General features: G+C 32.7%; 5 protein-coding genes and 5 pseudogenes across 9 annotated transcripts; 6 read left to right on the top strand and 4 right to left on the bottom strand.

Annotated features, from left to right (window-relative positions):
- The first annotated feature begins 759 nt into the window (after positions 1-759).
- On the top strand, positions 760-1,871 carry LOC148195698 (chitinase 2-like; annotated as a pseudogene).
- Positions 1,872-5,375: 3,504 nt separating this feature from the next.
- On the bottom strand, positions 5,376-6,833 carry LOC148195697 (UPF0481 protein At3g47200-like). Its single transcript, XM_088093831.1, has one exon. It carries the CDS (start codon positions 6,831-6,833, stop codon positions 5,376-5,378), a length of 1,458 nt encoding a protein of 485 aa, XP_087949957.1.
- A 5,760-nt stretch (positions 6,834-12,593) lies between these two features.
- On the bottom strand, positions 12,594-19,578 carry LOC124847551 (uncharacterized; annotated as a pseudogene).
- A 1,352-nt stretch (positions 19,579-20,930) lies between these two features.
- On the bottom strand, positions 20,931-24,345 carry LOC124847555 (14 kDa zinc-binding protein-like). Of its 2 annotated transcripts, none has more exons than XM_047325069.2 (6): positions 24,202-24,345; positions 24,043-24,126; positions 22,975-23,070; positions 22,315-22,462; positions 21,353-21,470; positions 20,931-21,249 (listed from the first exon to the last, which is right to left on the bottom strand). In XM_047325069.2, exons 1-6 carry the CDS (start codon positions 24,231-24,233, stop codon positions 21,182-21,184), a joined length of 546 nt encoding a protein of 181 aa, XP_047181025.1. In that variant the 5' UTR covers positions 24,234-24,345; the 3' UTR covers positions 20,931-21,181. The 2 variants fall into 2 exon arrangements, with proteins under 2 accessions (XP_047181025.1, XP_047181026.1); XM_047325070.2 differs by having other exon boundaries at positions 22,975-23,061; positions 24,202-24,344.
- Positions 24,346-24,990: 645 nt separating this feature from the next.
- On the top strand, positions 24,991-27,902 carry LOC124847554 (UPF0047 protein C4A8.02c-like; annotated as a pseudogene). The gene is made up of 7 exons (XR_015780565.1): positions 24,991-25,244; positions 26,143-26,203; positions 26,522-26,616; positions 26,717-26,750; positions 27,138-27,192; positions 27,288-27,330; positions 27,485-27,902. The product of XR_015780565.1 is annotated as a UPF0047 protein C4A8.02c-like (transcript).
- Positions 27,903-32,349: 4,447 nt separating this feature from the next.
- On the top strand, positions 32,350-36,300 carry LOC124847556 (putative receptor-like serine/threonine-protein kinase At5g57670). Of its 2 annotated transcripts, none has more exons than XM_088095004.1 (7): positions 32,350-32,684; positions 33,003-33,257; positions 33,420-33,577; positions 33,680-33,759; positions 33,861-33,996; positions 34,184-34,333; positions 35,852-36,300. In XM_088095004.1, exons 1-7 carry the CDS (start codon positions 32,507-32,509, stop codon positions 36,008-36,010), a joined length of 1,116 nt encoding a protein of 371 aa, XP_087951130.1. In that variant the 5' UTR covers positions 32,350-32,506; the 3' UTR covers positions 36,011-36,300. The 2 variants fall into 2 exon arrangements, with proteins under 2 accessions (XP_087951130.1, XP_087951131.1); XM_088095005.1 differs by lacking the exon at positions 35,852-36,300 and adding an exon at positions 34,770-35,104.
- A 3,409-nt stretch (positions 36,301-39,709) lies between these two features.
- Positions 39,710-45,032, top strand: LOC124823749 (putative inactive cadmium/zinc-transporting ATPase HMA3; annotated as a pseudogene).
- Positions 45,033-47,803: 2,771 nt separating this feature from the next.
- LOC148195696 (rust resistance kinase Lr10-like) lies at positions 47,804-49,844 on the bottom strand. 2 transcript variants are annotated; one of them, XM_088094202.1, is made up of 3 exons: positions 49,657-49,841; positions 49,516-49,539; positions 47,805-49,425 (listed from the first exon to the last, which is right to left on the bottom strand). In XM_088094202.1, the coding sequence occupies exon 3, from the start codon at positions 49,313-49,315 to the stop codon at positions 48,236-48,238; it is 1,080 nt and encodes a 359-aa protein (XP_087950328.1). In that variant the 5' UTR covers positions 49,316-49,425; positions 49,516-49,539; positions 49,657-49,841; the 3' UTR covers positions 47,805-48,235. The 2 variants fall into 2 exon arrangements, with proteins under 2 accessions (XP_087950327.1, XP_087950328.1); XM_088094201.1 differs by having other exon boundaries at positions 47,804-49,425; positions 49,516-49,844.
- A 3,420-nt stretch (positions 49,845-53,264) lies between these two features.
- On the top strand, positions 53,265-54,968 carry LOC148195695 (rust resistance kinase Lr10-like). The gene is made up of 2 exons (XM_088094203.1): positions 53,265-53,548; positions 53,639-54,968. Exons 1-2 carry the CDS (start codon positions 53,470-53,472, stop codon positions 54,823-54,825), a joined length of 1,266 nt encoding a protein of 421 aa, XP_087950329.1. The 5' UTR covers positions 53,265-53,469; the 3' UTR covers positions 54,826-54,968.
- Positions 54,969-56,231: 1,263 nt separating this feature from the next.
- LOC148195694 (G-type lectin S-receptor-like serine/threonine-protein kinase At1g34300) overlaps positions 56,232-60,948 on the top strand; it is a 6,488-nt pseudogene continuing 1,771 nt past the window's right edge.

The raw sequence follows: 60,948 nt of genomic DNA, 5'->3' as shown, positions 1-60,948 counted from the left end.
TTTTAAAATGTGCAACAACCATGGGATGAACTTGACCAAATTCTAAACCTTATTTAGTATCTCTTCATATTAAGGCCATTCAAGGTTGCATAAGACACTTAAATATGAAAAAACTAATATACGGAATAAGTGTTGTGCATGTTTAAAGTGAAATATTATTATCTTATTTTTTTTTAATACTATAGACAACAAAATAGACTAAATAAAAATAAGTCATGCAGAAACAACAACCTGACATTCTGAAAATAATGTATACGCGATGAGTACACACGGCACATAGATCGATTTAAGGAACAAAAAAAATTAAATTTGAGAGAACATGGTCACCGACATAATATTGTTTATTACATACAGAAGTCAGAAGCAAAAGTTTTGTTGTGAAAAACGAAATATGATGTTATAACTAAGCTTGCTATCGTAGATATGAAGCAGGTGGCATAAGATCACAGACAGACAGCATAACAACCACCGTGTGAACGAAATGAAAAATGCTTTGTGAAATTTATGAGAGAAGTTGATGATTGAATATTTGATCATTGAGATAATCTTCTTTACTCATAGTTGTAGGAGTGAACAGAATTTGATTTGATCTTTAACTAATGACGTATATGCTGAGAGAAGGATAATGATGAAGAAAAAATGATGAGTGACAAAACTAGCGAACTGAGACGGTGCATCCGATAATAATTATTAATTCTCTAATTGGCTCTATAAATAGCGTCAAGAGTAGGACATCCTTCATCCCATCCCTCAAACAAATCAAAGCAATTCAAGAAAACAAAGAGAACTAAGAACTCAGAATGTCTCCGAAACCTATTTTTCGTGAATACATTATCGGTTCAAAGGATGTCCCACCCATTGAAGGTTTCCCAGTCGAAATCATCAACAAAAGAATCCCACAATTCCACTTCATTTTGGCCTTTGCCTCAGATGATTACGTTGAGGATGGAAGCGGAAAGAAACAAGGGAAGGGAAATTTCCGTGCAAATTGGAACGTGACAAAGTTCAGCGCTAAAAGTATCAGAGAACTAAAGGCAGATTACGAGGGTGTGAAGGTGGTAATAAGCCTTGGAGGTCGTGGCACCGATTTTCCATTCAATCCTAAAGACAAAGAAATATGGATGATAATGCCAAGAAATCACTGAACGAGATAATATCAGTGCTCTACAAGTTTCATCATGAAACTGTGATCGATGGCATTGACATCAACTATGAGCACATCGAATCCAGTGAAGATGACTTTGCTTACTGCATAGGCAAAGTCATAGATTACCTCCAAACCACAATCAGTGGACTCGTGGTCTCCATTGCACCCTCAGAACCTGTCCTTTCCCACTACAAGCAGTTGTTCAAGGCTAATCCAAACCGTATTCACTGGGTCAACTACCAGTACTACGATCAGAAAGTCCCCAGCACACACGAATTTGTCAACCTCCACAAAACCCTAATAGACACCTTCGGTGTTGACAAGCTCTTGGCAGGTTTCAGCACTGATCCAAACGACAAGGGTAACATATCCCTTGAGATCTTCGTTGAGGGTGTCCTACAACTCATCGCATCTGGTTCACTTGCTGGAATTTTTGTTTCAGATGCTCAGTCCTCCCGCTTGATTGAGCCTCCCTCTATGTTGAGAAAAAGGCACAAGAGATCCTCACTGGATCCGATTAGGTCTTCTCATCACCATACTATCACACTGTGCTCTTTGCTTTCCTTGTATTATATCTCATGGGGTCATTCTCACACGCTATGATTACTCATACATAGTCCATGTCCTACTAAATAAGACCCTTACCTTCTTCTGTGCTTTTTGTTTCTGAGTGCCTTCTGTATTCACTCCTTCTAAATAAAATTTCCGTCTCTCTCCTATCATAGTCTTGGTTTTCTGCTACATTACTACTTACCTTTGCCCTTCTTTCATGACTCTTTGCTCTTCCGTGATCCAATTATATCTTTTTTATAATATTCAGGATCAAAAAAAAAAAAGGAAACCAGAACAATTTCTATCTTGAGGGTTTGATAAGGTAGTTAAGAGTGTTTTGAACATTTACAACAACCTGAGCAAAGGATTTTGTTGTCCTAAAAGGAGTATATGAGAAACATCTAAAAAATATATCAAAAAAATGGAACAAAGAGGAGTTTAGATATCTTTAGAATACAAAACACTTTTTTTTTATCCACGAATGTTAGTTATCAATAGTTTCTTATTGGATGAATTGAACCTAAAAATTAAAATCTGAGTTAAAGTTAAAAGATAAAATAAACAAAAATGTTAGGAGAGTGTAATAAACTTTAATATGAAAATATATAAGTTATCAATGAAAAATATTGTTGAAGGTGTATAAAGGGAATACATATTGAAACGAACCTAACTTCAAAAATGACAAGTTGGAGTGCATAAAGGAGACGAAAGAGTGTCCTAGTACATAACTCAGGTAAAACCATGATCAACTAGCTAAATATAAATGGAAGACGCTAGTTGAGATCTTGACATTGTTAACCAACAACTTTAAGAATACAGAATTTGCGATTGAAAAGTTCAAGGATCTACTGAAGAGTTTTTGGATCTCATGAGACATAACAGGAGGAGAAGAAGAAGAAAGCAGGGTCACCTTTAAATAAAGGGAGAGACTCAAAACATTCAAGATAGAGGACAAGACCGAGAAGGACACCGTGTCTAGAACATGTATCTTTCGGTTACATAAAGAAAAGTATTTCCAAATTCATTTGATTAAATTGATATTTCAAATATTATGATGTCTGTGAGCTTGCAAAGAGTCAAAAACTCTTTTTTTTTAATTTCAAATAAAATTCATAATTTCCTTTAAAAGTTGGATGGTTCAATGTGGTTTGTGATGGTTATTGATAATTGTACATGACTTTGTTATGTTTTTTAAAAGTGAAGTTAGAATACTATTTTAAATTTTTTGCAAAATGATTAAGACTTGGTACAAATCACAAGTTCATGTATTATGCAAAGACCATGGAGGGGGATATATGCATCAAAACTTTAACATTTTCTAGCATTCAAATGAATTGGTCGTCAAAGATCCTATCTAAATATGCCACAACAGAATGAGGTGGTGGATTGAAAGAACCATAATCTATTGGAGGTGGGTCAAGCTGCATTGATTGTAGCTCAAATGCCATCAATATATTGTGAAGAAGCTCTCACATATACAGTACACTGTATCAATCAAACACTATCTAGGTCTCTTGAGTATAAAACACTTAATCAACCTCTTAAAGATACATTAATAAGTCTTAAAATTGTTAAATTAACATTGAGTTTTTTATTGTGTGACTTATGTTCAATTACACGAGCATCAAAAAAGTAAGTTATCTCTTAAAGCTGAAAGGTGTGTTCCTAAGGTATGCTGATACTATAAATGATGAGTGCTATAAATAAACCAAACAAATATTTACTACTATAGATGAAATTTTTCATGACACCTTGATATATTTTTCCGTTGAGTCTAATATTTAGGATGATAATTACGATGAAATTCAAACTTTTTTGTTCAACAAAAAGGACGATTATGACTTCACGTTAGAGAAAGGAGTAACACAAAGCTATATTACGAGATGATGAGAGTGTGCAACAAAAGTGTGCAACAATTTGATGATCAACAACCATATATTGAGGAAGAATTTGAGCATGTTGAGATCAAATATTTGCCCATTGATGCTAAGGACTTGATTGTGCATTAAAAGAAAATCGGAATTTGTTGATGGAACATTTATCTAATCGAAGGGAAGGATCGTCATATATGGAGGAATATATATGGTGGAAATGCAACATTGAACCTAGTTTACCTACTGCATTTTTTTATACGAAGAATGTCAATGATTTATGGGAAGGCATAAAAGAAGAGGATGTGATATGCAGAAATTGCAACAGAGCAAAGTCACGATGCAGCAAACTCTTTTCAGTTGATTGGTAGGAAGAGAACTAAAATTGAAGAAAATAATACCACATGATACAAGACAAAACAATTCGTCTATCAAGTTCACTAAAAAAATATAAACATCAAATGAAATATAAATCTAACCATACAAAAGATTAACACTGCTCTTTATCTAAAATCTTAATGTCTTAACCTATTTTTTACCTTTATATAATAATGTTATATTTTTTCATTTCTATTTAACGTGAGACTTCGAATCTCACTAACCGTGTCTTCGTAATGTTACTGAAAATCACACAACGGAAAGCACAAACACACCCTTCTTCCATGCAGACAAAGAGTGGTCTTACTAGAGTAACTACTTTCTCGTCCTCAACATGGAGAATATATATAATAGGGAGAAGTCCAATATATAAGATATAAGTTTTTTTCTTTTCTCCAAAAGTAACTTCTCTCCACCTATATGCACAAGATAAATTCATTGCTCTCTTCTTTATTTTTATAAATATTATTTATTTAGAAAAGATTTTATCTAGATTTTACTGTCGCTTATTATTTGTTATTTTTGTTGACTTTCCAAGTTGAACGAGCAACAAAGATATAAGTTTGTCTTAACTAGTCTCACACACATCGATACAGGTAATTAAGAAACAAAGTTATCTTCTCCTTGTACTGAGGTTTCTTTGGCCAAACAAGAAGAATAAGTACAAAAAACTTTGATTCTGTCTCAAGGTGCTCAGACTACAAACAATATCACTTCTGTATAACATGGGAACTTATTCCTATGCATATTTTAAAAAGTGCTAACTACTGACATGTCGTTAGGCCAGTTAAGAAGAACTACGTGGATCTGCTAACAATTTTGGTGTTGTTTTATGATTTCTTTTTATAAATTTTAACCATTATATTTGTACATGAACAAGCTGATAACTTTCTCGAGCTAGTTGCATAAAAATAAAGGAAAAAAAATTGCCATTTTAAATAGTATAATACTATACGCCATGAACTAAAAACTAATAGTAAAATATGTCTTGTTCTAAAGAGTTGTTTTTAAGTAGAACTATTCAACCAACAAATAAGCAACGGAGGAGAGGAGAGAAAACGTGAAAATGAGAAGAAGAACAAGAAAGTAAAGGAAGGAGGCACTGTCTCAGGGTTGGATAAGGGAGTGCAGCGGCTAGGACAACCCATATTAAAGAGAAGAAAAAGTAAAAAAAAAAATTACTTTGGTAAAATCTATTTTAGTTAAAGGTTATGTTTGCCATTTTGAGATTGGAGGTGCAAGCAGAAACGAGAGAGGTGCAGGAGAACGATTCTTTTATTATTAGACCAAAACTAATTCAAGCAATCACAGACAGAGCTATCTCATTCAGAGCAACAACAAACTTCCTTGTACAAATCTCAGATTTTCCTGCAGAGCTTCAAATTTGTATTCTCCTTTTTAGTTTTATTGCAGCATCTTCAGTTTTACTATTTTTCACTTTTATCATTGGTAGGAACGCCACGAACTGGTATACAAAAAACATCTATAAAGGCAGATCTAAAGCTTTGGTTTTTAAAGGCTTCGATTGAATCTGCAAAGGAACACACAGTCTGAATGAAAGTGAAGTAAAGAGCCAACAATGCACCGACTGTTGAAACCCCCACCACCCAGCTGGTTAAATAGTGATGCACTAAAGAAGCTCTTTTTCTCGCATAGAAGGAAGCAAAGTACGAGTTTGCGCCATTGACCACTTTGTACAAGTAGGACTCATTTTTGCCCCGAACAATTTCTTTGGTGACGTTGTTGATTAGTTCAGAGACAGTGTTATCATTGCCAAGAGAATGGTGAAGCACCCCTTTGTAATGAAGAAGAGAGACATCACCTGCAGAGTTGATGAGTCCGTTGAAGAAAAACAAGTAGGTTGTAACATCAGGGTTGCAATCCTTGTGACAGTTCTCAAAAGCAACTATGTTACGAAACACAGTGCCTCTGTGGTCATTTATGTACAACGGAGGAATAGTGAGTTGTCTTGTCAGAAAACCCCATTTTTTCCCAAAGCTTATGTCAAGCAACTGTTTACTCTCATCTGCTTTGATCTTCACACCAGCCTCTATCAGCTCCGTTACAGAACGAATCATGTGAGGTTGAAAGTCTCTTGGTTTTTCTCCCTTAAGATCTGGCCTAATGGCTGACCTAAGAAGATCGAGGAAGTGAAGCCCTCTTAACTCACCAGCTTCCTTAGTATCCAGTGTATAATCCGAATCCACCTGCAGCAAAGGATAAAAGAATCGAAGAGCAAGATCTTGGAGACAGTTATTATGTCCCGAAGGAGCAGAATCAACACTGGTTAACTCAAACAGCTTGCTCAAAACAAACATGGGAAGCTGGTTTTCAAGCATTATCATCTCGCGACGAATGATGGGCAACATCCATGGGCTGAGAGAAGGGACTTTTCCGAATTCATTCGCTGATAGATCCCTCAAGAGCTGAACGATGAAAGAACCGTCAACTAGCATCATTTGTAGAAACTCGTCGCTGCTCAATTTGATGTCCTCGTTGTAACATCTTCGAACGTTGGTTTCTTGTTCCTCTAGGAACTCAAAAGCCCGGTCTAGCTTGGCTGCATTTGCATCATTGTTGAAGAGGCTGATATAGAACCTTTTCTTGAGAGCCTCCATGTTTCTCAAGTGGGGTGCTCCATGGTGACAGGGACCGATGGAGATGTTGTTGGGTCTGTAGGCTTTTGGTTCGACCCTTCTCATGTTATACGGAACCCTGTATATGCAAACTGGGTGGTGACTTTGTTCTTGCTTTCCACTGTGTCCATTTTCTAACTCCTTTTTCATAAGATCTCTCCAATTTGAGCTCATTCTATTTGCAGTACTGTGAATTTTTCTTGTGCTGGACATGTGATTGGCCAATCTGACGAGTTTTGCACATGCCATTGTATTGTTGGCGTGAGAAATTGAACTGGTTTTGCTCTCTTGCACAGAAAGATTTTATCCTTTTTCACTTGCAGCTGGTCAACTTTTCTTATTCAGATCAAGTCCACTGTTATAATATAAATAAATAAGACTCCTTATAAACGAGGAGCCACTTGTGAGCTTCAATAAATAATAGAGAGAACGACAAACTCAAAGCAAAAAGAAAAAAAGAAAAATGAATGTGTGAAAATCAATGAAGGTCCGAGCACAAGAAACTAGACAAAAAATAGAGACAGATAGGAGAGAGATAATATGGTAAACAGTAGGGTTTGTCTAAAAAAATAATGAAAGATTTGAAAAGGTTACAAGCTTGTTTGTTTACTGTTTCTCTGAAACAATTTTCTATTTTCTAAAATTAAAAAATAAACAAACTTGTTTAATAAAATCTGTTTTCTGAAATTCTCACTGTTATAAGTTTTGTTTTCATTCTCCCTTCTCCGTGTTGAAAACTTGTTTTCTTTATCACATGATTGTATATAATTAACCAAAAATTGTTGGGAAATTAAGCTGATAATGTACTTTGAAAGTTCAAAGCGCGTTAGAAGAAAGATGTTTGTTATTATTAGGTTAAAGACTGTTTTCAGAGCAATAACAGTGATCTAAATTAGCCATTGTAGAGCAAAATCTTTGTTCAGTTAGAGGAATCACTAATCCTTCAGTATATACATACAAAGTATGCATTGGCACCATTCATATATTTTTTTAATAATACTATTTTAACTCGTGTTACTTTTTTTATTGGTTTTTTTTATAGAAATATCTTTTTATTCAAATGGAAACTATTAGTTATAAGTTTTTAGAAAGGAGAAGTTATTTCATTACTATTATTATTATTTACTTGCCCTACTTAACCATTCCATTTTCTGTTCTAAAATATTATATATTACTACTAGTATAATATCATACAATTATAAAAAAATTAAAGTAGATACCATAAAAATATAATTATATACATTATGATGTAATATTGCATAATATCATCATAATTCTGTTTTAAAAGCAATATTAATAGTATATATTACTTTAATTATAATAACAATGCATATAGGGAAGACATTTGTGTGGACACAAAACTACTACTTTGAATGAATAATTGACTTGTGTTAATTATATAATTATTTGAAAATGAAACTTAATCTGTTGGTAGGACAGAAATTCAGTGAATGAAAGGTAATTCATATAAATTAGAAGATCGATTGGTGAAAATGATCAAAATTAAGAAAAAAAATCAATGAAAACTGGACTAAAACTAGTTTAAACCATAGTCAATAAAGAATATGTATTTAACTGTTACAATTTTGTGTCAGTTCAAGGAATACTAATCTAACTTGCTATCTTCTTTTTGTTTCATTATTTTACAGAATCAGATGAATTATATTGACCTTTTCTTTTCTCTAACAAACCTTATAGTGTTTTCTCAATGGTCTGGTTTTCTATGTTGACTTCTGTGCACATCTATTTTCTGATTAAAGTTCAGTAATTGGATAGTTCTTATTGTGGTCCCTACCACATCTTAAAAGATTCGAAATTATGCAGATGAATTAACTGTTGCAAAAGGATTAGTCACACTTACACAACTCAAAACATAAAGTTAATTCCTAGTTGACAAAATCATAACACTCTTAAGGCACTAGTAAAAAATTGGGTTTTTACAGCGCACATTATGCCACGGTTCAACGGAAACCGCAGCATAATGGTGCGCGGTGGCAGTTTTGTAAATAAATCGAACATATATGCCGCGGTTCTACTCCCAACCGCGGCATATACTCCAGTCAACCATTGCCTTTGACGCCACGTATGAATAAAAAATTAAATAACAGAGTATATGCCGTGGTTCTCTGGACAACCGCGGCATATACCCCTGTCAATTTATTGCAGGTGCTGACTGGGTCAGAGAATTTGAAAAGTTACAAGGGTATATGCGGCGGTTCTCTAGACAACCGCGGCATATACCACCTATAACTTCTCAACTTCTCTGCCAGTCAGAGAATTTCAGAAGTTACAGGGGGTATATGCCGCGGGTCTCTGAACAACCGCGACATATACCCCCTGTAACTTCTGAAATTCCCCAGAAGGCAGTTGGGGAGACAGTTGTGTTCAGCACGTTACAGGGGTATATGCCGCGGTTCTACGAGCAACCGCGACATATTCTCTTATCTGAAATTAGTTTAATATATATTTGAAATATTTCGATGGATATGCCGCGGTTGCCCGCTTAACCGCGGCATATAGTTTGAAAATAATTTCAAAAATGCCATTTAGGATAATTTTTTAAATTAGTATATGCCGCGGTTGGGGGTTAAACCGCGGCATATACCCCTCTTATACCGCGGTTAAGTATTGAACCGCGGTAGATTCCCCTGTTCAGAGTTAAAAATTAAAACTTGGAGAACAGTGTCGTCTTCCTCGCGTCTCTGTTTCGCGTTTTCGCTCCCTCCGTCTCTGTTCATCTCCGTTTGCTCATTTTTCACCGTTTAAACCTTATATTGTTCGGTCATTATTCATTTTTGACGAGAAAAAACAGTTTTAGCCGATCAAAATCGTTTGAAACGCGTCATTCCCTCTCCGCTGCGATTTCGTTTTCTTTGCACCAAGCGTTTTCGCCGTTCGTCTTCGAGGTATTTATGCCCTTTTGCATTCTTAACGTGATTTCTTCATTAGTTTTGCATAATGCTATAGTTTTGGTAATGTATGAAGTTTGTATAGTTTTGGTAAACTTTAATTTTGGTAATGCATGAAATTGCTATAGTTTTGGTAATGTATGGTATGGTTTTTGCTATAGTTTTGGTAATGTGTTGTGTTTAGTTCTTGTATTATTTATAAACCTTAAAATATTATTCACTAAGTTCCAATGATATGTATGAAATTGTAAGTTTGATTTTTAGTAGTTTATCTTTTTATGTAATATTTAGGAATATGGATCGAAATTGGATTAATTTACCACGTATTAGTGCTGAGTACGAGAGAGGTGTAGAGGAATTTATACAATTTGCGCAACGTAATGAGGGGAGAACTGATGATGAAGTGAAGTTTAGATGTCCTTGTGTGAACTGTTTGAATGGGAGAAAGTTGAACGCAACTCAAATTAGAGAACATCTTATATGTGATGGTTTTCTAAGATGCTATACAACATGGATCTGGCACGGCGAAGAAATGGATTTTCCCACTGACTCTCAAAGTATTTCAATTATTCAACTATGGACGATGTAAGTCTATGACCAATTATTTATATATAAAATTGATTTATATATCAAGTATCCTTATATCAAAGTTAATTTTTGATTTCAGGTATATGTCTGGGGTCAGTAACAAGTTGGGGCGTTCTGATGATTATGGATTCATTGATCCCCAATCAATTCATGAATCAAATGATTTTGAGCATATCAACATGAGTCTGATAAGGAGTTTTGGAAGGGGCAAGAAAATATACTTTTTGCCTTATATATCCGGGTAAGTGAACTTTGTTAACATAATAATGTTCCATATGTGATTTTAATATTTAATAGTTACGTTATTATGAATTTCAGGTGCCATTGGCAACTTCTTGTTATGTCTATGCAAGACAACTATGCTTTGTGGTTCTGCTCATTGCACAGGCCTCCTCCCCCACAACTCAAACAAGCAATTGATTGGTAAGAACCTCAATGTTTGGACTTTCTTTGTTATATAACTGAATGCTAAAACCTTTTTTTATATACAGTTCTATTCCAGCAACTATGATGATGGGTGGGAGATCAATTGTTAATAGTAGAAAGATTGCTTGGATTTCTCTCAAGGTTTGACATATGCTAAAGTCATACTTTGTTATAATTGTTTTATAACAAATGTTATTCACTAACTATTATCAACTGTGATGATATTGTAGTGTAACAGACAAAATGGGTCATATGAGTGTGGATACTATGTAATGTATTGGATGACCCATATTGTTCGTTCTCACATCACAAGTCGCTGGGAAACGGTAATATTTAACTTTAACAAATTTTGATTTTTAACAAATGTTGAATTCATATACACTAATTAAAATGAATTGTCTTTTGCAGAGATTCAAGACTACTACACCAGTTCCTGAGAAGTCACTATTATTCATTAGGAACGCTGCTGCGAAGTATATAGTTAGATTATACAATAGCTCTTAGATTTAGATTTAAACAATGCATTTGATTAGATAGAATTTTCTTAGACTTTGTACTTTATTTGATGTTGAAATACATTTGAACATGTGTTTGTTATGTTGAAATTGAATTTGTGTACATGTTTTTATATGCAGGTCTGTTTTTGTGGTAGTGGATATCACAAAAACAGACCTGCAATTTTAAAAAACTGCAGGGGAATATGTCGCGGTTCTAACCACAACCGCGGCATATAGTGATTCGTTTTTTTAAAAACGAGATATATGGCCGCGGTTTTGACACTAACCGCGGCATATTCTTCGGTCTATATGCCGCGGTTCAACCGCGTCATATAGTGTATTTTTTAATTTTTTTTTTAAAAAAATGAATTTACGCAGCGGTTTCTTAGACAACCGCGGCATATTCCTCAAGTTATATACCGCAGTTATAACCGCGGCCTAAAGTGTCTGACTTACTACCGCGGCTGAATATGCCGCGGTTCTTAAACCGCGACGTATAGTGAAAATGAACCGCGGTAAAAGCCCCTCGCTGCACTAGTGAGGTCTGTATAAAAGATTAATTTAAAAAAAAGTTAAAAATATAAAATTACCTTTATGTTTTTTAATAAATAAATATTTGTGTTATTGTTGAATTAGTGTAAATTTAATTATGTTAAAATAAAAAAATGAAAAAAACATATTATTATAAAAATACTATTCAATAAATATTTATGTTAATATTAATTTAATACACTAATAAACATAAATAATATTAGATCGGTTTACTGATATTAATCTTATTTTATTTATAATATTTATATTTATTTAAATTAGTATAGGCTAAGTTTACATTAATTGTATAAGAATTAAAATAAATAAAATTAGTATTTGTTTTTGAATGATAATATTTTTTTTTAAATTAAAATAAAAAAATTAGCATCGAAATGATAACTTTATTTATTTTAAATATTTTATTTATTTAAATTAAAATCGATTAAATAAATGCTAACTATAAAAAATGATTAAAATAAATATGGTTATACTATATGAAGATGTTTATAAAGTTATTATAGTTAGTGTTGCACAGGTTCACTCAAATTAAATTAATATTAAGAATAAGTTTTATTTAGCGTTAGTTAAAGTTGAAACTAAATTAAATAAATTTTAAAATAAAAATGTCTTGGACTAAACTTTTTAATTAATTAATTATTTAATTTAAAATTAGTGATGAATTAACATTAGTAAAGTTGACATTAATTAGAGTTGACTTTCAAATAAATCTATTAACAAATTAGTGTTTATAATTTTAACGTTCAACACAAAATCAATGCTAATAGTCTTTTAGTGTTTTGCTTTTTAACATCAATTTTATGTCATTGCTAAATGCCCATTTTCTTGTAGAAAATATGAAAGAATTGATATTACAGTGGTGGAAGGTAAAAGCATTATTTGGAAATCAAAGGCTTAAACCATTATTTATAACAGTATAATTGCATCTATATTAGCAACGTAACTGCTACAACTAGAGCTTCCCTTCTTCCAAAATGTTGGATATTACGAGTGTGCTGTTATTGGTAAAGAATATGACCTGAGTTAGAGATGTGGCCAGATTCAATCACCTAGGATGAATATTATTTACCAAATTTCTCAACGAGAAAATACACCAGCTCCATATGTACAAGAGATTGTATCCACAAGAAGAGGAAACTGTAAAAAGGCAAACAATATTGCTGGGATACATGCAACTAGGGTTATTGGAATGAAAATCCATGCCAATTGATGGCCAAGTACAATGAAAAATGTTGCACCAAAAGCTATGAGCATTGTAATGATGGAGAAGAAAAGGGTGGCAATGCCAACACTCAACCTTTTAGGCAGTGACACAAGGAAATCCTCCTGTGCATACCTTGAGGTGAGTATTGACAAAAACATCAATATAGATACTACTGATGAGAATAATCCAATAGCATCTGAGACTGCAAAAACTTTGAAGGATGTAGTGTGCATAAAAATAGGATATCCATTGTTGTTGTTCCCACCTGGTACTGTAAAGATTGCTGCAAACATCACAGTGGTAATAAGAGTTGAAACTAGCATGCATGATGAAGCAGTGTTCTTCAGCCATTTTTCTCCTTCTTTGGCCAACCCCTTGTGTTCTTCGGTAAATAGCATTTGAGGCGTCCTACCTTCAGAATCCTTCATCTCCTTCAATAGAGGCTGTATGATCTTTTCTACCTCCTGTAAATTCAAGAAATGAAGTGTTTCAAAATAACCTTAGATACTCGATGAGCAACTAAACTGAGAAAGCTGACTCCAGAATGACGATTGAAAAATGACCTTGAACCACAATAATTCCCTTTGCATCTGCAGTGCTGCACCAGATACAACATGAAGTTGATCTGAAGGTGCCAATTTTCCTGCCAAATGCAGTATGTTGTGATTGTTATTGTCTCTATAAGAAGTTATCAGATCCTTATGTGCCCCTATTTCATAAATCATGTTAAATATTTTTTCCTGACGATACACGATTGCAATGTGAAAAAAACTTCTATTTTGGCTGTCAACTTTCCAAAGGAGATCGGGATATGAGTGAAGAAGCTCAATTACAATCTCAGGTATTCCAAATTCAGCAGCAATAAATAGGGGCCTTGACAAAGGGCTTTTAATCAAATCTCCATATATTTCGTCTGATGACTCTATTACTTCCCAAAGATGTTGCACTAACTTTAAAGCCTGTAAGTTCAATATCTTTTTCTTCTGAACTGTTTCAAATCCTGGCACTATAAGTACAGCAAATTAGCTCAAGTCAAAGTCAACTGAAGTGAGACAACCAAGTTGGCAGCATACCAAGATATTTTACAGCACGACAGAGTCCAGTCACCAGTAGGTCTGCAACTTCAATCCAATAATAATACATAGTTTAGCAATGCATCCCACGACAGATTCATAGACATAATGGAGAAGCAATATCTCATTTATGTTGAATATTCATGTCTGTTGGTGACCATGGAAATATCATTGTCGATGTCTATATATTGACCTATATTAATAATCCATTCCCAGCAAGATTTATTTTTGTTGTTTTTTAGTGTTATTACTGAAAGAGGTTTGAGAATGATTGCCAGATCATTGTTAAATTAATGGGCCGTAAGAATCTTCTGTTTTTACTACTTAATTATGTTTACTTGTTTCAGATAGTTTATTTGTGTAAGTGGTAATGTTTTGGCATATATTTACTATGATTTTGGACATATTTGTACTCTTAAATGTAGTGGATACAAAACATTTTGTTGACAGGATGTATAGGTATGATGATGGACAGTCATTTCTCCTGTATTTGACCTTATATACAATTCGAGTATGAAATACAATATGGTTGGGCAGCAATTGCAAAAACTATTTTGTTTCTCTTCACCATTCTCTTTTCACATTATATATTATTTGTTTTAAGTTTATATAGTTTAAGCTATCTTCGTTTAGGAATGGTATCTAGAGCAGTGCTCTTTTGGAAAAATAATAAATTGAGAGTAGATTTTGAACCCTGGTGAGAGATCAGATGGCTTTAGGCAGCAATGTTGATTTTGTTGTTCCTCAATTATCATATATGGGTTGTCAAAACGCAACGATGTTTAAAGTTTGGCTTATGGGATTATGCAAATCAAGATAAGAAAGCTAAATCATTGAGAGTTAATCCTACTATAGCTCAAACAAGCAACAAGAGGAGGAGACTATGAAGAAGGAGAAGATTGTCTTATGTTACATTCATCTTTTACAGATAAGGTGTTACCGCATTATGCATCAGGAAAAAATAGAATGAAGTGAATGAAAGATATGTAGATGATGAAAGGGTAAGGTCCATTAAGCTTTTGAATCTTAAAAGAGAGTTTGAAATACTGAAAATGGAGGAGAATGAGTCTATCAAGGAGTACACTTCAAAGGTGTCCCATTTGGTGAGTCAAATGAGGCTATATGGTGAGGTTGTAGGGGGCAATAAGGTTGTAAAAAAAATGTTGATTAACCTACCCAAAAAGTTTGAAGCCAAAGTTGTCTCTATTGAACAGTCATGGAATCTCAAGAAAGTAATTATTTCTGATATGGTTAGTAAATTGCAACTTCAAGAGCAAAGGTTCTTTGTGAGGACGAATGATTTGATTTGTGTAAAATTGGTTTATAGAACAAACTTGCATCCTAACGGTTCTATTAAAAAACATAAAACTAGACTCATTCTGAAGGGATATTCTCAAATGGATGGAGTCGATTAAGGTGATACGTTTGCACCTACTGCTAGGCATGAAACGATAAGATTGATTGTTGCTTTATCATCACAATATGGATAGAAAATCTTATAGTTGAATGTCAATTCAGCTTTTTTATATGGTGTTTTGGAAGAAGAAATTTATGTTAAGAAACCTGTTGGTTGGTTTTATTGTTGCAAGTCATAAAGAAAAAATTTATAGGCTTCACAAAGTCTTAATGAGTCACTCTGTTCGTGAAAGTTTGTGGCAAAAATGGGTAGAAAATAAGGGTGTCACTTTATGTTGATGATTTGTTGGTTACGGTGATGATATTGATGAAATTGGCTATTTTAAAATAGCATTTTGCAAGTTTTTGAATACACTGGTCTTGGAGTGTTAAGATATTTTTTGGGAAATGGAAATGCATTAGCTTGATGATGAAATCTTTCTTCCCCAGACAAAGTATGCAAATGACATGCTGAAAACGTTCAAATTGGAGAGTTGTATTCCTGTTTCAACTCCTCGTTTTGGAAATGAAAAGTTGTTCAAAAATGATGGCAATAGAGAGGCTGATGCAACTCAATACAGAAGCTTGGCTGGCTGCCTTCTTCAGTAGACTACAACTTCACTAGATCAGAAGTTCTCTGCTAGTTTACTTTCAAGGCTCATATGCTCTCACCTATTTTGACAAACTTTGATGTGGCAAAAAAAAGTGTTGAGATATTTAAAAGGTACTGTTGATTTTATCATTTGGTATTACAAAGGATATGGAAGAATTGAAGGTTATGTTGATAATGATTATGATGGTTCTATTTATGACTCAAAAAGGACAGTCGAGTCTGTTTTTTCATGTGGCAGTCAAGTGTTCACACGGAACTCTAAGAAGCAAGATGCAGTTGTTCAGCTGAAGCATAGTACACTCTACAGCAACCTCTTCAAATCAAGATCTATGAATTACAAAGATTTTGGAAAGACTTAAATCTTATGCAAGAGTCTTAGGGAATCTATAAAATACAAAGATTTTGGAAAGACTTAAATCTTAGACAAGATCTTAGGGAATCCAAATGTAAGTCCAAGTCCCATATTGGATAGAAATGAGAAAGTTAAACATCATTTAAGGAAAAAAACTCACAAATCTATTGTCTTAAGTTTTTAGGTTGGAGGTGGTGTTAATCCTTATGAGGATTTGGCTCATGTCTCAAGCTGTACTACAGGGCCCTACTGTTGTAATTATGATTACTTTAGTTAGTTTGTTTGTCAGTGGTAAAGCTCAGTCATGAACTTACTATGATTACACAGTTTTGTACTCTTAAATATATTGACTGTTATTTCGAATGTGTTTGGCCTAAAATATAATTTACAGTATGTAATACAATGTGGTTATGCAGAAAATATATAAGTTGTTTTGTTTCTCTTCATTACTCTTCTATTTTCATGTTATGGTTTTGTTTTATGTCTATATAGTTTAAGCTATCTTAGTTTAACAATCATCTTTCTAGTGATGTATCATGAATGTGAGAAAAAAAAAACACTTCATACAAAAGCTTCCTCTGAATATGAAAGCTCGTTTCTTTGTGAATGATGCCCCATATATTTCGCAGCAGAAAAATACAACATACCTTGAAAGGTTGAAGGCGCCTGGGATTGCGAGTTGTTTGACTGGCATTTGTACTCAGTTGTTAGTTTGACTCGGATCCCTTCAAGAAATTTCACACTGTCATTCCTTTGAAAATAGAACTTCTAATTGGACTCATTTTCTTTAATGGTCATTAACACTTCATCTAGATGTACAGTGTTTGAATTATAAATACGAGTTGCAAAGACAAACCAAACAATCTTTCTACATAAGCACTTTATAAAGATGACACTCAAAGCATAAGGTAAGAAGATCTCATAAAATGCGACATTTTCACAGTTTCATGGTGTGATACCCACATGGATAGATGCATCTTTCCCAGATGTCTAGTTGAATGCCACTACGAAATGATGAAGGCTTTTTTGCCAACACATGTAAAGCTGTCTCCCCCATTCAAGCCATGACAAATCGCTAATTGTGGTCGACACTCCAGTATATGTAAGGCAAAATCTGAGAAACCAAGTTCATGAATGATTAATTATCACTTCTAAGTCTCTTAAAAGGAGTCATAGCCAGTTTTCGAAAGTTACCATATAAATCTGTTGATATAGCAGCAATCAGTAGACTGAAGTAGTCTTCTGTTTTTAGAATCTCATGATCGGTCACTGAATAGAGATACCAAACCATGTCCCTTTGGCCCAGTAATGTGGCTACATAAAGTGGTGTCACCCCTTCACTACCTCGTATTCCAGGTAAGTCTATATTCCTTTCCACCATTAGCTTTGCTATCTTGGTAACCCCAGATGCAGCAGCAAAACAAAGTGCAGTGTTCTTATCTTTGTTTTGAATTTCCAGGTCCTTAATTCTCATTCTTTTGACCAGTTCCTCCACAAATTTGGTGTGTCGAGCCCCAGCTGAAATATGAAGAGCTGTTTCCATCCCTTTTGAAATCCTGGCATTCTCCGCACCTGGATGCAAATTTAGGAACTCATTGGCCTTCTCCCAGTCTCCTTTCAAAGCAGCTCTATATAAGGGCAAATACACGCGAAGATCCATTGGCCTTTTATCTCCTGTCGTGCAAACATGGAATATTAACACATTTTAACCACTAATTCCTTACCACAGCAGGCAGAGTGCTACACTATTCTTATAAATTTATACTATAGAAACAATGAGTACCTAAGATGCTTAAGTAATGGATCATGGAGTACAAAACTTTAAATAATATACTGCCAGCATGTTGAACTTACGAAAGGCAGGAAATGAACTTGAGGAGGATTCCGAAGAACTTGAGGGATCAATTTGTTGATGTACAGGTACAGTATGTTCAATGGCATTGGAAGGAAGAGAAGATGTGGAATTTCTGGGGCTAGGAGGCACATCTTTTAACAGAAGTGGTTTTGAACCATAGAACCCATGGGCTATGTTTTCTGGCGTGTTAGATTGATGGTTGATGGACTGAACGGAGTATTTGTCAAGTCCATTTCTTTCCTCAAGATTTTTGGGTGGAAACAGCTGTCGAATGCTTGGTGCTCTTTCAAACTTGTTACCTGAGATTTGCATTGTCATGATCTTCTTCAATGTCCAGGTAAGCTAAGCTACAGAGCTAACACAAATATGAAATAATATCAGTGACATTGTGTTTTCTTCTGTTTGTTAAACTTGGTGCAAAAGTCAAGAACACAGTTGCAAAAGAATGTTTATGAATAATGAATAAGAAAATCGTTTCATTTGCATACTTCTTACAAAACATCTCAAACATACCTTCCATATCAATTGAAAAATAAAATCAATTATAAAACTTTGCAGTACTATCATTCAGAAAATATGGAATTGATAAATAACTAGTAATGAAGCTGGCTACAGAGGGCATTTTTTACATCCTTCTTCAGTAATTTAGCAAGTGTCTGTGTTTGGAAGGTCAACTTTTGGTTGAATGTAAAGAAGATTTTCCACTTGTAGCTTAGATGAGAAGGTGCTGAATTTGTGTTGTTTAAACTGTTTATAATGCAATCTCACTTTATTTTAATCTCACGTTAGACATGAAAATATCAAGGATGGATTGAAATGTAGATAATTCCATTTTCATTCATTGCTTTCTAACTTTTCTTATTTTTCCAATCAATTATTTGAACTTCTAATATTCAACACTATTAGTAAAGTTAGTTTATGTACTACTTTTTAAGAAAAAGGAATGTTTGAGATACTAGTTGGCTGCTAAGTTATTGCAAAATAGTTCTGTTTCCTTCATAATTGGTTAATGTACTAAAAAGTATGAAAGTCATGTTTCTAATTATCCTTATCCAAAAGTTCATAACTTTTACTTTATCTTGGGTAATAAATCATATTTAAATAATTAAAATCAAAATTAATTTGTTGCAACAATGAAGAGTCTAACGTACGACATGTCTTAAACCCTGTTCAGAAAGGATTTGGGAAACTTACAATCAAGTATCACAAAGCAAAATCTATGGCCAGGGGCCAAACAAACTTGCCAAATTGTGAAGTGCAGATAGCCCCTATTGCCAAATACCGTTGTAAGGTTTATAATGTATAAATGGAAAATGAAAATACAGTACCTTGATTTGTGGCAAATAGGAAAATGAGAACTGTACTTTGAAGTAAGCTAAGTTTCGTGTTGAAAAAAACATTCCTTTGTGATCATGGTTATAAGGATCCCGATGCTTTTAGTGAGCAAACAGAAGGGATTGTGATTGAGCACTTTTTTATGTGGAAACGTAAAAGTAAACGAATGATGATGAAGAACACCGACTTGAAACAGTATTGTTGTGAGAAGGAAAGAGGAAACTGCTTAAGCAGATTGAAATGTAGGACGCGGTTCCATATGGTCAAAAGTACTACTTGTAGGAAGAACTGGTTATAAATGAAAATATGTCAAGTTTCTCAACATGATAACATAATTAAAAATCGAGTTTTATCTTTGTGATTTTCAAGGAGAAAGAAAAGCAATTTAGCCCTCTACACTTTTTTTACAAAATCAAAGGAAAGAGGGAGTATAAGCTAAAAAAGAAAAGGAGTGTAAGAAAAGGTTAAAAGTAAAATTGTTAGATATGAAAGGAAGGTATTCTATTTGTACTTCTTATTATAGTATTATTACAAAATATTTATTTGTGAATGAATATTAATTTTTGTTGCAAATATTTAATGGAATTTTTTTCCATCATTTTTTCTTTTACTTTTAAGGTTTAAATGCGAAAGTTTATTTAAAAATGTTGGGTTAAATATCATTTAGACCGATATGATATTCCTTATTCTAATTGGCGAGCAATACAAATTTTGGCCTTTGAACAGAAAATCTGTGAGTCGGGTCCAATGAAAAGGTAACGCCAAACGGGAAGTTCTGATCTGAATATGGAAGCGCAGAGTCAACGACGCAGATATGAAAAAGTCCTTCAGCGCGTTAGATTTTGGTGAGAACATTAATGATTGAATAATTGATTTTCAATAAGAAAAGGCGGCTAGGTAGAGTTTAAGAAAAATTTAGTTTAAACCATCAGAGTATATATATATATATATATATATAATATATATATATATATATAGATATATATATATATATATGGAAAATGTAAACCTTATAATTAATCTCCTAAATAGAGCACTTATTTCTTCAAATATAAAGTTCATGTTTTTCAGAAGTTGCAATTATGGAATCTTAAGAATGAATAACAATTTGGAAATGCCTTAATGTTGATAACAAATTGTAGTTACAAATTTATGAAGGATCATCTCTCAAATTTCCTAAGCCAAAATCATGTTTAAGAATAAATTTTTAAACGATTTTTACACTTCATAATAATAACTTCATGTTAATATCAGTATTTGATAACATGGAATAATAGGAACAAAAAAAATTACAAATATAGAAATTAAAACCCATTTTTTTAGAAGTTAATGTGACATGTACAGCACCAAAAATATTTTTAACTTAAAATCGTATGTGACAGTTTCTTACATCAAAATAAGATTAAATCATAGACTAAAATATGCGAGAAGTGTTTTCTTCCATTGCAACCGAATAGTCTACTTTGCTTACCACAGAATTAATCAATCACAGTAAAAAATCATGAAAAGTTGATGGAAGTTATGACAATAAAATCCATTCGGCGGCAAGATGGCCAAATATTCTACCTAATATTATTATTCGAGACATAAAAATATTAGGTTTTCCTAGTAAAAATTAACGAACATTTCACCATTTCTATCTAATAATTACATATAAGCTTCCGCTGAACAATCATTTAACCAAAAACTGTAGGATTACTTGTTCCTATATTATTTATACGTAGGTCACAAAATTACAGCTCTTGGAGGAGAAATATCCATGGGATTCATCAGAAATTTTCAAGTTATAATTTACAAGAATTCAACCTGGTGGCCAATTCATCTGTCTCCCACCTAATACATGCAAGTGCAGATGATACACTGATTGACCTAACAAAATAAAAGAGTATGAGAAGATAAAGTTAGTAGGTTGCTGCACTACTATAAGCAAGTAAAAAAAATCCAGCAAATTGTTGACCAGAAACAAGCTTACAGGCACTCGGACCATTGTTGATGACAACACGAAATCCATCAACGATACCTTCTTTCTCAGCTACTATTTTTGCAGCATACAGAAGTTGACCCAATATTTCCCCATGTCTACTATCAGCCTGCAAAAGAAGATTTTTATATCACGTAAAAAGAGCTCATCTTTTCCTTGCTGCAAACAGAGAGATCGGAAAATATCCTACAGTGATGGAGTGGCCTTAAAGAAATATGTGCTCCTCTTTTGGCATATAAACACTAGAGGTTCTTTAAAATTGTCAAATCAGATCATAAAACAAAACAGTGTAATGTTGCTATCTAACGAGACATCCAAATAACTCAATGATTAAAATTAACAAAAAATCCGAGAACCAGCTATAAAGCAATATTAATTAAAGATTGAAGATAAGAAAATTATAATCAAAATGTAACTTTTTGGGGCTCTATAATGTCAAAATATATTCAAAATTAGACTACCATGAGACGAAAACGAAAATAATGTACTCTGGTTATTATGGATAAGATACTTCACAAATTCAAAACCAACATATTCAGAGTACCTGAAATCGGTATTTTTGTTCTGTTTAAATTCATATTGATCTTCCTCTTAGAAAAGCATGTAAAATTACTGAATTTCTATTCATCAAGACTTGTTTCCTTAGGGACCTCACTGACAAGTTATATATTCTGCTATTTTCAATGATCCTTCGTATCTTCCACTCGCGGGGCTCCACAAAAACATCTTAATAGGCATAACAATTTCAGTTAACAAACCTTCATGAGAAATTAGACTTTTTCCAAAAAGCTATTCACCTAAATATTATACAGGAAGTTATATACATAATAAATCGTTGTATTTTTTCTTGATGTTAGTATCTAGAATAGGGGTAAAAGCGAAAGAATCACTAAAAAGAAGAATCATGTACAACTTGTTGTCAGTGTACACGTATAAAAAGGGCGATTATTGACCTTTCCGAGTTGTGTTAATCCATCTCTAAATTTTGGAATGACTAGAACATGAACTGGAGCCTGCGGATTAATATCTCGAAATGCTAGAACCTTTTCATCCTCGTATACAATACTTGAAGGTATTTCCTTATTTATGATCTTATCGAATCTGGAAAGGAAATGGAGATCACAATATTAACAAGGACAAAAAACACAACAAAAAGATTAAGGAATTATAAGTTTGCATGCATCTGTGCATGTGTGTGCCGGTGAATCCATAAATATCAAGAAATACAGATCTTGCATATAGTATGAAGTCCAAAAGGGTTCCAGCCATACTACACGGATTATATTTACCAGTCCCAAATATTCATATTGACTATCACAGTTATCATTTGCAAGGGAAACCTGTAGAGACTTAAAATCTTTACATCTCAGTGAACTCCTTCAATGTAAAACCAATGTCATCTTTAACATCATTCTTAGAGTGAGACAAAAGGATAAAATTCAATATTGGTGGAATCTTTTTGGAAAATTGATATCATGCAGTGAAATTTGCATTCCGATGTATTTTAGTTTAATCAATAATCATGACAATATAACTAGACATCCATGAATTAGAAGAAAACGATAATAAAAAATAAATAAATAAAATCATGCTACAGGTGAAAAGGCTGTTACATTGTAGGAGCTTCACTGTCAAAATTAACAGCAGCTGCTTTTGCTGCGGCCTCTTCATTGTTCGTGGCATGAGTACTAAAGCCCAACCTGTAACAACTAAGCAAGATGTCAAAAAACATCTATAGATCACAGAGCAAGTCCATAGCTAGGGTACAGTCTCTACTTACTCCAAATAAGGGTAAATCAAAATTTCGAATAAGATGAAAATCAAACATGTATATTTCAAATCAACAGAAACACTAGATTTTAACTATGACTAATAGCAGATGAATCCCAAACATTTGTAACAATGCCAATCATAACATATATAAATCCTTTAAAACAACTGTCAAGACTTAGGTACAAGAGCAGAGTCCAACACAAATAACTAATCCAAAAGGTGGGAGAGTCTCAGCCCGTAAGTATCACATCAAATATTTTATCCCACCCCACATATTTTATCTTCATTGCGAAACTCATCTCTATGTCTTGATTCTCCTTTTGTGCATCTCGCTATGCTATATCATATCTAAGATCTCCAAGCAATTCTTATTCCACCGCAAAGTTTTGTAAGACCCACACTTTTAATAAATTTTTATTCAGTTATTAGCAGAAATAAATGTTTTCAAGACAAAAGAATATCTCTTTTATTCTGTGACTCAGGATTTTATTACTTAGGGTATTCAACTTTATGTCATGTAAATATTCTTCCATGGGAAGAATTTATAAGACATCGGTATCAAACTTATGGCCCTCGGTACGAACTCTACAAAAGAGATCCGTAAGAGGCTAGTCAATTTATAACAACAATTGGGTCCGGAGGCCTTCTTCTAATGGTTCAGTTTGACAAAAAAAAAATTAAAATTCTAATTCCTATTTTCATAAATGAGTAATGCAGTCACACTCTCTCTAACACGCATTCTCTAATAACAGTTGAAAAAAATTGCAAACTATAATTTGCGATGGGTAAATGAGAAGTAGATAATTACAAAAATTGAAAGTTCAATCAGCGCTAAACTTTTGCTCAGTTCCAGAAATTAAGACAAAAAGTGGTTAAACGATCAGAAAAGCGAGGAGAGAAACAGAAACCTGCGTGGTTGAAGAGGGAGAAGAAGATTAAAGTTGGAGCCTCTGCGAGCGAAAGGTGTTGCCAGTTTCAATGGCGAGCAGTTCCTGCAACGAATTCGAAGAGAAACCAAAGAAATTAGACGGAAGTGAGAGAAGATGAAAACGAAAGAGAAAGCGTACCTCAGCAGAGAGAAAGGAATTGTCGCTGCCATTGCTTCACTGAGTGACCGGGACACTCTCTTCGCAGTTCATCTACACTCATTTTTAAAATATTAAATTTAATTTTATTATCATTATTTTGATATGTATATTTCAAAGATAGTATTCATAATTTTTAAAATAGTTAAACAAAAAAATAGTCAAACAATTTGTAATGGCACTAGTTCACTACTATCTAAACCTCAAAAGGAAAAGGACTTTAGACAACTGATATAAATAAATAATTTTCTTTCCTATTTGTGGAGGTAGTATATTAAAAAAGATGAAAAAATATATTAAAAATATTTAATTGAGCAAGTCGAAAGAGTAATCTACGTATGTTGGATGTTATTAAGATTTGTTTGGAATTACAATACTTTTAGAATATCTAAATAATCAAAATAATTCCAATTTTGACGCGATGGATTGAGATTTTAATATCAGACTAAATTAAATTTAAAATTAAGGATCACAATAATAATAATAATAATAATAAAATTAAATGTTAATTATCACAAAACAAAACATCTAACTTATTTGAGTGAAAATAACTCTTCAAAACATTTTCAAACAATAGTATAGTTTCTAAAACTATACTGATAAAGATTTATGTTTATAAACAAACAAAAACTGGTCTAATACCAACCAACGAACTAACCAACCATAACCATTGGTTTCTGGCAGCAAATCTATACATAGATTTGTGGTCAAAAGTGCACCATTATCTTACAGCACACAATCGCAACCAGTGTCTGTCTTATATCACAGATTCTACCATATAGTAAAGGGCTGATTTCATGGCTCAATAATGAGACTAATTTGAGCACTTAGTTTCCATTTCAACTAGAATTAATGATGCAAGTCTCTTCAATCTGTTTAGCAGCTAAGGTTCCCGTTCGCGTGAAGTCACTGCAAACAAACCCAGCAACCATAAACGACCCTACTTCCATAGCTGCTCCTAAGTGGTCTCAAAAGACAATAACATTGCCTCCCTTAAACGTGGGTGTCATCTAGTAACTTCTAAGGTGAGTCAATTCTTCAACTTGTTTGTACATCCCTTCTTTGTAGATCCCATGTATATGTTTTTGTTTCAGCAAAAAACCTTAGTATCATGTCAAGTTTTCAAGTTAGAGCATCAGGGGAGTTCTTTGGTCTAAGGATCAAAGGTTTATCTTATCTTATAAGCTTCCTTCTTAACTCTTTAAATGATTAATATTCTTTATTTTTTACATATTAAGTTAATATATCTTTGGTTTAAACTCATATATTTCAAGTGGACAATCTTTTATTAGTGTCATAAATCTTGGTTGTTTTGGGTTAATATTATATAGTCCTTTTAACTTTAGTTTTTTAGTAAAGTTAAAAGCCAAGTTCTTAACAAGTTGGTCATCTGGCAGTTACAGTTTTTGAAAACTATTTCTCATGTTATGTGCTGGGTCATCATATACATGTAACATGTTATTTTTCAATCTATCATGATTTGTAATATTCTAGAGAGGTGATTTCAATTCTTTTAATGGAACATGCAATTAATGTCCTAAAGTTTTGCAATTCTTTTTATTTTACTGATAGACTAATCTACAATTTTAATCTCTCTTTTTTTCTCATACAAACTTAAATTATTATTCAAGTCTTTTCATACACAATTTTTTGTTTGTTTTACTCTTACTAAATTGAACCATACACCTCATATACCCACTTAAAATTTCATAAAAATTAATTTAAAAGTTCATAGAGCTTGAATAAAATGAATTTTCTAAAATTAATAGACTAATAGTGAAAAAAATTAAAATCATTTAAAAGGAAGATATTACAATTTTTCCTTTTAATTCTAATTTATTGCGTGAATATAGTCTGTTGTTTATTACATATAATGCTTTCAAATAGTTGATTTTATTAAACCAAGAATAGCCATCGGCTCAGATTTTGAAAGAAGTTGGGCTAGAATTGTCTGGATTCAAGTGTGGCCTAGCCCATCTCTTCTGTAAGTAAATTCATTTATTGGTCCTTTTATATTCCGTTATTTCGTTTTCCACCCCTATAATTTCTTTTTGCACCTCTATAATTTCGTTTTGCACCCCAATGGTACTGACACTCCTTGTCGTCGTAGCCCTCTTGCCGTCTTCTCACCCTTATCTATGTGTTGTATAAAAATATATTTTTTAAGAAAAAAAGTAAGGAATTTCATATTTATGAGGGTGCAAATGGAGAAATATGGGTGCAAAAACAAATATCCTTTGAATTGTTATGATGTTGAATCCAATTTGGGCTTGATAGAATGAACTCCTAACTACACATATAGTGCATCACACTAGTGCTTCTCTCACCATCAATGAAAATTATGACTATGATGTTCGAGATGACACAGAAACATTCCTCAATCAGATAGTTCCAGAGGTTCGTTTTCTGCTTAGTTCTTATATTAATATTTATATAAATTTATTTTAATCTAAAAAGGGCCTTGAATTGAATTTTCAAATGTATATATACTTTGCAGGGCCCATCTGCGCCATGGAAGCACACTTTAGAGGGTTAGTTTTTTTTTTTTTTCACTACTGTACTAAGGGATAATATAACTCTATGATAATTGTTAGGATGCCCTTAGTAAGAATAAAAAATATCTTAAAACCTGAAAGATTTATAAAAATTTAATTAATGTATTCAAATATAAATTAATATCGTGTTTTTATAATGTCTAATAGTTTCGTCTTACTTATGTTTCGAAACATAAATAGTTTAAATATTTCTTTTTCATTTTTAAAAATAAAGCTTCGACTTCTAATAAATATGAAATTATTGAACATGATATTAATATAATTTAAAGTAAGATGATAATATTTGATTGTTGACGGACTAACTGAAGTATGGAATGTTAAACAAGTGTTAACTTCAACAGTTTGCACATACATATTTTGCAGGACCAGATGACATGCCGGCACACATAAAATCATCGATGTTTGGTTGTGCACTCACGTAAGATATATTTTATATATATTCTTTGAATTGATTCATTATGCTACAAAAATATATCAGCAGTTGCATTTCAATGATATATAATGTGGTTTCAGGATACCAATTACAAATGGAAAGCTTAATATGGGGACCTGGCAGGTAAAAAAATTAGCTATATCCTGCTCAATACTATAGTACTAAACTGGTTCTCATGTTTTTTCTTCCCACTTTCTTCTAATCTGACCAAATATTTCATCAATTAATGTGTTTTATGTTATTAATAAAACATAATTTATTTTTCTTTATGCTTAAGGGTATATGGCTTTGTGAACATCGAGATTATCCTACACCGCGTACGGTTGTGGTCACTCTTAATGGAATATGAGCTGCTCAAGTATATTTGCTCCACTTCATCTTCGTAAGTTTTATTTAAGAAGTTTATCAGAAGAAGACCTTAGTTATTTCATGAAATGATCTTGTAACTAGCTGATCATTGAGTGGGTGTTTTCATATGAAAGACTTAGGTTTTAAGAGTAGTTCAATATTCATGCTGAGATAGCAACTACCACTACCAATCTTTAACTGGGTGGTTGCTGTTCTTTGGTAGCTCTTGTATATATTTCTTGAAAATATTAAAAACTAGTACAAAGTGTATGATGTGTGGAATTCATGGAAGACGTTGTTCGTGTTTTACAGAGCTAATTAAGGAACTCTTATTAGTTGGCTTGAAAGTGACTTTGTTTCCCAATTTCCAAGACTTTATGGTCTAATATGTCTCACGGGTGGCCATACACGCCATAAAAGGTCTTGCTCTATTTAAAAAAACTAATATTGTGTTTCAGCTCGTGACTACACATTGAATTGATTATTTGATATGCAAATCACTTTCTATAATTTGATTTCAAATGTTTTATTCTATTAGTTACTATGTCTATATATCAAACTCCAAATGGAAAATGAAACTATGAGAATATAACCTTTTGAGAAATGGTGACAAAAAGGATAAGCGACTATTATAGACAAAAAGGAAATAATTGAGGATTAAAATAATGTGTGAAATTTGTACGAAGAACAACATTGAAGAAAAAAAAGTATTGAAATAAAGATAAACTACAATATAATAGCAGCAAAAGGCCTGGACATGTTTAAAAGGATATTTTTTCTTTGGCAATTAGTAGTAAAATTCAATTGTTGAAGTAGATAATGATAAAGATAACTTGTTTGCTTTTTGAAAGACAACTCAAGAATATAAGATTGTATGCTATTTGGACAACAACCATATAGAGATAGTGAAGTCTATGTATGTATAATTTTTTCATTAGGTAATAGAGAGTATATTAATTGAAGTAGAAGACAAAGACAACATTGGATTTACAACAAGATAAGGAGGTAAGGTGAGTCATGATACTTTTTGTGTTAAAATTAGATGAAAAGTTGTTGTGCATTGGACAAATTTTAGAGCATATGATTATTCTCTTTAATTTATTTGAGAATCAAGAGTACACAATATTTTATTCAGAAGGAAGAAGAAATTTTGTTGTGATGATAATGATAAATAAGTTAAACTTTATCTTAATAAATTACAATCAACATTACTATGCATAATTTGTATAATTCTTTTCACTCTTCTCTTATGTTCATATAGATGTTGAATTCATTTAACTTCATTCCATATATTGGTTTTATAGTTGTGTGATTGCCATTAAATTTTGTCATAATAAATGTAAATTTTACTCTTTTAATAAGAATAAGAAGTGTTACTTTATACTAAAAAAATCAATTCTTTTTTACTATTGATTTGTCTATAAATCTTAAAAACATTTTTATATTTCATATAATTTTGACAATATTTTACATTAATATTTAGTTTATTCAAGATGATAACAGAAACATAAAATCAACCATAATTAAGTATATACCGAAAAATCAATACAAAATGTAATCAATTAAAATTTTATGAACATGTGAAATGTTTATTAAAATGTGCATATATCAATGTCCTATTGAGTCATGAAAAATCATTAATCCTTTTAAATTATCTAAATAAACAATTTAACTCAACGATTTAGAATACTACCTCATCTTATTTGCAAAGGTACAATTTCGATTAAAGGTAATACATAATCTTTATATGGAGTATCAAATAAGAAACTAAATTTCTTAATGTAATAACACATAAAAATCTACTAAAATATATAGACTTTACAAAATTTAAACAATATGATTTTTTAAAAATACATGTATCAATAAGTTATTAAAAACTACTAATTTTTTCAAACTATCCAACTAAAAATAACTTATAATTCAATACAATATTTACCAGTGCTCTCTCCTTTGTTCTCATATAAATGTAAATTATAAATACATTTCAAATTAGAGATAACATAGATCTTTGTATTGAATATGAAATATTCACTCAAGTCAATATATATATATATATATATATATATATTATATATATATATATATATATATATAATCATCTATGTTAAAATAAAAATATTAATAATTCTAAGAAGAGCATCATAAAAAATAAATAAAAAACAATAATTTTATATTAATTATTAGTGAATGTATTAATAACATCAAATTAAAAAAAAAAAACTCAAAACTTCAATAATAGTAATACTGTATAACAATAGTAATAATAATAATTTAGATATATGAAAAAAAAGTAATACACCATATTAGAAATAACTGGCTTGTTGCCCTAAAATTAGAAAATAGAGAGACGAGGCTATGATTAAGCAAGTGAATGATTTACTCCAAAGGTTCTAAGACATGGGAGTTTAACTAATGTATTATTAAGATTAATGATGTTAGAACTTTTAGCCTTTGAGCATGTTCATGCCTTTTGGTGTCTCCACGTGTCTCTATATGCCATTCTTATTACTGCATTCAGACAAGAGATTTTGGTTTCGTACTTTTATAAGAAACATTATCTACAAAACATGTGTATACAAAATACACTACTGTTTACCAGAACCACCAAATATCATTCATTATTCCTACCTCTATTATACATAATTAAAGAAATTTATCTGTGAGAAGTTCAAAGTTCCAACCATTAATTAATTCTAGTTTTATAATTATTGAACAATAATAAATCATATTAATACAAGTTAAATATAGAGATTATATAGATGAGGTAAACTATTTTGTTTGCTATCACAAGGCTTTTCTTAGTGCCAATGATAAACTATGATCACACCTTTCTATGTGCATGCTTGCAATGAATAAATTATAATAGATCATTGACACTACAAATATTAATTAATATCATATACTTCTCTTTTACAAACTCATATAAATAGATAATAGTCAAGAAAATAAAAACAAATTTTTAATACAAGTAATACGTGTCATTTTTAAAGATATAAATAAATGCATTGACTTTTTTTAATTATAAATATTACAATGGCTTTTTTTCGAAAGTTTACAAGTGTAGAATAATTTGGGTTTTCTGTAGATTCAGCATGAAACTGTTCCATGTGCTTCAGTCCAGATTCAGTTGAAACTTTAAGCACATATGACAAAACCTAACCAAATAATTCTCAATGAAAGCGACCTATTTATTGTGGAGAAAACAAACTACTTTATCTTCATCAAGAAGAACATTAAAAATAAGAAAACAATAAAATTAATTTAAATTCTGATTTTAAACTAAAATTTTTAAAAATATTTGAGAAAGCTTTAACAAATTAATTTATGCATTTTCTTTCTCTTTTATATCTACTTCTTACATTTTTTTTATGAAAAATTTGTGAAATATATCTTAATTAAAAGAAAAATCTACTGAAAAAGAAACGTGAAATAGTACATCTAGAAGAAAATAATTGATTGTCTCTTTGAATGTTGGATGAACTATAAGACCTAACCATTCATAAAAGAAAGTACTTAAATAAAACACATTGCCTTCACTGTTTTATAAAAATTGAAGTTAATTTCATGATAAGAATATATGTAATTGTAGACGTCTGTATAAAAAAAATTATCAATGCTTACATCTTCTTTTGAATTAAAATTTTAAGTTCTCATTGACATACTTAAAGTTACCATTTTAAAGATCGAGTAAAAGAATTTCACTTACACATTAATTTTGATACATAATGAAGTTTCCCTCCAAATTATAGTTCCATTTTCATTCCAAAAACCCATGAATATGAATTCACATTTTGAAATTTGAAGTTAATACGCAAAAAAAAAAAAGAGAGAAAAAGAAAAAGAAAAAGCAAATAAACTTGGTATTAAAGGTGAACAAATTACGTCACTAATTGATGAACTAATTAATGGAATAAGAATCTCTCACTTTTTAGTGGGGACTGATCAGATTAGCATACAGATCACAACTTTGTTACTATATTTGTCGCAACATGGTTCTACAATCAGAAATTTTACCTAATTCAAATAGTCTTAAGTTGGAGAAATTTATTTATATTCTTAAATCATCATGCTTAGCCATATATAAGTGCGTAATCATAAATTAGAAAACAACAATTTGAGTTCTCAATGTCAGATAAACTTTTAATAATTAAGCAATAAATGAAACTTTCTCCTTAAATAGAAGCAAACCTGAAAGTAGGCTCATCATTATTCCCTAATGGAATCTTATAAGAATGAAAAAAGGGCCATGATCCAGTTAAACGGATATAACATGAATATTTTGTTTAGAAATATCCAAAATTTTAACACGGCTAGGTTACATGAAAATATGTTTTTGTTATAATAAAGCTAATTAACATGATAGGTATTTCATATAGTAAAAAGTAAGATATTTAAAACTTTATGCTTAAATAAATAATGAGTTATAAATGTTTTTTTTAATATTACTTTTGGGTATTTTTATTTAATAAAAATCAGATAGAAATTTCATAACACAATTTTAAGATCTCAAAATCAAATTTATTGATACGATTAAATAGGAATCTTGACAAAGATTGTCTAAAATATTAAAATAAGAACATATTTTTATGATTTTTGTTTTTCTTAAAGAATACTTAGCAGCAGTTGCTTTTTGTTGGGTGTAGCAACATTTTTTGTCATGTTCTAACGTGTCAGATCTGTTGGCTTCTGTTGCTGTATACGTCATGAAAAAGAAAAAGGAGGCTCTATCATTCCCTGTTTATACGAGACAGCGCATTTAGTAGTAGCTAACGAACTCCAAAATACACATGCACTGCACTTATTCTCTCTTCCAAGCCCTTTTTCATTCATTCTCTCTTCACTCTCACGAAACTGCGTTGTTCTCTTTCATTCACGTCACAAGAACAACAACTTGTGTTCTCTGTTTCTGCTCTTCGTGAAAAACAGAGTCCCCTGTTTGGTGCCTATCGCAATGAAGTATATACGGAGCAACAGCTTGAAGAGGCTTTTCTCGTTTGGAAAACGCGGGTTTGGGGAAGAAAACAATGTTGGGTTGGTGGCTCCTTCGTGTGAAGAGCACCCTCTAAGACCCTCTTGGAAATGCTTCTCCTTTGAAGAGTTGTTCGATGCCACCAATGGTTTTAGCTCAGGTACTTTGAAAGGTTTCAACTTGCAGTTGCAGTTAAGCTACGGTTACATTTTCATCACTGATATCATGCAAAACTTCAAAAGCCTTGATGTCGGGCACAGTTAGTCCTTGGTTATGGCCTTGCGATATTGTGAGGACTATGTTCATTGTAAGAAAAATAATATGAAAAAAGTAGACATGTTGCAATCTTAGAAACTCTAAAAGCCTTGAAGTTGGCTCAAATGAAGACCTTTGTTCAAAGCCATGATATCAGTCTACCGTTTGTGCTTGATATACTAAGCTTCTTTGTTTTGACTTTTTTTTTTCTCTTGTTTTGCAGGGAATTTGGTTGGGAGAGGAGGGTATGCAGAGGTTTATAAGGGAACGTTGCGTGGTGGTGAGGAAGTTGCGGTGAAGAGGCTCACCAGAACTTCAACTGATGAGAGAAAGGAGAAGGAGTTTCTGATAGAGATTGGCACAATTGGTCACGCGCGCCATGCCAACGTGTTGCCTCTTCTGGGGTGTTGCATTGACAATGGACTTTACCTCGTTTTTGAGCTATCCACCGTCGGTTCTGTTGCTTCTGTTATTCATGGTACATTAATAAAATCCAACAAAAACGAAAGAAACAGAAAATGAAAAAAGCATTTCTTTTTTCTGTATCTGTTTTGGGCTGCAAAATTCGTCATATGATGCTGTTTTGCAGAAAAGAAAAAAGAAAAGATGTTAATAATTAGTGTGTGGATGTTCCATGTAGATGAGAACTTGCCTCCTTTAGATTGGAGGACAAGGTACAAGATAGCTCTTGGGACCGCACGTGGTCTTCACTACTTGCACAAAGGCTGCAAGAGGAGGATAATTCATAGGGACATCAAGGCCTCAAACGTTTTGTTAACAGCAGATTTTGAACCAAAGGTTCTTCAATTTGTACTCTACTTGTGTTCATCAGTTCAATCTGTGTCTCAACAACAGATAATTTGGTAGCTTTACTCTCTTTTTTTAATTGAATTTTGGCAGATATCTGATTTTGGACTAGCAAGGTGGCTTCCATCTCAGTGGACTCACCACTCAATAGCCCCAATAGAAGGGACATTTGGGTACCCTTTGTTTTCTACTTCCTTAAATGATTGCCAATTTTCCATCATATAAATGTAGTATTATATCCATGTAAATGGGAATTTGTTACTATATTTTGTAGGCATTTGGCACCAGAGTACTACATGCACGGAGTTGTGGATGAGAAGACAGATGTATTTGCCTTTGGTGTGTTCTTGCTTGAAATCCTCTCTGGAAGGAAACCAGTGGATGGATCTCACCAAAGCGTGCACAGCTGGGTATTATCCCTATTGATCTCTGACGTTGAAACTCTTGTTATTTAAGCACTTAATTCTAATTGTCGTGTTTCATGCAAAACCCCACATTTGGTTTGGTTGGTCTAGATTTAGGCTAGACTAATGGTGAGCATGTTTAGTGTTACATTACATTGTTTAAACATTTTTGCTACTTTGACTTGATACGTAGGCTAAACCAATACTAAACAAAGGGGAGATAGAAAAAGTGGTAGATCCAAGGCTTGGAGGGGCTTATGATGTGACACAGTTTAATAGAGTAGCCTTTGCTGCCTCCCTGTGCATTCGGGCATCTGCAACTTGCAGACCTACCATGAGTGAGGTACCTCAAACACATTTGTTGCTCAACTTTCCTATCACTTTCACTTTCCTCAAATCTTATGTAAAGCTTCATTTTAATCCTAAAACTATATTCTCTTTTGTTTCTCGTCAATGGAAATTTATCAGAGGATGTTTGCATTCAGGTTTTACAACTTTCTATAAAGTTCAATGTAACTAGAAAAAATACTGGAGGATTCCAGTTGAATGCTTGTTTCAACTAAAAAATAAACACATTATTTCCATTATCAGTCTTGATTTATAAATGCTACATGAAAAAGAGACTAAAACTGAATATTGTCTTATTTATAAAAGACTAGAAACATATTTAATTAGTTTTTAAGAATAAAATAATCTCATTTACAATATCGGTGTGTTCTTTTTAAACTTTTTTATTTATTTGGTTAGAGTTGGATTACCTTTGTCCTTTTGGCTCACAGTGTTCAAGTCAAAGGAAAGATTTAGCCCTGACTCTCAAATTCAACGTTACTAATGTGGCAATTACTGGTGTCTGTGGCTGATAACATTTTAATATTGATTTCTTTTATTAGTCACTCTTATTTTGTTGTCTAACAGGTAATCACCATTATTTTTATTTCTTTTTTTCTCTGTTGAAACTAATCAATAACTTGTTTTGTTCATCAGACTAGGATAATAACTGCCACTGGTGTAACCACCACAGCATTGTATACACTATTTAATGTTTATAAATAAACTATATAACTATTATGTGTTATGTAATGCTTTATAGGTAGAACAGTCTGTGTCTGTGACTGGTCCCCCCCTCCTCCCATGCCTTTCTTTAATCAGTACAACGAAATTTATCTAAGTCTCATGCTGCAATTAAAACATTGAATAAATAACTCCTGTATAGAAGCTTATTCTTGGATTAATTTTCAGAAAATAATCTTGCAGTAAAATACATGTAGAAGAGAGAATTTTAAGTCTAATTCAACCTTATAAAATTATATCTTATTATTCGTGGATATGGGATTAATACTTCTTCTTTAGGGAAAGCATTCTGAGTACCCTCTTCATCAATGAGATTTGAGTCCAATTACATAAGAAATTAACACTGTTATTCTTTATCCAAAAAGATTAACACTATTATATAATACTCTACTTTCTTATTTTTATTCAATGAGACTTATACTCGTCAATTCTAACTAAATAATCTCCTTCTACAATTCCTCTACAAAGGTCAAACTCAGATACATATATCAGTATTTATCCTAAAAGATATCGTGATCGATTTCATCATGAGTCCAGTCTTTCAAGTGTGTTGTGATGATTGATCTTAAATCATGACAGTGTGGTAAAAAGTGCATGTTTATTAAAATCATTCATAATTTTTAGTTAAGAATTGTACATGTTTACTAAGATTGTTGATGGATGAAAAGATGGTTCATTGCAAAATTTTAAGGGAGATTATCTTCTGGGCAGCAAGGAATGTTTCTGAAAAATATTGTCCTTTAGACGAAACATGTGATGATTTTGTGTGTGTGTGTGTGTGTGGTGATAGGTGGTGGAGGTAATGGAGAAGTGGGAAATAGATAAAGAGAAGTGGGAAATGGCAGAGGAGAAGGAGCAAGAGGTGGAGCTATGGGGTTTTGATGATCTGGAATATGCACATGACACTTCCTTTTCAATGTCTCCACCTGACTCAGTTGCAAGTACTTAGAGTAAAACTGTTTGCTCCAACTTTCATCTACTTGTAGATATATGCATACTGTTACATAAATATGAGGCTGCAGAAAAAAGCCTCTTCTGCATCTTCTATTCCCTTTTAATCAGTCCTTTATTTTCTTTTCTGTATTTATGAGGATGTCAAATGTTCATCATAATCCAACTCAACTACTTGCTTCAATTTTGACCCTACCCTTTTTTCCTTGTAAATGTAATAATAAATACATCATCGATTTCAGATGCAGAACATGACATTGCATGGTCATTTTCTGCAGTTATGATTCACTCCTCAAAAGAATGATCACTACTGCAAGCTATACCATACAGAAATAACAACGAAGCATTTAACCAAAAGATAACAATATTAAAGAAATGTTCCAGTATTATCCAACAAGTCTTTAAGTTGAATACATTGAAAAGTGCATATGCTGAATGGCCCAGCCACCAGCAATTCCTAACCTATTTATGTTTATTCTAAAGTATGAAACAAGTTTACAATGGAGTCATCTTTTATAAAGTCAATATTGTGATTTCCAATTTATTTATATATATAATTGTTGAAGACTCGTACTAACAAAATATAAGAACAACTTATAGTAAAGATTTAGACTTAAAACTCAAACTTCTTATTAAATTGATAACCCTTTTTACCTTACATATTATTTTGATGTTGGTTGATCCTTTGGGAGGTTTTAAGTACATTATAAAGAAATATCAGAGATAAAACACTGTTTCTCACTTCATAATTTCATGAATACATATAATTTTCTCCCAGCTTAAAAAGACAAAAAACAATATGAAAGAGATTGTGGATGTAAATTACTACTAAAATTTGGTGAAACTTCTTTCTAAATATTTTGTAAAACTTTTAAAATTCACATTAAATAAGTAGAACACTTATTTCTTTCCATTTTTTTTAAAATAGTTACCATAAAATATATATTTTTAATAATAAATAAAATATAAGACAAATGAATTTCGGATTATTTACTATCTTAAGTTTTTACCTCTTAAATGCTGATATTAGGATGACACCTAAATTCATTGACACAGTAAAATCGTTATAAAAGAGTAAATTTTTGTATTATTTAAAAAAAGAAAGTAAAAAATAAGAAAGATAGTGTGAAGTGAATGTATAATATATGTGTCAAAATATCTCTTTTTTTCAAATATAAATAATAATTTTTAAAAATATACATAACTAAAAACAAACAGAAATATTTTAATTAAATTTGAGTAATGTTTACTTCGGTTCACAGCTGGAGACTCATAAAAAGGTTAGGTAGCGTGGTCTAGCACAACATCATCACATCCCAGCAAAGACACACAACAATAAATTTATAACATTATAAAATATTATAATAACATAATAAATATTATCCAAAATCTGGTCCAGTCCAGATATGCATCCAAGGTATATATTATGAAGGTTAGGAACAAACATTCTGTTCAAAATTATACTGGCTGCTCTATTTATATAAGTAACTAATCACCACAAAGAAAAACACTAATTAAGAGCTTCAATAATTTTCTTAAACTATTTAATCCGTTTTTTTTCCTGAAAAAATTATTATTATAATATCTTCCACTTTACAGTTATATATATCACACTAATATCAGACTATAAGAATTCTTTTATTTCCGTTTTTCATGAAAATACTTTATCTTAAAATTATTTAAGAAATAGCTGTAAATTTATTAAGACTTTTGAAAGGAAAAATTCTTATAATATATATATAGAAGTAAATAATGGAAATAAATTAAAGTAATGGTAGTGGATGAAGCAGCAGACATTTTTGGACAGGAAATATGGGTTGAAAGTGGATTGTTTAATAAAATATTGTATAAATAATGTGGTTGTTTAACTTGCCCACAAACAGGTCTCTAATTTGTTTAGGAAGTAAGAGAATCTTAAACAAAAAAACATGACAAACGTATGCTTCCAAGTTTTGTTTAAAATAAAGAAAATGATACTTGAACAACCATTTTTGACAACATTTAGACACGCGCACACGTGTCTAAATTTGAGTGGTCCAGTTGGAAAAATTAAATGAAAATGGACCACTCAAATTTAGACACGTGTGCGCGTGTCTAAATGTTGTCAAAAATGGTTGTTCAAGTGTCATTTTCCTTAAAATAATTGTATTGAACTTAGTTTGTTTGAAGGTAGGTAATGATGATAAAACGATTGATAATTCGTTTTTTTTAGAGTGAGTGATTTAAGGACAGTGATATTTCCATTCAATAACTCAAAATATTAATATTTAAATTATATTTCTTTTATTTTTAATTTCAAATACTACTATATTTAAATGGATATCAAAGTATTTATGGTAAGATGTATAAAGGATTGACACCATTCTTTATCCAAAACATTAGGAAAACATGTTAATGGGTCTTTCATCTTTATATAGTGCTATACTTTCTCATTTCTATCCAATGTGGGACTTAGACTCACTTAGATTCCCAACTAATAGAAGTATAATTTGAGTTCAATGGAAGGTAACATTTCATCAAACAATTGATGTATAAATCAATTGCAGAGCAGGGCAAAGCCTGAGGAAACTCTGGTGGAGGCCCGCAATGATACTGACGTGTAAATCGTTCATCTGACTTGATTATAAGAATAAAAGACTAATCGAACCATCTAACAACCAATCCCTCTGAAGTTTCTCTCAAAATAGTTAGAGCTTCCGAGCGAGTTGTATCGGATAAAATTTGCGCAACACGCTCTACCTATTCTCAAACTTTTAACCGTGCCATAGATAAGAAATCCTATCACTACCTAAACAATACACCTCATTCAATTTGAATTCCTCTTGATTAAGTTCAACAAAATACAGTCTTTTTAAATTGTTGCTGTATACTAATATTATATTCTCGCAATAAATACAAATATTCGGAGTCAATTTTCATTAACTCTCTTATTTAGTGTATATATAAATATATATTTTAAACATTATTCTTAAGTTTAACTTTTTTTTCACTTAACTTTCTTGTAATAGTTATATTTAACTTTTATTTTTCAATATCTCTTATTAAACAAATAGTGAAGACGATTTAAAATATATTTTAAAGAATTTATTTAATTTTAGAAATTTTTAATTCCAATATTCAATAATAACTTAGATTATTTGTTTTTTTTTAATTTTAAAAATGTAAATACACATACCACAATGACTATATTTTAATTAGTCTCAATATAAACCTAAAATGAATATGTGTTTGACTATATTTTTTGTGTTCTTAATGTAAGAGTTGTATTTTATTTCTATTCTTACTAGAAAACAAGTATGCTTTTACCTAACCAAATATTTTTCAAATGATTATTTTACTAAAATGAAAATAAAAAAGTAAAAGAATATGATGTTATAATAAAGAATTAAGTACATATAATTGCATTAATTTCAAAACCAAGAACCGGATAAATTACGTATCTTAATGGTTTAAAACAAAGTCCAATAGAGAAATAAAGACAAAACAAATAGATCTCATATATTATTCTTGTACCCGATTTAAAAAGGTGAATATTATTCATATTTATATTAGATATTCTGTATGAGAATATGACAGGTAGAATTGTTTTATTGTTCTGTGAAAGACGTATAATAATTTATCAAGTACAAATGTCATCCAATATTTTTGTAACCCGCAAAGTCAACCATTATTTTCTTACGTTGTAGTGCACAAACCATAAACAGACCTAGATGGGGAAATTATGTTTAGTAATTGTTAGGGAAATAACATATGCACACAAGTTCGAAAGTTTTATGCCCTGTGTTTTCTGTTCTTCATTTTGAAGCTCATAGTGGAGAAGAAAATGGCAGAAAATATTAAGAGAAGCAGCTTCGAAGTGTTGGGAATGTGCTGTGCTACAGAAGCAGCACTGGTTGAAAGAATTGTGAAGCCTCTTCATGGCGTCAAACATGTCACTGTGATAGTCCCTACACGAACAGTCACTGTTGTCCATGATGTCTCTTCATTTCTGACTCACAAATAGGTGATTTCTGTACCCTTTTCTCTTCACTTTCCTTTGGTTCTAACAAAGGGGTTGATCATCAATTTAAATATATGTTATGATCACGAGAGAAGTTGACTGGTTCTTTAATCTTTGTGATATAGCTCATAGCTTCCTTTATTGCTTGGATATATGGGGAGTGTTACTATATGCTTTTCTCAGTTCATGATGCAATTTTACTTTTTAAAATTGTTACTTCTTGTTCATGTTTTTGCTTAGCTTTTCTTGGGGTCTGAATTGTGTCAACTTAACGGATTGTTTTGTTGTCACGTAGAACTCATCATGTCAATCCCTTGTTGAGGGTCTAGAATGGTAGTGCAAGCTCATCATAGTTAAATTTTTTGCTTAATTAGCAATATGTCAATAAGTATAATTTTACTTAATGCGAACTTGATCGTAGTTCCAGAAATTCACAGAAACACGTTTTTGCTTTAGTCTATTTTCTGTTCCTAAATATCTGAAATGAGGAGAAAAATCTTATAGAAAGTCATTACTTTATTTTCCTCAAAAAAACCCAAGAATTTATTTATCTTTGTTGTTTGATTGTGTCAGCTGATGCACTGAATGCTGCAAGGCTTGAAGCTAGTTTGAGACTGCAGGGAGAGACTGATAATGAAAAGAAATGGCCAGATTTAACTACAATGGTGTGTGGCTTGTTTCTGGCACTTTCTTTCTTGAAATATATATATCACCCTTTGGAATGGTTGGCACTTGTTTCTGTTGTCATTGGCTTCCCTAAGGTTCTACTAAGGGCCATTGCATCTATTAAGGCTCTTACTCTTAATATCAACATTCTGGTTCTATTGGCAGGTACTTTGGTTTGAATTGTAATTTATTGATTCCTCACTCAAAAATGGTAGGCTTTACTACTGCAGTTTACTTTCCAAAGAAAATAACAGCACTTGTTAGTTTATACGGAAAAAATGTCCTGTTTCTTAAGTTTCGTTTTTATATCTTGCAGTGTGTAGTACTGCTGCTTTACAAGATTTTTGGGAGGCTGGTATCATCATCTTCTTATTCTCCATTGCTCAATGGCTTGAGACAAGAGCAACTCACAAGGTTTGGGACATCATTTCCCCCTTTCTCCTTAAATGTTTGCTGCATTTTCTTGATTAATGCCAAATTGTGTGCCTTTAATGTGGTTATCTGTATACTCTAGCTTCCTTCTTTGAGGGATAAATGTAGATTTGATTTTTTAATGTTTTCACAACTTTGCCAATGACTAGTCATGGTTGAGGGTTCCTCAAGAAACGTGCAGTACCAGGTTACATAGGAGTTATTTCTTAAAGCATTGTAAGGATTTGTTAGAGGGATAAGTAAATTCCAAGTTTATCATCTTGCTTTGCTCTTAACCGAAGGTGACTACAGCTGGATTCTTGTTTCTCTATACTCTTATTATGAAATAGTGAAGAATTTTTGTTTTCTTCCCTCTCAACATTAATCACTGTTAAGTTTTTCAACACACACTTAGTACTAGAAGAAAACATTGCTACTCAATATGTTATGACGAGTTTCATAAGTTTAAGCTGATATCTATAAAGTGGTAGAGAAACAAGGTACATGAACTTCATCACAGTCTTCAGTATCATTTTTCAAATTCCAATTACATTTGCTTCTGAAATGTTCCTCTGTTGTAAAATCATTATGGTTTTTCCTTGTTTCTATATTTGTTTTCAGCTGTGCTGCAGATATCTCTGGTAACTAGATTAATATTATGAATAAATTAATATTATAAGCTTTCAGAACTACTTATTTAAAACTAATTATTATTTTTTCACTCATAACACAGTTTAGTGCCTAGTGCTAGCAGTATGCAAGTACTGATTGAAGAACAGACACTGTAAGACCAACTTTATGTTAACGTTTGACATTTTAAACCTGTACTTTAGGCAAAGGTTGCGATGTCTTCTTTGACTAGCATGGCTCCTCAAAAAGCTGTTATTGCTGAAACTGGGGAACGTGTTGACGTGAATGATGTTAAGATCAACACCATACTTGCAGTCAAGTCGGGTGATGCTATTCCTCTTGATGGAATAGTGGTGGAAGGAAAGTGTGAAGTTGATGAAAAGATGTTAACAGGAGAATCATTACCTGTGATAAAAGAGTTTGATTCAGTAGTGTTGGCTGGAACCATTAATGTGAATGGTTAAGTATCCAGCTATTCTTTATCTTTCAACTTTCTTTTACCAAAACAATGCTTAACTAATTCTGGTTGTATATCATCCCAGGATATATAAGTGTGAAAACTACAGTGCTGGCAAAAGACACAGTGGTGGCTAGAATGTCAAAACTTGTTGAAGAGGCCTCTAGCAGAAAATCTCGAACACAAAGATTCATTGATAATTTCGCCAAGTACTATATTCCTGGTAAGTATTAAGTACACACTTCAGCAACTTTTTTCCTTTGTGAAAGTAAAAAAATAAATTGCACCAGCGTTACTTTTCGATTTCTGCGTTTAAGATATTGATTAATCAATATGATTTAGACCTACATTATCAGAGCAAATACTGATATTTGTATATTTTTATATCATCTTGCAGCTGTTGTTTTGATTTCAGCTAGCATTGCTGTGGTTCCAGCTGCATTAGAGGTTCCTGATATAAAACCTTGGTTTCATCTTGCAATTGTGGTTTTGTTAAGTGCATGTCCTTGTGCTCTCATCCTCTCCACTCCCGTTGCAATCTTTTGTGCTCTCACAAAAGCTGCAACAAGTGGGTTACTACTGAAAGGTGGAGATTATATTGAAACACTGTCTGGAATTAAGACAGTGGCTTTTGATAAAACTGGCACAATAACAAGGGGAGAATTCACAGTGGCAGATTTTTCTGTTATAGATGACATTAGCATTGAAACTTTACTGTACTGGTAACTTATCAATCAAAGGAAGGAATGTCTATACACTCTGTTTGGAGTGTTCATAGTTGTTTTATGACTAATTTGATTTTGTTTATTGAAAACATTTCAGGGTTTCAAGTATCGAGAGTAAATCAAGTCATCCTATGGCAGCTGCACTAGTGGAATATGGAATGTCTAATTCTGTCAAGCCAATCCCTGAAAATGTTGAGAATTTTGAAAATTTTGCTGGTGAAGGAGTTTTTGGTACAATTGATGGGAAGAATATCTATATTGGCAACAGAAGAATCGGTGCTAGGGCTGACTCCGAAAGAGGTGATTATAAAACCATGTCCTTAATTTCAAAAACAGTTCTTGTAGTCTTTTTACTTGACTTGAATATTTGAATGAGTGTGTGAAGCTTTCCATTTTACTAACGTCGTTTCTTTGCTATTTGGTCACCTTTTACCAAATACAATCACTTGAACAATTTTCCATATATTTCCAAGATTTTCTTACAGTTCTTCAAAATCTGGCACTTGAAAAATAGCCATTAGCCTTTAGTTCATAGCCTTTATTCATTAGTTTATCTCTTCAATAGAGACTAAAAAGCTCAGAATATATTTTAAGTACTATTAAGGTAACAATTTAAAATTATTTCATTACTATGTGTGCTTCATTGTTCACATTTATCCCTTGTGATAGTTTATGCACTGAGCTATTCTGTGTCTTTTTAGTTGATTGTCAGTTGCAATTTCAAAGCCATGAAATTTCTACCCCGAAACGATACTGTGGGCCGACTCTGGTTGGAGTCTTCAGCTTAGTCGATACTTGCAGATCAGGTGCTTTGGAGGCAATAGAAGAGCTAAAGTTGTTAGGCGTGAGATCTGTCATGCTAACAGGAGATAGCACTCAAGCAGCTTTGTATGTTCAAAGTCAGGTATGCTCATAGTAATGTGTACTCTATTTAACCAACAATGTTATGACAAAATGAAAAATATGTTTATTTGATAAAACTTTGTTCTCAACAATGTCAATTTTCTTTTCCTGACTGAAGAGGCTTCAGTTTCGGTCATTAATGCTGCTTCTTGTGATCCATATTAAAACTTAGAAAAATTAGCTTATTCTCTGCAGTTGAACCATGCTCTAGACATTGTACACGCAGAGCTTCTACCTGCAGAAAAGGCAGTGATCATTGAGAATTTGAAGAAAGATGGGCTAACAGCCATGATTGGAGATGGCATAAATGATGCTCCTGCATTGGCCACAGCTGACATTGGTATCTCAATGGGAATATCTGGTTCAGCTCTTGCAAATGAGACAGGCAATGCAATTCTTATGTCGAACGACATCCAAAAGATACCTGAAGCCATTCGGCTTGCAAGGAAAACCACTAGAAAGCTCATTGAGAATGTCATTATTTCAGTTGGCTTCAAGAGTGCTATACTTGCATTGGCAATTGCAGGATACCCTATTGTTTGGCTTGCTGTCTTGACTGACGTTGGGACCTGTTTACTTGTGATTCTCAATAGCATGTTAATTTTACAAGAGAAACCAAAACATGAAAGAAAATCTGCAAGTTCTAAATATGGCACCTTCTCGGAAGATCTGACCATGACTCTACTGGACAATGAAAGTAATAACATTAAGAATCAAGGGCTTCTTACCGGTGAAAAATGTGGTAAAGATTGTTGTAAAGACGACACTTATCATGTAGAAACTACAAGCAAGAACGAATCTTCTGGACTTTTGAAGTTGAGCAAGAGAAACCAAAGTGGAAACTCTGTCTCTATTGAGGTGCATATAGTGAAACCTTGCAATGGTTGTTGTCTAAGAAAGGTAAAAACATTTGACGACTCTGCATGCAGAACAAATAATGGTTCTGGTTGTTGCCAAGAGCAATCTAAGACTGAACAATGTGTCACTGGCTCTGATGCCAGAGAAGATGCCAGCATTGCTTCCTTGGAGTCTTATTGCCTTAAGGACAAATCAGAGGATATTCAAGACTTGTCTGAGACAGAAGGGATTCCAAAGTGCTGCAATAAGACATGCTGCAATGATAGTTTTAAAAATATGGCTAGCCTTAGCCAGCCAGAAATTATTATAGAGTGATCTAAATGGTAGTGATAAAAGAAAGTTACATTTACTAATTTATTTAAATCAGAAAGATGAGACTTAAAACTGTTGAATAATGTGTTGTACTAGTTTTTAGTGTAGATTGAATACTTACTGAATGTCTTTTATGAGTAATTAGTAGTATTCAAGGGACTCTTTATATATATCACCTTTAGAACGTCACCACAAAATCCTAAGAATAGAGGGGTGGAGCCAAGATTATAACTTAATTTAAAAAGTTAAATAAGCTTAAGAATGGTGTTGAAGAATAAATTCAAACTACACAATTAATTTTTGTTCTGAATGTAGTAGTGGATACGAGAGTGTAAAGATCAGAAATGAAGACACAAAACTAGATACAAAAATCTCAACTGATGGATTGCCCATTTTTGTTATCAACGTAGCTGAAAGTAACTTTTGATAGATTTCTCGAAGCTTCAGTATCTATTGGTGAAATGAAATTGGGAAAAACTGCGTGTTTGGGTAAACAATGTCAGTCAACAAACTGCCTATATTTAGTTATAATACAAGAATATAGTCCAATTAAGAGTAAGTTGAGCCGTTCTATAAGGAAGAAGCTTAAAGGGTCTTATTGATCCGTACTCTTTAATATGTTTAATATGTTTAACATGAAAATTGATGAACATTATGGCAGAAGTGAGTTAGCCTCTTCTTAGAATTTATTCAATGACTCAGAAAAGGTGTATCAGCACAAACTGTTAACAATGTGGCAATTGTTTTTTCTGATTGTAGCTGTTTAGGTAAAGTGAATATGTGTGAAGAATAATCAAGCAGAGCAAATGATGGTTCTGATTCTTGCCAAGTGGAATTTAAGGCTGAAAAATGTGGCACTGGTTCTGTTGTGTGACACAAGATGCTAGCATTACAACCAGTGAATTTATGGCAGAAGATCGGTCTGCTGATGTTTCAGAGTTTCCTAGGAAAATTGGCTTTTGTAAGAACTGATGCTGTAATGGTAGTACTCGAGTTTTCTTTTTAAGTCTTTAATCTTTTAGAAACTAAAATAAGTGTGATAAATTATCTTAATCATAATAAATAGAAATTATATGATAATTTAGTAAATTGACATGTAATTGGTTAAGAACAACTTTTGTTTAGTCCAAAAATATAATATATATATATATATATATATATATATATTAATTATTTTAAAATTTATGTATTTTTAACTGAGTTATTATCGAAAATGTTTATTAAATTTGGTATTTAAAATATTTTTTTTAAGTAATATGTTATTATAGTTTTTCTTAGAACATAATCATGTGATTATTATTTGTGATTTTTTTCTTCGATCAACTCATTTCTTCTCTCAATCTGTTTGATTAAGAAGTGGTTAGTTAAAAGGGAACTACAAAAGGTGATCAAATTCTTTCTTTTTTAACTTCATTATTTATACTTTTCATATGGGTTTGGACAATTTTATTATTTCTTTTTATAAAAAAAATAATTATTAGTATCAAGTTATTTAAATGAAACTAATTTTTTTTAAATATTCAACAAAAACCAAAACTTTTAATAATAACTTAATTAAAAATATATATATCCAAATTTATAAATTACTTGAAATTTAATTAAATAACCAGATGTTATGTTTACAGAACAAGTTAGTTTGAGACTCTTAAAACACTCCAAAATTTATTTCTCCTATTTTCAGGGGTTTTCGCAATTCTTAACATTAATTTCTCTCCATAGTAACAAAATGGGTGTTATACTCAAACTTCTCGATAAACCACCACCACCACATACAAATACAAAAAGAGACACTAGGATTTTACATCCGCAACCATTATATATGCAAGACGGAGAGGATTGGCCCCGAGATATATACCTCACTTACTCCAAGTTGAATGTGGAAGAAGACCCAATATCATTGATTTAGGGCTTTAACCAAAAAGGGGCAATAAGACACTATTGACACGTCTACTGGATTGCATTTTAAAAAAGGTTTAAATGTTTACTTCGTTCTCATGTTAAGAGGTGAATTTCTGTTTAGTATCCGGTTTTAAAAATAAAGACATTAGGTCCTATGTTATAAAAAGTTGATAAATAACGTCTTGTCCGTTAAGTTAACAGCAACGACGTTAAGTCCATGCTGATGTGACCTTATTCATATATTTTTCATAACATAGAGACTCATGTCTTTATTTTTAAAATCGGATACTAAATAGAAATTCACCTCTTAATATAACATGGGAAAGAAGTAAGCATTTAAGCCTTTAAAAAACAAAATGACATCGTTTCCACCATATTATGTCTAAACCTCGTTTAACTAAGTTTAACAGAAAGAGTTTTTGCATTAACTTTTCCAAAATAAAGATCAAATTGAGATGCTTAAAAATAAAAAGACTAGTTTGAGACTTTCCTACAAAATGGAGACAAAACCATAATTTAACTTATTTTATTTTAATTATGTAGTCTATATATAGAGTAAAATGTAAAAGAATATTAAATATTTACAATATCGCAATCTTTTATTTCTTAAATATAAATAATATCTAAATATATTTTTATCTTTATATGAAATATATTTCCAAAACTGTTTATTTGAAATTCAAATATTTAAATTTGATTTTCTTTCTTTTGACGCCGAATTTTGTCTTCTTTTTGGTATCTTCTTCTTTCATAGAATCACATTTTCATTCAATTTGATGTTCTTTATTGTATTTCTTTTCATTTGATGAGAGATTATTGAAAATACAAGTATGAGTTTAAGTTTTATGTTTGTATAAAATTATGAAAGTTGAGCATCATATAAAAAAAATCCATTAATCGATCACACTTGGTGACTAAGTTGCACATTGATTAGAAATCTGAAAGTTGAACATCGTAATGTTATTCTTCATGCACTTCTTCTTAGACATCTAACTTTTTTGAGACATATTCACCCACTCTCATAACAACAAATCTCATTGTCACCTTGCCATCCCTACACACATCCTCCATGTTACAAGCGGCCACTGACCCACAACCACCGCGAATCCAATGGTCACTACTCCAGTAAGTTTTTTTACCCTCGTAGATTCTGAAACCCCGTCCGACATTTGTCATATGTTCATCTTTTCTCGTGGATTCAACATATTAATACTAATTGTAAAACTAAAATAATTATTCGATTGCTTATTTGAAATATAAAGATACAATTCACTTGGTAGATACATTTGATGAACTCATAAATGTGAAATGAACAAAAATAAACGCCACATATTGAACGTCCAGATGGATTAAAAAAAAAATTTATACAGACGCTAATTCAATCTCGTCGGTGGTGATAGCATGTGTGGCAAGTACAGGGACAGATTTGGTTACCAATGATGAGTCAGAACTGATATTTGTGTCAGTATCATGAGTGGGTGGAACCCAACCAATCAGGTACTGAAATGGGTTTGGAGGGTTTGGAACTTCGACAGAACCTTCCAACATTTTCACCACAACACTCATTATAGGTCTTACTTCTGGCTTATACTGCACACATGACAAAGCTACTTTAACAATTCTTTCTGCAATCTCCCTATCTTTGTCGTCTATCCCACAAGAAGTTATCAACTCCCCCACTTTTTCAGCAGCAAATTTTTCCCAAGCCCACATTGGAAACCAAACCTGACTTTCTGGAAGGTTAATGTTATGGTTTTTCCTTCTGCCAATGATTTCAAATAACAGCATGCCAAAGCTGTAAACATCACACTTGTGAGTTACAGGAAAAGGCAACCAAAGTTCAGGTGCAGCATAACCAGGAGTGCCCCTACCCCCAGTCATGGTTATATGAGTATGGTCCCTGTTGCAAAGCTTGGCCAAACCAAAATCAGCAACTTTAGGACAAAAGTTCCTATCCAAGAGAATATTTCCTGGTTTGATATCATAGTGGATTATTCTCTGTTGACACTCTTCATGCAAGTATGCAATGCCTCTTGCTGTACCAATTGCGATCTCATGGAGCTTTTCGAATGATAAGAAGGTGCTTTCATGAAATAGGTACTTCTCAAGCGGGCCATTCACCATGTACTCGTAAACCAGTGCTCTCAAGTGTCTTTCAAAGCAAAACCCATATAGACGAACTAGATTGAAATGATGAACTTTACCAATGGTACCCACTTCTGCCATAAACTGTGCATCAATTATTTTGTCAGAACTACCACGTAGAACTTTCACAGCTATAATGGTTCCATTACTAAAACTTCCTTTATAAACAGACCCAAAACCTCCTGACCCCAAGTGATAAGAGTAATTATCAGTTGCAATCCTTAGCTGCTGATCAGTGAACCTGATTGGCTTCTCCCTTTCCATATCATTCAGAAATTTATCCATAGTGAGTGTCATAAATTGTTTAGCTGGTGTTCCTGTCTGTTTAAAACCACCATTAACCTGATATCTTTTTTGGCATGCTTTAAATACGCAAAAGCAAATACCAATCTTCACAATAATGGCAACTGCATTAAGATCATTAGAGCGTTCAGTCATAAGAAAAAGGTCTTCCAAATAAACCAATATAAAGCAGAAAATGGCAGTTTAAATCCTACCTATGACACCGGCAATTACAAATCCTGCATCGTCAGAATTGTTGGTGTTAGCTGTCGTGGTATAAGAGGTGTCGGACATTTAAAAAAATATGATAAGAATTCAAACTGCAGTTGATAACACCCTGCAAGGTTGCAGTTTACCTATTATGTTAGCCGCTTATGAAGTGCCTCAAAACGCGTTTTTTGTTTCTTGAATTTCGTGGTTATTTCACCGTGAAATTTTTCGTGCAAAAAGGTTTTAAAATTATGGAATGGTGTGGGGGACTCTATGAAGTTTTGAACTTGTTGAATTCATTTTGCTTGAAGACTCAGTGAAGTATTCTCTTTTTTCGTTTTAGATCTAGAAATTAATGTTCTGGGGTTCTTTGTGGGGGATCATATTAATTAATCATTAAATGATAATGTGGTGGTAGTGGTGAGGTCTTCCTTTGACGTGTTTCATTGTATACCCAACATTCTAAACTAATAATAGTTTAATTATATTTATATTATTTTTTAATTTAAAAGTGTAATATGTATTATTATATTATTAAGAAAAAGTGTCAAATGGATGTTTATTTTAAGAGTGTCAAACAAAGTTGTTCTGTATGTAAACACTTAAAGTATTCTTTGGTTTTTTTTGTGAAAAACACTCTTTATTAATTCAAATAAACAGATGATAGACTTTATAGCATTACAACAACAAAGAAAAACGACTCTATAATAAGAAAAACAGACTCTCCACATAGTGGGCAATTTTCTAAACATATACCACTATATCCCTAAATAATAGATCAATAACTGACTATAATATTTAAACAGAAAATTAAAAATTGAAACTACCGTTTAATTACTAACAAAAAAGAAATTAAATGCATTAGTATTTGTTTATCTCTTAAGCTTCTAACATGCTTAACATCCTTCTCAATTTTGAAAATTGCTCGAAGTTGAGTGGTTTGGTCATTATATCATCAACTTGAACTTGTGAGTGATGGTAACTTAACATGATAGTTACTTCATTAGCTAAGTCTCTTAAAAAATAAAAATTAATGTTTATATATTTGCTCCTTCCGTGAAACACTAAATTCTTTGATAATTATGTCATAGAATATTTGTTGTGACATAGAATCAATGTGTTCTTTATGGACAAGCCTTTTTCTTTGAGTTATCCTATACTTAGTAAATTGTTTTTCAATTTTGGAACGTAATACACATGTGAGATTACATGTATAACTCCATTAACATTCAATCGAACACTACTTTTCTCCTTACAGCTATCCGTGTGTCATTGCCAAGTTTTACTCCATCTCTAAAGTTCTCATCTAATTCTGAGAGCCATTCTTTGCTATATGGTTACTCTACTCAGAGTCAAGAAACCATCTCGCTGTCGATCCTTGCTTCAACTCAAAATAAGTCATTAGCAAGAGTTCATCCTTCTGGACTACCTTATCTTTCACCTCTACATAGTTTAAATTGTTCTCCCAGATAGACATTCGTATTGAAAATGCCGCATATATACTTTCTCCGCATGCCTTCATACTTTTGGAAATTTTCTAAGGTAAGTTTCATCTTCTTTTATATGTAGAATTTCAAATTCTCGGTGCAGTGTTTGCAATTGTGCTATTTTCACTCATGTAGATTCTTGAAATTTTTGCTTCATAGAGTCCCAAATGTCTTTGGAGGTATCATTATTGAGGATAATATCTAAAATTTCATGAGCAATGGCTTGATGATATAAATAGTTATTTATTTTTAAATCCTTTAATTGTTGTTCTTCCATGACTTTGATTTCAGCTTCTGATGCAATTGTTTTATTTGCAACAACTCGAATCCCATGCTCTATCAACTGCCAATATTCTTTAGAGGGAAGAAAATTCATGAGTTTCGTCCAATGATCATGCCCATCAAATCTAGGAATTCCAGGTTGCACATATTTGCTGCTGTTTGAATCTCCCATGTTTCCTCCTCTTATCTATGTGCTGCTATTATTTTTTTTAGATGTGTTCACACACTCAATAAAATTCTAGATCAAACCTATCAAGGAGTTCTGATACCAATTGTAAACACGTAAAGTATTATCTGTTTTTTTGTGTGAAAAACACTCTTTATTAATTAAATAACAGATTATAGGCTTATAGCCTTACAGCAACAAAGAAAAACTACTCTATAACAAAAAAATAACTCTCCAAGTAGTGGACAATTTCCTAAACATAAGTCACTGTATCCCTAAATAATAGGACAATAACTGACCATAATATTTAAACAGAAAATTAAAAATTGAAACTAACGTTTAATTACTAATAAAACAGAAACTAATCTTTAATTACTGATACGGTAAACATAACATCTGGTTATTTAATTAAGTTTCAAGTAATTTATAAACTTGGATATATATTTTTAATTAAGTTATTATAAAAAGTTTTGGTTTTGGTTGAGTATTTAAAATTTTTTAGTTTCATTTAAATAATTTGATACTAATAATGATGTTTTTTATAAAAAGAATAGTATATTTATAATAACAAAAATATGGGTCAAACCCAAAATAAAAAAATAATAATAATAAAAAAAGTAATTAAAAATAAAAAATAAAAATAATATATCAAAATAGATATCCAATAATTTAATATATTTATATTAGGTCTTCATTCAATCAAGTCCTAAAAGTCAATGGCATCAAAATCGCTAACAAAACAATGACCAGGCATGCTTATGAAGTAGTTTTTAAAATAACAATTTGGTGATATGGAATTTAGTTTTTTTTTTTTAAAAAATGGTGAATATTTGATAAAAGAGGATAATCTGATAAGGTTTCAATCAGCAAAATTAGGGATTGGTTTGTGGTTCAATCAACAAAATTAGGGATTGAAGATTTAGCAAGATTGGAAGTGAAAGAATTCGTCGTTGTTGGAGCAGATTCGTCGGAATCAAAAAGCTGTTAGCATTGAAGGTGACTTTCAATTCTTCCATTGCGGTTTAGAGTTTTTTGTTCAGTATTTTTTTGTCGTGATGTATTGTAGTCTTTTCTTTTAAGTAACATGATGTTGGGGTATTAGGTGTTTAAATGTTAGGGTAAGAGGTGTTTAAATTTTAATCAAAAAATAATTAAACTATTATTAGTTTAGAATGTTGGGTACATACAATGAAACACGTAAAAGGAAGACCTCACCACTACCACAACTTCAAAGTCTTCACCACACTATCATTTAACGATTAATTAAAATGTAGATCTAAAACGAGAAAAGAGAATACTTCACTGAGTCTTCAAGCAAAATCAACAAGTTCCAAACTTCGTAGAGTCTTCATTAGGGGTGGCAAAAATATCTACAGACACATATATCTGTGGGTAAAATCCGTTATGAATAAAATCCATTATAGATAATTACTGTTTGTGGATATTTATTATTCGTAAGTAACGGATATTTATTGGATAAAGATAATATACTTGATCTGTTATCCGCAAAAATAATAAAAAAAATTAATTTATATATTTTTTAATTAAATTTAATTAAAAATAAAATAAAATAATATTTTATTAAGTTAAATTAATTAAAATTAATTTAATTTATATTTAATTTAATTTAATTTATATTATTTTTTTTTTTTATTTTAAAAATTATACAATATTTTTTATTTTATTTTTTAAAAATATCTGCGGGTATTCATGAATTTTAAAATACTCACGATTATTTTTTAAACAAATATCTACATGAGTAATGCATATAATTTTATCTTATAGGTTAAATTACGATTAGACATTATCCATATCCGATTGGACCCATTATCATCCTGTTTCGCACACCATTCCATAATTTTAAAACCTTTTTTGTACGAAAAATTTCATGGTGAAATAACCACGAAATTCAAGAAATCAAAAACGCGTTTTGAGGCATTTTATAAGCTACCTACAAAACAGGTAAAATGCAACCTTGCACGGTGTTATCAACTGCAGTTTGAATTCTTATCATATTTTTTCCAATGTCCGACACCTCCTATACCTCGACTCCCACCAACCATTCTGACTTTCCGGCGGGAATTGTAATTCCCATTATAATAGGTAGGATTTAAACTGTCATTTTCTGTTTTATATTGGTTTATTTGCAAGACCTTTCTGTTATGACTGAACGCTCTAATGATCTTAATGCAGTTGTCATTATTGTGAAGATTGGTATTTGCTTTTGGGTATTTGGTGAATGCAAAAAATATCAGGTCAATGGTGGTTTTAAACAAACAGGAACACCAGATAAACAATTTATGACACTCACTATGGATAAATTTCTAAATGATATGGAAAGGGAGAAGCCAATCAGGTTCACTGATCAGCAGCTAAGGATTGCAACTGATAATTACTCTTATCACTTGGGGTCAGGAGGTTTTGGGTCTGTTTATAAAGGAAGTTTTAGTAATGGAACCATTATAGCTGTGAAAGTTCTACTTGGGAGTTCTGACAAAAGAATTGATGAACAGTTTATGGCAGAAGTGGGTACCATTGGTAAAGTTCATCATTTCAATCTAGTTCGTCTATATGGGTTTTGCTTCGAAAGACACTTGAGAGCACTGGTTTACGAGTACATGGTGAATGGCCCGCTTGAGAAGTACCTATTTCATGAAAGCACCTTCTTATCATTCGAAAAGCTCCATGAGATCGCAATCGGTACAGCAAGAGGGATTGCTTACTTGCATGAAGAGTGCCAACAGAGAATAATCCACTATGATATCAAACCAGGAAATATTCTCTTGGATAGGAACTTTTGTCCTAAAGTTGCTGATTTTGGTTTGGCCAAGCTTTGCAACAGGGACCATACTCATATAACCATGACTGGGGGTAGGGGCACTCCTGGTTATGCTGCACCTGAACTTTGGTTGCCTTTTCCTGTAACTCACAAGTGTGATGTTTACAGCTTTGGCATGCTGTTATTTGAAATCATTGGCAGAAGGAAAAACCATAACATTAACCTTCCAGAAAGTCAGGTTTGGTTTCCAATGTGGGCTTGGGAAAAATTTGCTGCTGAAAAAGTGGAGGAGTTGATAACTTCTTGTGGGATAGACGACAAAGATAGGGAGATTGCAGAAAGAATCGTTAAAGTAGCTTTATCATGTGTTCAGTATAGGCCAGAAGCAAGACCTATAATGAGTGTTGTGGTGAAAATGTTGGAAGGTTCTGTTGAAGTTCCAAACCCTCCAAACCCATTTCAGTATCTGATTGGTTGGGTTCCACCAACTCCTGATACTGACACAAATATCAGTTCTGACTCGTCAGCATTGGTAACCAAATCTGTCCCTGTACTTGCCACACATGCTATCACTTACGAGATTGAATTAGCGTCTGTATAAATTTGTTGTGTTAATCCATCTGTACGTTCAATATGTGACATTTATTTTTTTCATTTTACATTTATGAGTTCATCAAATGTAACCAAGTGAATTGTATCTATATATTTCAAATAAGCAATTGAATAATTATTTTAGTTTTACAATTATTATTAATATAGGGAAAAACGAAGGATAATCAAATTTGAAATTTGAATTTCAAATAAATAGATAAGGCAAGGGTTGAGAATATTTACTTTATATCTTTTTTTTAATTAAATTTTTGAAAAAAAATTTACTTTTAGAATACTCTTTTGTATAAAGATAAAAAGGTATTTATTTATTGTTTAGACTTAGAAAATTAAGATTTAGATATTGTTCATATTTGACATTCTAAAATAAGAAGCTACTTCACATATAGTATATTTTCTTATATATATATATATATATATATATATATATATATATATATATATATATATATATATATATATATATTATATTTCTAAAATCCTATAAATTCCAATAGTGGTGTCTAAGAGTCATTGATAGAAGCACTCTAAGTTCACAAAAGGTTGGGGAAGTGAATGCATAAGTAAAAAAAAATCTCATTTTGAACAAACTAAACTTTCACATAATTGGTATTGTTTATATTTATGTCTTTCTAATGTTTGTAATTTACTTTTATAATTAGTGTTTGTTATAGTTTGATTATCTTGATATCTGATTCATTAAATATTTAAAAATATCTTGTGATTTAGAAACAAAACAAGAACAACAAAAATGAAGCTTGTATCGTGAGAATGAATTAGGTTTAAGATCATTTCATAATGCTCCTTTTGACGGGTCAAATGGGGATTGAGCACATGAAGGGGGTTCTTGGATAGTGTTCAACAAGCTGAAGAGCGAATTAAGGAAGCGTTAAATATTTCTATATTTTTTATCGATACTATTTTGGATACAAAATATTGGCAAGTAAGAAGATAACAAGAATGTTAATAGAATGATGAAAGTCAAAGTTCGTGTTTCAAAATTTATTAACTATAGTTAGATTCAGATAACGCGGGTTTGATTTATGTAGTCAACACACTATGAAACGAATTTATGTTGTCTACACTGTGAAGCGACACAAAAGGAAGACTTCACTGCTACCACAAATTCATAATCTTCAACATCATTTATTGATTGATTAATATAGTTCCCACACCATTTCAGAACATCAATTTCCATATATAAAACGACAAAAGAGAAGACTTCATCGAGTCTTCCGTATAATGCATTACTACCACATTATATAGAGTTTTAATGGGTATGGGAATTTGCTGCGGAAATTTCTTCGAAATTCACTAAAACCGTGTTTATTTTGACCTTTGTGGTGCGTGGTTAATATATATTACAAAGTACTCAGTTTCACAAAACAAATAATAAACTGGGAATTACAGAATTCCACTAGTTTATCTTTTATTCCACTACGTCACTTAGTGTAACATATTCAATTCTTATCTATATTACCCAATGTCAGAGACTATCATCATCACCGGAGGTATGATTTTAACTAACCAAATCTATTTGGTTTGAATTCATCTTCGGTATTCTGATTTTGTTTTTTGATGGTTTAGTGGTGAAGTTTGACTTACTTAACAGTGCTATAATGTACTGCAGGTATATCCTTTGTGATACTTTGTGTTATTATATGGCTACGGCCAAAGTGTAATTGTGTTCAAGACTCAAAATTTATGACACTCACCATGAATAAATTTCTGAACGAGATGGAAAAGGAGAAGGTAATCATGTTTACAGAACAACACCTAAGAATTGCAACGGATAACTATTCTTACTTGATGGGGTCAGGAGGTTTTGGAAAAGTCTACAAGGGAATTTTTAGTGATGGATACCATAAGTGTGACATCCCCAAAATATACTACATGCATATATAATAAAGGCATCATTCAGTTATAATATTGGAAAGCAGTTAGAGACATATAACAGACTATATTGGTTACAGTCATCCAAAATAAAATCAGAGTTAGTTTCTTAAACATAAAGGACCACTGTGAATTATCATCAGAATAATACTACTAATCAAGATCCTAGACATACTAAGCTGCAACATCACTGTCTTCCCGCGCGCTTGCTCCACAGACACCTCCTCTTCATCTGCTCACATCCAATTTTGGATGATCATTGCAAAAGAAAACATACCCAAATAAAGCACGAACACACAAACAAGGGTGAGCTAGTTTTACAAGCAATCATACTATATTAGAGTAAACAATTCATCAAATAAATACTTTAAGCCAAGCAAGTTAAATCATACAAAGAAACATGTCATAAACTAGACTTGACTCGTCCGGACTTAGAATGATTGCCGAGCTATGACGGGTCATGCACTCGTGGTGGCTTATGAAACTTGGGTTCCCCACCCTACCACACTCACGAGGTTAGCTTGTTCTGGGCCTTGAGGCATACTGGGAGCCCCCAAGACTAAGACCTCTTGCTACTTGTTAAATATAGTGAAGAAGATTAGGAGAAATCTCCCTTATGTGTTTAGCATACACATAGGGTAGTTTATTTATAATGTAAGATAAGGGTTAAACCCTAAATACAGAATGGGCTAAGCCCAATTAACAGAAACACAACTTAACATCTAACACTCCCCCCTCAAGCTGGAGCATATAAATCATATGTTCCAAGCTTGTTACAAAGATAGTCAATTCTAGGTCCTCGTAAGGACTTGGTGAATATGTCTGCCAACTGGTTGCTTGAGTTAACGAACTCAGTCTTGATATCTCCGGATATGATTTTTTCTCTAATAAAATGACAATCAACTTCAATGTGCTTGGTTCTCTCATGGAAGACAGGGTTAGAGCTAATATGAAGAGCAGCTTGATTATCACATATAAGTGTCATGTGAGTGGCATCTCCAAATTTCAATTCATTAAGTAATTGTTTAAGCCACACAAGCTCGCAAGTAGCAGATGCCATAGCTCTATATTCTGCTTCTGCGCTGGACCTTGCCACAACACTTTGCTTCTTACTTTTCCAAGATATCAGGTTGCCACCAATAGAGACACAATATCCAGAAGTAGACCTCCTATCAGAAGGGGAACCAGCCCAATCAGCATCTGAATAACAAACAATTTTTGTATCGTTGTTAGGGCCATATAGCAAACCTTTTCCAGGTGATCTTTTAATATACTTCAGTATGCGAACAACTGCATCCCAATGGTCTTCACATGGGGAGTTTAGAAATTGACTCACCATACTAACTGCGAAAGAAATGTCAGGACGCGTAACAGTAAGATAGTTTAATTTACCAACTAGTCTTCTGTACCGTTCAGGATCTGAGAAAGGCTCCCCCTGATTTGGTAGGAGTTTGATGTTAGGGTCCATAGGTGTCTCAACAGATTTACAGTTCATTAACCCTGTTTCCTCCAAGATGTCTAACGCATACTTCCTCTGAGATATGACAATACCATCATTGGATTGTGCTACTTCAATACCCAAAAAGTACCGGAGTTTGCCAAGATCTTTGGTTTGAAAATGATGACAAAGGTGTTGTTTCATCTGAGAGATGCCAAGATAGTCGCTTCCTGTGAGAACAATATCATCGACATACACTATTAAGTAGATACATCAGCACTCGAGTGGCGATAGAACACTGAATGATCCTCATTCACTGCGAGACATACCAAATTGTTGAACAACACAACTGAATTTACCAAACCAGGCCCGAGGAGATGTTTTAGGCCATATAAGGATTTGCGAAGACGACATACCAATCCAGATGACTCCCCCTGAGCAACAAAGCCAGGCGGTTGCTCCATATAAATTTCTTCATGCAAATCACCATTTAGGAAAGCATTTTTGACATCAAGTTGGTAAAGAGGCCATTGTCGAAGAGCGGCCATGGCAATGAAGGCGAACAGAGGTCATTTTTGCCACTGGAGAAAAAGTATCACCATAATCCAAACCAAAAATCTGTGTGTAGCCTTTGGCAACCAGTCGAGCTTTCAGACGATCAATTGTGCCATCAGGGCAACCTTGATAGCATACACCCACCTGCAACCAACAACAGACTTTCCAGATGGTAATTGGACAAGCTCCCAAGTTCCACTTTTCTGTAAAGCACTTAATTCATCCAGCATAGCTTGACGCCAGCCAGGATGAGTTAAGGCATCACCCAGATTTAGGAATTGACACAGAAGAAATGGATGAGAGACAAGTGTAAAAAGATGGAGATAATCTGTGGTAACTAAGAACAGTATAATGGGGGGAAGGGTTACGGGTAGAGCGTATACCTTTACGGAGGGCAATAGGCAAGTCAGACTCAGTTGCTGGAGCCGGAGGAGACACAGAGGCGGCACTGGAAGTGAGTCATGAGGGAGACAATTGCGGCGACTATAAACCTGAAGGGGTGGTGGTGAAGGACGATCCTGTGGTGAATGAGAGTCTAAAGAAGGAGACAAAATGGGTGGAGCATCACCAGGAGGATCACAGATAAGAGGAATATCAACAGTAACAGGGAGAGGTACAGAACTAGAAGATAATGTGAAAGTAAAAAGAAGATCATCAAAAGTGACATCAGCAGAGATAAAATGACGATTGAGGGAAGGGGAAAAACACTTATAGCCCTTTTGTGACCGTGGAAATCCTAAGAAGACACATTTGTGAGACCTAGGAGATAACTTATCAAGACCAGGACTAAAATCATGAACAAAACATGTAGACCCAAAAACTCTAAGAGGTAATGGATGTAGAGGGTCTTGAGGAAATAAGATAGAATGAGGGATTTTGTTATCTAGGACGGAAGATGGCATGCGGTTGATAAGATAACATGCCGTGAGAACTGCATCACCCCAAAAACGTGAGGGTACTTGACCATGAATAGAAGGTACGAGTTGTTTCAATAAGGTGTCTATTCTTGCGCTCAGCCACCCCATTTTGTTGAGGGGTATAAGCACATGAGGTTTGGTGAAGAATGCCATGAGAAGCCATAAAATGTTTAAACTGTTGAGAAAGGTATTCACGGCCATTATCACTACGTAAAGTGCGAATAGAAACCCCAAACTGAGTTTTTATTTCATTGAAAAAAGTTTGAAAAATAGAAAACAACTCAGAACGATTCTTCATGAGAAACAACCAAGTACATCTGGAATAGTCATCAATAAGGTAACAAAATACTGAAATCCTAAAGTTGACTTAACACGACTAGGTCCCCAAATATCAGAATGAACCAATGAAAAGGGGGATGACGCTCGTTGTGAAACACTACGAGGAAAGGAACTACGAGTATGTTTACCTAACTGACAAGACTCACACGACAAACTTGATAATTTGGACAGACTCGGAACAAGTTGCTGCAGTTTGGCAAGACTGGGATGACCTAACTGAGCATGAAGAAGGGATGGTGACTCCATGATTACGCCAGCATGTGGAGAAGGGCTGAGATGATATAGGCCATGAGACTCACATCCTGTGCCAATCATGTGTTTCGAACTCCGGTCCTGCAACCAAACAGAATCTTTGGTAAATGAAATAACACAATTAAGGGAACGAGTTAGACGACTTACGGACAATAAGTTAAAAGGAGACCCAGGGACATAAAGTACATTATCAATGGATATGGACGGAAAAATATGAACAGTACCAATACCATGAGATGAGACTCGAACCCATCAGCCATCGTTACCGAGGGTAAATTACCGGACATGACAAGGAAGAAAACAAGGACTTGTTACCAGTGATATGATCGGTGGCACCTGAGTCAAGGACCCAAGATCCGAGAGAGTGAGTCAGACCGACAAAAGGAGTACCTGTGCGTGTAACAGAAGCAGATGTAGTGGAACTAGAGTGCTGACGGTCCTCATACCATCTGAGAAATTCCTGAAAGAGTAAAGGGTTATTCATGGTATTTGATGAAGTAGGATGGTCTGCAGACGGTGATCGGGGAGGTGGATCAGAATTAGCCATTGCTATAGGTCGAGAGGACGTCCATGAAGTGCATAACATCTATCAATTTTGTGGCCTAGCTTGCCACAATGGTCACATTTTGGACGTCCTTTACTTGGTTGGCGAGACCGACTCCGATCATCAAGTTGGACAGCCATGGAGAGGGAGAAACCCTAAAAATTCAAAATGCTCCGA

Source organism: Vigna umbellata, chromosome 7, assembly GCF_029865625.1.
Source record: "Vigna umbellata cultivar VRB3 chromosome 7, Vumbellata_1.0, whole genome shotgun sequence".
NCBI lineage: Eukaryota > Viridiplantae > Streptophyta > Magnoliopsida > Fabales > Fabaceae > Vigna > Vigna umbellata.
The sequence above is the reverse complement of the archived record's forward strand: the minus strand, read 5'-3'. Positions and strand labels throughout refer to the sequence as shown.

Coding starts and splice junctions, on each gene's coding strand:
- LOC148195695 (XM_088094203.1), top strand. CDS start 53,470: ATGTCCGACACCTCCTATACCTCGACTCCCACCAACCATTCTGACTTT. Junction 53,549..53,638: donor TGTAATTCCCATTATAATAG/GTAGGATTTAAA, acceptor ATCTTAATGCAG/TTGTCATTATTGTGAAGATT.
- LOC148195697 (XM_088093831.1), bottom strand. CDS start 6,833: ATGGCATGTGCAAAACTCGTCAGATTGGCCAATCACATGTCCAGCACA.
- LOC124847556 (XM_088095004.1), top strand. CDS start 32,507: ATGAAGTATATACGGAGCAACAGCTTGAAGAGGCTTTTCTCGTTTGGA. Junction 33,578..33,679: donor CAGCAGATTTTGAACCAAAG/GTTCTTCAATTT, acceptor GAATTTTGGCAG/ATATCTGATTTTGGACTAGC. Junction 34,334..35,851: donor GCAGACCTACCATGAGTGAG/GTACCTCAAACA, acceptor GTGTGGTGATAG/GTGGTGGAGGTAATGGAGAA.
- LOC148195696 (XM_088094201.1), bottom strand. CDS start 49,594: ATGTCCGACACCTCTTATACCACGACAGCTAACACCAACAATTCTGAC. Junction 49,426..49,515: donor TGTAATTGCCGGTGTCATAG/GTAGGATTTAAA, acceptor ATCTTAATGCAG/TTGCCATTATTGTGAAGATT.
- LOC124847555 (XM_047325069.2), bottom strand. CDS start 24,233: ATGGCAGCGACAATTCCTTTCTCTCTGCTGAG. Junction 22,463..22,974: donor GACAGTGAAGCTCCTACAAT/GTAACAGCCTTT, acceptor TTTCCTTTCCAG/ATTCGATAAGATCATAAATA. Junction 21,471..22,314: donor GATTAACACAACTCGGAAAG/GTCAATAATCGC, acceptor CTTCTTTTGCAG/GCTGATAGTAGACATGGGGA.